This window comes from Mixophyes fleayi, chromosome 8, assembly GCF_038048845.1.
Source record: "Mixophyes fleayi isolate aMixFle1 chromosome 8, aMixFle1.hap1, whole genome shotgun sequence".
In the NCBI taxonomy this organism is placed as follows: domain Eukaryota; kingdom Metazoa; phylum Chordata; class Amphibia; order Anura; family Limnodynastidae; genus Mixophyes; species Mixophyes fleayi.
This window is the reverse complement of record NC_134409.1, coordinates 95242152-95314240: the sequence shown is the minus strand read 5'-3', so window position 1 is coordinate 95314240 and position 72089 is coordinate 95242152. Positions and strand designations below refer to the sequence as shown.

The 72089-nt window shown below is 42.4% G+C and overlaps 1 long non-coding RNA gene across 1 annotated transcript; it reads right to left on the bottom strand.

Moving 5' to 3' along the window:
* Positions 1-28694: 28694 nt before the first annotated feature.
* Positions 28695-69314, bottom strand: LOC142099447 (uncharacterized). The gene is made up of 3 exons (XR_012678549.1): positions 68759-69314; positions 32830-32890; positions 28695-28730 (listed from the first exon to the last, which is right to left on the bottom strand). It is a non-coding gene; the product is annotated as an uncharacterized LOC142099447 (long non-coding RNA).
* Between the last annotated feature and the right edge of the window lie 2775 nt (positions 69315-72089).

Sequence of the window (72089 nt, the reverse complement as noted above, 5' to 3'; positions counted from 1 at the left end):
CACACACTCAGCCTCACATTCAATTATAGACCCAAAACACCTCAGCATCAAATTAAAGGTCCCATCACCCCCTCCCTAAATTCACAAATGCCACACTATATTGTCCCCAATTCAAATTATGCCTGCAATAGTGCCGCCCAATTCATATATATATATATATATATATATATATATATATATACACATACATATACATACATATCCACATACATGATTTGGAAATAATTGCAATGGGAAGTCCCATATACATTCAATCGATGAGCGCTTATTAGGTAGCCGGTAATACAGACAGGGGGAAAATATAAAGGGTATGCTGCCACTATTCCCAAGGTGTAGAGTATCCTGACAGTACTCAAAAATAGAAAAAAAAACACAGAGTTTTATGGGATGGGCGCAAGGAGATAGTTGAAACATAGGGAAAAAGGACATAAAAGTGTAAGCCTAATAACAGGTATGTATATAAGTATTGAACCAAGCTCGATTTTGAACATGCCTTTACTCCTGCTTCTTCTCTGTGGCACATACTATTGCATTGTACTCTGCATTTTTTACCACTACTTCTGGTCCATCATCCAAGAACTGTTTCATACAGTTATCATCAAGCATTCCTCTACTTGAAGGAGACACTTGGGTCTAATAAGGCCTGGAGTCATTATCCCAAAGTACTTCAGCATTGAAGCATGTGTTTACATGTTGAAGCATGAGCATTGTAGTCAACATTTAAAATAATTTCCAGGAACATTAGCTGCTGAAAAGGTGCATCTAAGCACTTTACTGACTATACTGTCTCCACAGACTTGGAGCGCTACAATACCATTGCTATCATATTTATGTATGAGGGAAATACTTCTTATAAGCTATACTTTTTAAGACAGCTACAGTGGAAAGTCAAAGTAGAACTGAAAAATATATTTTACTTTAACTTTCTTCTAAAAGTTTTTCATACTTTCATTCACACTCCAATTCAGGTGAATAACAAAAAAAATGAAGTAAAATTCTACATGGTACTTTGTAAAAACACACCAATACAACAGGAACATGGATCCAGAAGCTTACCCTTCATTTGTCTTATTTCTTATGTGCTTTTATTTTCATATAAACGTGGGCAACACATTCTAAATCAGTGGTCGGCGAATAGGGGTAAATTACCCCAAGTGGGGTAAAAATGACTTTTACGGGGGTAACCATACGCCGCGGCTCCAAAGCGGGTTTTTTTTTTTCCTACACCGCGGCTCCAAAACGGGTTTTTTTCTTTTCTTTAAATACATCACCTGACCACATGGCTCCCAGCAGTCCCCTCTCCTGCTCTCTCCCACTAAATGTCATCACGGCCGACGTCAATTTCAGTGAGGAGCAGAGACGAGCAGCGGCAGAAGAAAACAGTTGATGAACAGAAAAGAGAGAAAGTCAATATAAAAGTAAGTTAAATAACATAGGCATATAGGGTGAGGGAGGAAAGATAAGGGGGGAACAAACAATGGAGGCATATATATATATATAGTCAATTGCATTATTATTAGATGCTTGACTAGAGCCCTGCGCAACAATCAGGCCCCACCTGGTGCTCAATTAGAGGTGCTTTAGTGTCTTTTTCTCTCTTTGGATTGTTTTACATTGGTGCTTAAATCAATTTCCATGTGTTCATTTTGTACAGCTTTCAGCAAGTGTGATCATTTTTTGTGTCTGTCCAAGAGAATTTCATACTGCTTGTTTTGGGGGAATCTGACTTATTTTTGAATTTTATTGGAATAAATATATTTTCATTGTATTTTCATTTAATTTTTTATATATGGAACATAATGTCCTCGTAATTATAGCTACAAATACAACTTCTTGGAAGAGATTCATCCAAACCGTTTTTAGATTTTGTGGTATGATATGGTCATCAATTGCTGCCAGGCTGTGTACCGTACTAGCAGGATATATCATCAATTTCTGGGGGTACAGTGTGCATTACAATTAATTTCAGTGGTTATGGAACCTCCTTTCTGTGCTCTCTAAATGTGTGCTAAAGGGTTACAACTTTTCCAATCACTGTCTTTTTTACCCTTCAGATGACATCAAATAGAAAACGAATATACCAGGAAGAGTTCCTTGATTATGGGTTTACTGAAATTGACGACAAAGGAATAATGAAACCACAGTGTGTTGTTTGTTTAAAAGTACTGACTGCAGAATCTTTCAAAAAGAGTCAATTGAAGAAGCACTTGGATAATTTGCACCCACATCTGAGTTCAAAACCGCGGGAATATTTCGCAAATTTGGAAATGTCTGTCAAAAGACAAAGACTGGACAGCAACTTGAGAGGTATATTCAATCAACGTTCAGCATCAAAGGCTAGCTTTGAAGTGGCCTGGTTGATTGCTCGGAACAAAAAAACGTATACTATTGGTGAAGAATTGGTTAAACCAGCAGCTTTGAAAATGGCAGAGATTATGTGTGGTCAGAATGAAGCCAAGAAACTAAATTCAGTGCCCTTGTCTGCAAGAGTTGTTAAAGGAAGAATTTCTATTTTAGCAGAAAATGTGAGGCAAGTTATTACCTCAATAAAAGAGAGTAAATACTTTGCTATTCAGCTTGATGAGACTACAGATGTTAGTAGTAATTCGCAGCTGATGGTATATGTCCGCTACAAAGGTTTATGTCCCATTGAAGAGGAATTGTTGTTGTGTTCGCCTCTCGACTTGCGATCTCGTGGGATTGATATCTTTAATAAAGTTAATGAATACTTTAATGGCGTCAATTTAAAGTGGGAAGACTGCGTTGCTGTGTCTGTTGATGGAGCTCCAGCTATGTTGGGTCATGTTAATGGTTTTTCGGCTTTGGTGAGAGAGAAAAATCCAAAAGTTGAAGTAAACCACTGTATTATCCATCGCCAGGCACTGCTTGTGAAACATTTGGAACCTGCACTGGAAGCCGTCATGCATGATGTTATCAAGATTGTCAATCTTATCAAAGGACATGCACTAAACACGCGATTATTTCGTGAATTATGTAAAGATGGTGAGGCTGAATATACAGACCTACTTTATCATACAGAAGTGAGGTGGCTCTCACGTGGAAATGTTCTGAACCGAGTGTGGGCTCTCAAAACTGAACTTGAAATTTTTTTGGTTGATCAAAAGCATGTTCTCGCAGAGAAGTTTACAAACTCCACGTGGGTTGCACATCTCGCATATTTAGCTGATATGTTTGAGCATGTTAATGTATTGAACAAAGAATTGCAAGGAAAAAACATAAATATAATTTCAGCCAGAGAAAAGATTTCTGCATTTGGATCAAAGCTTTTATATTGGAGACAGAAAGCTGAACAGAAAAAGATAGCTACCTTTTCAAAGTTAGCTTTGTTCTTGGAAGATTGTGAAAATATTACTTTTGAAGACATCAAGGATACAGTTCTAAGGCATCTTACCAAACTCAAAGAGCGGTTCTCTGATTACATGCAAGATCTTGATTCACATGCTGTAGGTTGGATTGTAGACCCATTTCAATGTGAAATTAATGTTGTACCAGAAGAACCTCAAGGGTTGGCAGAGGCACTTCTTGAACTTCGATGCAATAATGAAGCACGTATTGCATTTGAAAGCAAAACAGATCTTTCAAATTTTTGGATGTCGACTGCTGCAAAGGCATTCCAAATTGCACATGAGGAGGCAGTCAAAAAGTTGCTGCCTTTTGCCACTACCTACCTTTGCGAACAAGGATTTTCAACTTTAACAAACATAAAAACAAAGCAGAGAAATCGATTGGACGCTGAAGACTGTATCCAAATTGCTCTGACATCAAAATGCCCCAATATTGATGCTCTCGTATCAACAATGAAGCAACATCATTTCTCAAAAACCTGAAGTTTTGAAGCTGAAGCTGATTCCATACAGGTTAGAAGTCAAATAATTAATAATATATGATTTCCTTAATTACTATTATTAATATTAGTAATATTTTGTTAATTTCTAATCATGGGGGTAACGTCGCCATTTCTAACTATATTTTGGGGTAAAAGGTAAAAAAGTTCCCTGACCCCTGTTCTAAATGATCTATACAATACTTAATAGTGAACATGATCTTTAGATCTTTAAGCAATGATTTTGTTACTAGTGTCTCTAGCATGGAGCAGCAGCTGCTACAGTCAGTGTAAGATCATGAGAGACTATCCCATCCTCCTCCTTGTCATGGGATGTAACAAGCAGTGTGCACACCTTATACTACACACTTATACATTACACACACAGACAGCATATAAACTACTCAATACCGTATGTAGCAAGTTGCCTCTCTCTGGACTGTAGAATCAGCGATTGGACACATGGAACATGTGACATTTGAGGGCAGTGGCTTCTGGTAGTTGTAGTTATATTGCTGGTGCTTCGTGATGGACACTGGCAATGTGAAAAACTACATCTTCCAGAGTTCTTTTCCACAATAAGTTTCTTCAGCTCCCTTGAAACAGATTACAGCTGCACATTGCATAAGCAGAAGAATCGGATCACCTACTGACAGGTGATCCGATCAGCAGGCTGCCAGCGGCGGGGGGCCCGGGGCACGTGCCCCCCCCCTTAATCCGGCCATGGATGAGCCAGAGGGTCTACTGATTTTGCAGGTTGAGTAGTGTGTCATGGAATGTAAGCTTTGTGGGGCAGAGAGTAATTCACTTCAAGCTCACACATCGGGACAACATGCATTAGATCCCATCAGCCCACAAAACTAACATAACGCCACCGACCTCTTCTCATAGTAATATGTAACTAACGATCAGCAGAAATGTGTGTCTTCTTGTCATAGACTCACTAACTAGTACTCCTGAGCAGAGACAGCGGAGCTAATGCTTACTGACTGTTCCGTTAGCCCTTCTGATCTCTCATGTTCCGGCTGTCTAATCCGCTCCCTTGTAAACCCTATCACAGCATGATTAGCTCTTATTTCACTCTATTTATTAAAGCTGAAGTCTTCTAGGTTAGTTAGTATCGGTCGGATCGGCTGGGTGCTGCCGACACCTTGTACCGATCTAGTGTACTCTTACTAAACCGGTAGAAAGACAAAGGTTGTCTCGTTGCTGAAACTGGATTTGCTCTATATGAGTCTCCTGTCCGTAAGCCCCGCCCTAACATCGGAGGGGGCGGAGCTTCAACGAGGCCGGGCCTATCGGTGATTAGATCGGCTGCCCGGCAAGCCTGTCCGACGCTGTACAGAACTGTTGGAGTGAGGTGCCCCCACCTTTGGAGAAGCATAATTTTAACTGACCTATGACCTGCATTGTACTGGGCTATCTTAAAACTTGACGCAATGAAGAATGATCTTAGAGATATCGTTGTCTACATTGTGATATCATCACTTTTTTTAACTTAAACTGTAAAAAAAGTCACTGGACAGTATCAGGTTCTCTCTCACCACACAGACTTCAGGATTGATGAGCTGTTACTGGATCCAGTGCGCAAGCCTATGTATAGATTAACCTTTGCTATATTTTGCTATTAAAACTCTTTGTGTTTTGGAACCACGCTTATTGCATTGGACAGTCTTTATTGATGACGATAGTTACGGACATTACAGACCTTACATCAATTAATGTAATTGCATACAATTCATGTCCAAATGCAAAGGACACTGCTGTCTACAGCTGAAAGGATGAAACAGGGGTGAGAAGGGGTGGACAGACTTAGGCAATGTACATTAAGGGCGTGCCGAGGCTCTTTACTATTGGACTTGCTACCGTTTAACCCCTTGGCACTTGCTTATTTATTGCTACACCATATGCCGTCTCGGCCAGATCTATGAACTGTGCGTTTTTGAACTGTGAAGCTTAATTCTATTTATTGTCTTTCTACCTGTATTATCTGGATTCATCAAGAACTACACTTCTGGACCTCTTCCTCTCAGTACCACTCTGGACCCAACTTCCTACCACATTTCAGGCTGACATCTGGCTCTTCTGCTGCAACACTTATCTACACTCCAGATCCGTCTTGCTACCAGCCATGGAGTCAAACCACTGGACACAGGTACAATTTTCTTAATGTTACCATGACAGGATGTCCATTAGTGTACATTGCTCGAGTTCCCAAATCTAACTCACTACAATCAAATGAAGTGTATCTGATCTTCATGGGTCAGATGAATCTGCATAAAATTCTGAAGAATGTACTTCATATTGTAGTATATTTCTTTTTTTAGGGCTTCTTATTTCACTTATTTTTTTAGGGCTTCTTATTTCACTTATTTCTTAGATCAAGGGCGCAAAATGTGGAATGCTGAAAATTACTAGAATAAGTTCTATTTCCAAATGAGTCAAAATCAATATCTATAAAAAAGTATTTGGCATTCAAAACTGTTATATGTTAATTATTATGTTCTTTCCATTGGTTCCACCTGAGCAATTGGGGAAGTTACAGAATTTCAAATAAATGTCCCCTATCCATCCAATTTTTAGATCAGACCGATCCTGCTGCTGCTCAACCGTCCTGGGCCACCGGTATCTGCTGAGACATAGCCACTCCGAAGACCTCTGCCCGCCGCCTGATCCCCAACTGTTAAGCTCGCCTTGTCGCTCAGGAATTTAGCTGCCCTTCTGGACAGGACAGAGGGGCCTTGTATGCCGCTTTGAACAACCTAGGACTTAATTACATAGTGTCTAATGTCCTTCTACGCTACGCAGCTATAAGGGCCTACTACCCTTCTCCCACAAGGGCCTACTATCCTTCTACCACAAGAGCCTTCTTCCCTCTAAACACCTATTAGGGGTCTGGCATCCCACTAGCCTGTGGGCAGTGCACCCAGCCAACCTAATGGGCCTTCGTGCTCCAACTTACTTATGGGCCTTGCACCCAGACAACCTAATGGGCTTTGTGCCCTCAATAAGCTAAGGGCCTTGTGCCCTGTCTACCTTTAGACTTTCTACCTAACTAAACCATTGGGCCTTGAGCCCTCTTACACTAATGGGCCTTGTGCCAATCTAGCCTGATGGGCCTGGTGCCCACTGAACAAACTATGGGACATTGTGCCCCGGCTAAAGGGCCTGCTGCCCTACTAAACTACTTGGCCATGGGCCCACCTAAAACATGGGGCCTTGTGCCCACTAAACCTATCTATGGGTGAGAGACCTACTAACTATATATAGGCTAGCGCTCACTTCCCCTAACTGGATCTGGGCCTTGTGCCCTCTTAACTTGTCAACAGACCTAGTGCCCGACCTACAGGTGTAGGGTACTTACCTGCTCGGCGTCTTCGGGTCTTCCAGACCCTCCAGCCGGCTGCGCTGCTTCTCCTCTTTGGCGCTGGATTATCCACTGTCTTCTTGGCGGGAGCGCTCTTAGCCGACGATCTCTTCTGGTTCTTGATCTCAGTGTCTTCTGTCTTCTTTTTGGCAGCTGTCATCTTATGTCAGGATAGTTCCTAGCCCTTACAAGGGCTCCCTGCCACTTCCTCCAGCGGTGGATGGGAACTGAGTTACCAATGGTTGTGTCTCCTGGATCACTTCTTCTATTCGGCTGACAGTAGGGCAGGGCCCTCTTAAGACCATCTTGGGCCTCCGGCACAGCAGTGCACCGGGGCCCCTATATATACAAAAAAAAAAAATGATTATATATATGGGCCCGTCGGAGAAAGTCAAAAAAAAAAAAACCTGGAAAAAGAAAAGAAGAAAATACTTACCGTGCTGTCAGCTGGTGATCCGGCTCCCTCCATGGTCTCCTCCTCCATCGCGCTACACAATGGATGTCGGGCGGGCGTGATGACGTCACGGCCGACATGCACTGCGAGCGTGACGGAGGAGGAGACCATGGAGGGAGCCGGATCGCCAGCTGACAGCACGGTAAGTATTTTCTTATTTGCTTTTTCCAGGTTTTGTTTTTTTTGCGTCCTCCGACGGGCCCCCCTGGGCTGCAGGGCCACCGGGCACCTGCCCATTGTGCCCTATGGGAAAGATGGCCCTGCAGTAGGGGTGCTACATTCGGAGTGGATTGAGATCTTGGTCCCTCCAAAGTCTATTAATTCTGTCATTCTGGGGTTGCCTTGGCTCCATGCACCTCAATTCAACTGGAATTCGACCCAGGTCACTTCTTGGGTACTCAGTGTTTCGAAAGATGTCTCTCCAAATCCATACTGGAAGATCCACTGTTCCTTGCACAATCACCTCATCCCTACCGGGGCTCCCAGGTCCCTATACTTCTTTTCAGGATGTCTTTTGTAAAGCGGCTTCTGAGACCCTTTCGCTGCATTATCCTTGGAACTGTCCAATTGATTTGCTACCACTATCCTTGGAACTGTCCCATTGATTTGCTATTCCTAGGGGTAGGATTTATCAACTTTCCTTACCAGAGAATCAAGCAATGTCCCAATATATTGCTGAAAACTTCCAACGAGGATTCATCAGGAAGTCTTCATCTCCTGCAGGTGCTGGATTCTTTTTCATGAAAAAGAAGGACGGAACGTTACGTCCTTGTATTGACTATCGGGAATTGAATGTTATAACCATTAAAAACAGATACCCTCTTCCTCTCATCTCTGAGCTATTTGACGGATTAGCGGCTCCAAAATCTTTTCCAAACTGGATTTACAGGGAGCTTACAATCTTATCTGAATCTGGGAGGGGGGTGAGTGGAAAACTGCCTTTAGTACCCGCAATGGACACTTAGGGCTAGATTTACTATCAGGCGGGATGCGCTGCATTTTGAAGCCGCCGTGCATCGCCGCGTTTTTCCGGCGGGTTGACATTGCAAACAGCCAGATTTACTAATGGGCGCGTTTCATCTTCAAGTTGAAGCCGCCGGCGATGTCACGACGGGTTGTAATGGTCAAAGCCGTCGGCGGCTTTGAATTGAACATGGCGCTTTTGCTTTAAATGACGGCGCTTTCGTGTAATGGCGTTTTTTTTGAAAAATACACCTGTCTCATGGCCTGTTACTATTGGCTACTTTCAAAGTCAGGAGATTTGACATCACAAGCCCTATATTAATCACTGGCCTGCCACTTTTTCTTTGATAGGGTTTTGAGGAGTATAGAGAGAGGAGTTTGGAGGTTTGTGCTTTGGTGAGAGTTGGTGATAGTTGGAGTATAGTGGTCTGGTGGTGTGATTTCTGCTTGAAGTGTGAGTAGTCCTGTGGTATTTTTCTGTTTTGCGCATTTATTTATTTATTTTTTTCTGTCTTGTATTTATTGTATTTGTCTAATCCTTTGTCTCTGTTACTTGTGTGTGAGTGTGTTGTGAGTGTTTCTGTAGTTAGTGTAGTTTGTCCTTTGTGTTTGTCAGTCTTTCAGTGTTTAGTGTTTTTCAGATTTGTGTGTGAATTTGTCCAGAGATAGGAGGGGAGCAGAGTCTGAGGAAAGGGAGATGGAGCTGGAGGGGGCAGAGGAAGGTGAAGAAGGCTTAGAGGAGTCAGAAGAGGGCAGGAAGACAAAATCAGGGAGGAATGTCCGTTTCTCCCATGATAAAAATTGTTTGCTGGTGCACAATATAATTCCATGCTATGAGGTCATCTTAGGCAACCTGGCAGCCCGGGCTCCGCTAAGGCGACGCCACCAATTGTGGGGGAGGGTCTGTGATACCGTGAACGCGGTGGGCCCACTAAAGCGGACAGTGGCTCACTGCCGCAAGCGATTCTCAGACATAAAGAGGAGGCTGAAATGGTCGAGGAAAAGAGGGCAACAAGAAGAACGGGTGGTGGCCCCCCTCTTCGTATAGAATACACCAGTTATGAGGAGGAGCTCCCTGAGGAAGTCTATGGACAAAACGCGTTGGAACCCTTACATACCCCGTGAAAGACCACCTACAAAACTGATTCAACTCCTGAAGCTCTGAATAACGCTGTACCATCACCCGCCCAACTTCCATGAAACGAGGTAAAAGTAGAGGCACAAGAGAAGACCCACTCCGCAGTGGAACGCACTGTGCACTCCAACAATAACGGAAGTCCGGCGGCCGCCACACGCATGCGCAATAGGAAACAGCAGGAGAAACCGCTCGGCCGAAGCTACACAGACCGCTCGGCACACACTGCAAGAAACTCTGACAACAGCGCCTACCGACAGAACAGCCAGGACGGCTGACACCCTTGATATCCAACTGCTCTTCTAAGAGCCACCCTAGCAAAAGTAACACCCGCTAACCACCCTCACATCTATATACGCACATCGACTGGAAAAGGACACATAGCCCCAAGCACAATCAACATAAAGAGCTATACAATAACAAGAGCTATAAACAGCCACTATTAACATCAGCACCCACAGTTCACATACAACATCATTACTGGAGGCAGTCCCTACCACCACTGCCCTCCTATTTTGAGCTATAAACATAAAGCAATTAACAGCTATAGACACCCCTGCCCACCACCACCACAGAGCTATAAACACAGCCCACATACAGTAGGTACCACCACCACCACAATATACACCGCATTAGAGCTTTAAACAGGGCAAAAGAGCTATGGACCCACATTAGCAAATCGAGCTATAATCCACTGCTTACCCAAAGCAACTACGTATATTGTCGGTACCATATCTGTATCTGTGTTCTCTTCATACCTTATCCCCCCCCCCTCTCTTTTTCTCTACCCCAGGTTGCGCCACGGCACAAACAACGAGTGCGGCAGATAATGCCCCCTGAGATTGTTGAGCGGATTAATGTACAAGACACGGATTCACCCTCGTTTGGCCAAGTAATTGGAGAGTTATTTGCCTTTTTTACTCTAACAGTATTAAAAAAAAAAATTACAACTGTTTTTTTTTTTTCAAACACATTTTTCAAAAATACTGTATATTTTTAAAATGTTTTTTTGCTGCAAATATGTATGCTTTTTCTAATACATCCAGAATCGCCTGGACCAGAGTTAACATCCATTCCGAGGTCTACATCTCCACCTTCAGTGAGGGATTCTGCCCCTGTAGAGCAAGCAGGTGCGTGTTCTCTGTTTGGGGGAGAAATAATGGAGTTAGATGTTTTTCTGTGCAAATGTTGCTGTCCATGTTATATTTCTTGTTTTTTATATGGTTAGTAATGAGAACATAGGGCTAAATTTATTAAACTGAGGGTTTGGAAACCTAGATATGTTGCCTATAGCAACCAATCAGATTATAACTTTAATTTATTTAGTTCATTTTACAAAATGACAGCTAAAATCTGATTGGTTGCTATAGGCAACATCTCCACTTTTTCAAACACGCAGTTTAGTCAATATACCCCATCATGTACTACACAGAGGGAGAACGAAAATAGTATTAGCTTACCCCAAAGCACGGTCTTGCAGCATTTGGCTACCTGCATCATCATATTTGTTGGTAATAAAAAAAAGCAGATTTAGTCCCCTCAGCCATACATAGTCCAAATGAGAATGTGTATTCCAAAGATAAAAAGTGCATCCTAAAGCAGGTAGCATAGCACAAGAAATCAGGAATGCAAACATTGTGAAACAATCTATAGTTGCAAAAGATTTTTCTTTTCTATCCAGTGTTCAGAATGCTATATTCAAGCATATTAGTTCCTATATGCTTACCGTTATTTTTCATACACAGGGCCTTCTTCATATCAGGCACCTCAGCGGGAGTCCTTGGCCATGTCACCTGAGCCAGAGAATGAAGCACTCATCACCCTCCAAACTGTGGATGCCCCTGTGTCTGGCCTCCACGAGCATGCACCTGGGCCTGCAGAACCGACAGCACAGCAGCAAAATGCACCTCCAACTTTGGACCCAGCCAGAGAAATGGCGCAGTCAATTGGGCAATTTCAACAGCTGCAAACCACCTTTATGGACACTCAGACGAGGCACATGTCTCACATTGTGGGCCATTTGAAGCGGGCACACCGCAGCAATAGTCAAATAACTGCTGCATTGAACCGCATTGCAACTGCTCTAGAGCAGTCAAATGTGTGTATGACCCAAATTACTGGGGCTGTGGAGGCCTTACATTCCACAGTTAGGGAAGTTAATGCCAATGTTAACCGGCTGGCAGGCCAAGTGCATCAGGAAATTGTGGCCCGTTTCCCTGCACCTATGTCATCAGCCACCACCAGTACTGCTAGCCCGCCTAGTAGATCTGTGCTGAGTACTCCTCCAAGGAGAGGTGCTCGCACCAGAGGTGGCCGAGGGAGAGTAGAGAGTGGCTCACGAGCTACTGATATGCCAGCGAAAAGGCGTCGCTAGTGTAAAAATTTTGTATTTTTTTATGTTTTGTTATGCATGTGTATGCATTGTACTTTTAAAGTTATTGTGTTCTACTGCAATAAATGCAGTTTCATTTCAATGCTATCAGTCTTTCTTTTCAGCAAATTAAACAAGAGTATACTGCTTTTTAAAAAAATACACTAATTTCACTTATACATTGACTGTAACTTTATAGGGACGTTCACATTTACTACATGAGGAGTACACACTATCCTGTTTAAAATTTAAATAAAAAAAAACAATTCACTCACATCAAACACATTTTAGAGCAATAAATGTTTCTCATAGTATGCACTTACATGTAAAGTAGTTTGTAATGAGACGGTCTCTAATCTGCCTCCCCCTCTGTGCTCTGCACATCACCAAATGGGACACGGACCCCTACTTGTTCATTGTCTACTGCAATAATTGGTGGGGTAAGTTGATGTAAAGCTAGATTATGTATCAAACAGCCAGCCAGGATAATATCAGACACCTTTTCAGGTGCATACATAGGCACCCCACCAGATTAATCTAGGAACCTGAACCTGGTTTACAAGAGTACAAAGGTACGCTCTAACACACCTCTACTAGTGGCTATGTGTGCCTCATTGTATTTGTGCTGTGCAGGTGTTATCATGATTAACTGCTGCCCACTAGACTGTAATTGACTGCGATTTCTTCAGCCAGAAACACCTTTTTGATTTTGTCACTTTTGGATTGCATTAATATTAAATTAAGGATTAACTATGTAATGACATATTGTGCATCCTCATTTTTTACAAACACCAGTCTTATTGTGGATTTGTTGAAAGTTAAAAAAAAAAAAAAGGTGAAATCAGTAAATAGGATGCAGGGTGATAAAAAAAAAACCAAAAACGCACTCTGAAATTACATGACACTTTGCCCATTTCCAATATACAATCCTAAAGGAGCAATCATTGGACATGAAATGGCCCTTTCTCTTATGTTCTGAATAGCAAAATAGCTCAAACAGCATGCTGTTTGAGCAATCTCGCCGCTCAGAAGCAGCTCTTTCATTTTGGTTTTTTGGATGGCGCTTTTCTGGCGGTTTCATTAACCGCCTAATAGCAAATCCGGCTGTTTGTATGTTCAACATTGTTGAAACCGTCATGGCGCTTTCTAAAGAGGCAGCTTTGAAAAAATCATTTGTGGCCGTTTGGACGGTGGTTTTAGCGTTTATAAATACGGCGATGGCTAAACCGCCGCCAAACCCGCCGAAAGTCGGCGGGTTTACAAACACTCCTGTTAGTAAATCTAGTCCTTAGAGTACTTAGTGATGCCCTTCGGGCTCTGCAATGCTCCTGCGGTGTTCCAATCCTTCATTAATGAAATATTCCGTGACCTGCTCTACAGTACGGTGGTGTAACTGGATGACATTCTGATTTTCTCTCCTGACCTTCTTTCCCACCGGTTCCATGTGAAGGAGGTTCTCTCCCATCTCTGTGCTAACCAGTTGTTTTGCAAGCTTGAAAAATGTGTTTTTGAAGTTCCTCAAATCTCATTCTTGGGGTATATCGTTTCTGGCTCAGGTCTCCAGATGGATCCGGAGAAACTTTCTGCCATTCTCAACTGGCCTCAACCCTCCGGCTTGAAAGCTGTGCATCGTTTTATTTAATTACTACAGGCAATTTTTCAAGCACTTTTCCACCCATTACTGAACTGAACCAGAGGTCAGCCAACCCTAGAAATTGGACCCTTGAGGCCATCGCTGAATTTGCCACCTTGAAGGAGGCCTTCGTTTCTGATTTACATCCCTGTGGTTTTTTCTCTAGAAAATTCTCTACCTCTGAACATAATTATGTGATTGGTGACCAAGAACTGCTAGCCATTAAATCTGCATTTGAAGAGTGGCTTCATCTTTTAGAAGGAGCTCGCCATCCAGTTACAGTTTACACTGATCATAAAAATCTAGTCTACCTTCGGGATGCTCGGTGTTTGAACCCCCACCAATTGACTTACCGTTCCGGTGCTCAGAATTACCGGGCTGATGCCCTATCCCGGTCAATCGTTAAGTCAGATCTTAGCCCTACCTCTGAGCCTCCTCGCATATTTGAGCCTTCCAGTATTGTTGCCCTCACCAGGACTTCACATAAGACCCCTCCTGCCGGGTGTTCCTATTTGGAACCACATCTCCACTCTACGTTGGGCTCACAGCACGAAATTTGCGGGTCATACAGGTTTTGTGAAAACTCTCTCCTTACTGTCTTGTTACTGGGACCCACTCTTCGTGCTGATGTGAAGGAATTTGTTGCCACGTGTGCTGCTTGTGCCCAGAATAAAGTACCCAGACAACATCCATCTGGGTTACTTTTGCCATTGCCTGTCCTTGATCATCCCTGTGCAAGTGTATCCATGGATTTTATTACGGATCTACCTCCCAGTAACGGCTTTAATACTATCTGGGTAATTGTGGACAGTTTCTCAAAAATGGCTAAATTTGTCCTTTTGTCCCTTTGAAATGTCTTCTCTCCGTTTTCAAACTGGTCCAAATATTCATCAAATAAATTTTTTGTGTACATGGGTATCCACAGGAGATCATATTAGATCGCGGAGTAGAATTCATTTCTCATTTCTGGAGGGCCTTCTGTAAAGATCTGGAGATGGGATTATCACCCCCAGACTAATGGTCAGGCGAAACGGGCTAACCAACATCTTGAATTATTTCTCTGCTGTTTCTCCAATAACAACCAATCTGACTGGAGCAGTTTACTTTTCTGGGCAGAGTTTGTTCATACCAACCATATCCATGCAGTATAAACTCACAGCAGTCCGTCATCGGAGAATGGTACCAGTTTCAAGTTGGGGACAAGGTGTCACTCTCCACATGGAACCTTAAGTGGTGCCTATTTTGCTTGAATAAAATAAGACATTAAAATAGATATTATAGATAGAAAAACTATGATTATTGATAAATCAATAAAAGTACAAATCATTTTTGAAATGTTACGCATATATATTATGACTAATTTCAGACTTACGATCTTCATGGTCTGACTTCAACAGAAGACTGTTCCTTGTCATTTCTGCAAGAAGCATGCTAGTGATTCCAAAGATATTCAGCTGTTTGTAATTGAATTTATTCCTCTTACCCCTAGAGGTGGGGACTGTTACCACAGATTATGTATGAGAGAATTTTTTTCGATACATATATCTAACACTACATCCAGACGGTTTAAATTAGATAATTGAATTGGACTTTTGACATGTTCCTCTTTATTAGGAAATGCAATTTATTATAATTATGTCTTACTGTTACATTTCATAAATTATTTGTACTTTCTTAGTAAAACTACAAAATTTCTGATGGGGGGGCACTGAGGGCAAAATATATTGTATTCCTACTTTTGAAAAAATATAGCTGTGAAAAACAACTTATATTTACTTTTATACATTCAATGCCACAATATTGCAATCTATAATGTCATTAGCAAAAGTTCCTTATAAGCTATGCTTTATCAATTATTTTGGGGTTTTTTTTTGCAAAAATTGGAAAATTCTGATGGAAAAAACTATTGATGGAAAAAGCACTGAAGGCAAATTATGCAATGTATTATACTTCTAATTTTGCAACTAATGTAGTTGCGAAAAACTTCTTGTTTATTGTCTTTACATATTCAACTTTATAATATTGTAATATACTATTCTCCTAAAACAGATTATATAAACTTATTGGCCATTATACTGTATATTAATGTCTCCTTTAATTATAGGCCTTTCATTCATGACATTTCAGACCAAAAAGGAATGTTATTATTGAAACTTGCAATGTATACTTTATTATTTGTTATTCTTAAAAATAAATGGCATTTTGCGATAAGTTTAGTAGTAGCCAGCAAATGTAATGTAATGTAACTTTTTTGTTGATGTGTGTTAACAATGGATTTTGTATGTACTAGTCCTCATTGTTAATTACAACAGATGTTGACTAAAGAGAATCCCAAAATGATTGGCCGTTGGACATTTGAAATACTAGTAAGAGACGAAGCATTAGCTGAACTATTCCTTCTGATGAAATAGTCAGTCTAGATGGAGAAATGCGCTAAAGGCACTTTAAAGATTGCTCTTTCATCTGGAACAGATTTATTCCTGTTATCCGATTCTGTGAAGTGCTATCTCTCTCTATATATATATATATGTGTGCAACACATAATATGAACCATCAATTTAACTTGCCGCGCACTTTGTTAGAGTTGCCTTTCTTGTTGGAGGATTAAGATTCTTGAGTGGCTGTCCATCACATGGATCAGGTTCGTTATTACTTACCTTCCACTGCTCCAACTCTTTGCTACTTTCGGATTTGCAAATCATATAGAATTAGAGTTTTCCATTCTGCAGGATGCTTTGAGTGGTATATCACCAGCTCTATGGAGTCTGTAAACATTTGTCTCCACTGTTCCAACTTTATGAAACATTTGTATACGTAAGTTGCAGATTACAAAATTCATCTGGTGACTGCTCCATTGTAGGGTTGATCATGTTGCCTGCAAATTAAAATTTCTGAACGGTATTTAATTACTATTATCAGGACTGTTACCAATTGCTTTATATTAAGGCTAAAAGTCTCTGAATAATTTGTTTATATTGATGACTACCACTTTCTGGGGGGATATACTCCTTCACTCTCTAAAAGGATCTTTTATTTAAAATCTACAAATTTGAGCAGTTTCTGGGGAGCATCAATTATTAATAGAGACATATATCATCTAGGATCTTTGAATTGTATCCACTAGTTGTTAGGACTCTGTCTTTATCTTGTATCTGGAAGCAGTACCTCAATGCCACCAGAGGTGCTGCTGCTTTACCCTTGAACATTCCACCTCGACTGCAGGAGTTAACCTCCTTCCCTGATTAGTGCCTGCACCTGTTCCACTGCTTAACATACCTGTCTCAGTCATTGCTCCTTAAGGTTCATCGTTTGTTCCTGGTTGCTATTGTTTGTCTGCTATCCTTGTGAATAACCTGCTCCACTTGTTACTTCAGTTTGACCTCTGTCTGTGACCTGATCATCCCTGATTGTTGCCTAGATTGACCTATCGCCTGTGACCCCAACTACGCATACCGCTGCCTGACTTGACCCTTTTGCCTGTGTCCCTGACTATTCATATAGCTGCCTGGACCGACCCTTTGCCTGCTATTTGACTCTGGCTTTCGTCTTTGTTTCCACTTCTCAGCTCAGCTTTGTGGTGTCCGCTGTCTGCTCCTTTTGACTTACATGTGCTAACTTTGTTCAACCATCCAGATTTGCAGCTTGATCTGGCCTCTGCTTGTACTGTGTTGCTCTCCAGTTCCATCTCCACACAGGTGACAACTGGTATTACACCCAACCTTGAATCTATGTTGCTATAGACTGAATACTCCCTGCATCTATGGCTCAAACCTGGTTGACCTGCTACCTTGTACTGCGGTTAACCCTTCAAATCCTGGTACTATTGTTGCTATGGACTAACCTTGCTATTCATATGTTTGAAACACACCATTGCTTATACTGAGTTGCTATTCCCAGTTTCTCTGCACCAATTGGTTTTCTATGTGTATCTGCTTAAATAAAAATACTTTGTCACACACACACACACACACACACACACACAAAAACACTTCTGTTTACCCTGGAGTTCATAAAAGGAATCATAACACTATTACAGCTAAGGATCTGAAGAGCTGAACATTGTTATTTTTCTGGTCAGTTTTTCAATGATTAATATTATAATAACAATTATCCAAGACTCATTTGTGTATCTTTGTGCATGTATAGTTGCACTTATTTATAGAGCTTAACATTTAGTCTCTAGAAGAGCATTTTATTGTATGTTATGGTCATATATGGGATTATAAATACATGTTTGCTGTTTTTACATGCTGGCTTCTGTATAAGTTTTTATACAATGTGTTATACACTTAAATGTGATGCACTTAGGGCAGCCAACTCTCCTTTTTTTTCTTGCACCATATGCAATTGGGAGACTGCAATATCTCGTATTTGGCCAGCAGCTCTTCATACCTATTGTATTTGAATAATGTTAATTATTATGAATTATGCCACATCACTTAGCACCAGAGTTTCCTTTTTTTTTTGTTTTACCTAATTTGGTTATTACTGCTCCCTAGAGAAGTGATTTAAACAAGATACTCATAAAACAAAATATTAAAAATATTTTATTTAAAAAAACAGCTTATCAAAGTGTCCCAATTTAAAAAAAAACAGTATTCAATAAATAATTGGAACTTTGGTTTGCACATTGCACTGCAAGTACAGGCACTGTAATAGCTTATATATTTTGTACAGGAAATTTGCTGAAGCTTTTTGTAAAAAGAGGTGAGGGAAAAAAATCATCTAGGTTTAGAATTCCCCAGGTTCTGGAACTTCTGGGTATCGGATCAATCAAAACACAAGAAGATTCTCAGTCTGTAGATGGGATTTCTGAAATCTGCAGTTTTATATTCTATTTTATTACAAACTTAATAAAATACCTTAAAATGTTTTTGTCTTGCTTTAGCTTTTCTGCTTAAGACAAGGAGTTAAAAGATGTATGAATCAATTTGCTGAATAACAAGCTAATAACAAATAATAACAAATATATAATAGCATATATCACAAATAATTCAGTAAATTGGAGTGGGGAACGTTCACTCATCTCTATTAATGAAGAGATGGAAAGTAAAAACTATGTAATATGAGATAGTCAATACCGAAGTAATCAACTAGATCTACCAAACGTCTAAAAAACCAGCCTACACTCACACTGTAGAAATCAAACCAAACTATACTGTATTTAATTTATTTAGTAGTCTATAAAAAAATAAAACCACAGTTAAATTAGTTGATCCTATACAAAAGCCTAGACATGTATAGTATAATCCACGTGATGGGTATAATATTATTGCATCCTTCAATGTGGAAAGTCTTGTACCAGTACTAAAGAACAGACACATGTAACGTACATTTCTGAAATAGACAAACTGAACACGTTATGCATCCTCTACTTTACACTGCAATACCTTTAATTCTTAAACCTTCTGTAGGTGGCTAACAAGAATATATGCTATGCTATAAAAATGTCAGTATCAAATAATTTTCTTAATTCCTGGAAGACAATTAAAGTACAGGGCAGCTCGAGACTGTGCATTTGTTATAGAAACACTCAGGGACTGATTAACAGTGGGCCTGAGGGAGCTACATACTCCAAACACAAATAGACCCATCAAGATCAGTACCTTTTTTTATTTTTTATATTAGGCGCTCTTACACAGATGAATCATCATGATCATGCCTCTGTCAGGCAGATGCGAAGCTGCTGGCATCACTTTCACTGTGCATAACCAGCCCCGTTCAACAGATTTGTGATTCTACATGGAATACTGGTCACCAGAGTATGGAACTCCGTATAGTATACTGGTAACCAGAAGGTGGGGCTCTGCATGATGCACTGATCATAAGATAATGGGGCTTTAACCGGTATAGTGATCAACAGATCATATTGTTCTCTAACACTTTAAAATGACAATTTGCCATTACTTTTATTGGGTATGTAAAACCATACCAAATACCAGAAAAGCATAAAGTGAGAAGACCGCTATCATTTTCAGCTAGAGGCCCACTAAGCCCTTAATCCGGGACTGTACACACTAGCTGTCAAGCTGTATTTTAGCACAAAGTATAGTAAAACAAAGCCTGTTAAAACGAAGTCTGTCTCAATTATTAGCAAGGAAGTACAGATTAACAGGTAATAATTTCATAAGGGCCACTTATAGAGAAGGGATACCATTTACAAACAGCATGCAATACAATCCTTCCATGATTACACAAGTGAACTGAGCAAGTTCATAGTCCATTTACTATATATATATATATATATATATATATATATATATATAGAGTACAATATTGTATATGTGATCTGTTTAGTCCCTGTGATTAAGAAACAATAACTCAAAGGTACATATCTTGCAAAGGTGAAAATGTCACAACTAATCAAACCTTTGTATCACATTTGGCTGGTTTTCCTCAACAATACTACACAACAGCTGGCCTCTTGTGCTGCAGATTTGCAAATTGTCCTCTTGATTTTCAAAACCAATTACAGTTGTGGCCAAATGTTTTGAGAATGACAAAAATATTATTTGTCACAAAGGCTGCTGCCTCAGTTATTATGATGGCATTATGCATATACTCCAGAATGTCATGATGATTGATCAGATGACTTGTTATTAAATTTCAAAGTCCCTCTTTACCATGACAATGAACTTTATCCCAAAAACAACATGTCCACTGCATTTCAGCCATACCACAAAAGGACCAGCTGACATCAGGTCACTGATTCTCTCGTTAACACATGCGAGAGTGTGGACGAGGACACTCGAGATCACTGTCATGCTGATTGAGTTAGAAAAATAGACCGTAAGCTTTAAAAGGATGGTGGTGCTTGAAATCATGGTTCTTCCTCTGTTAACCATGGTTATCTGTAAGAAAACACGTGCAGTCATCATTGCTTTGCACAAAAAAGGCTTCACAGGCACGGATATTGCTGCTAGCAAGATTGCACCTAAACCAACCATTTATCGGATCATCAAGAACTTCAAGGAGAGAGGTTCAATAGTTGCGAAGGCGGCTTCAGGGCACCCAAGAACGTCCAGCAGTGCCAGGACCGTCTCCAAAAGTTGATTCAGCTGCGGGGTTGGGGCACCACTGATGCGAAGCTTGCTCTGGAATGGCAGCAGGCAGGTGTGAGTGCATCAGACTTTTGGAGGATGGCCTGGTGTCAAGAAGACCAGAAAGAAGTCACTTCTCTCCAGGAAAAACATCAGGGACAGACTGATATTCTGCAAAAAGTACAAGGATTGGACTGCTGAGGACTGGGGAAAAGTCATTTTCTCTGATGAATCTCCTTTCAGATTGTTTGAGGCTTCTGGGAAAACACTTGTCCGGAGAAGGAAAGGTGTGCACTACCATCAGTCCTGTGTCATGCCAAGAGTAAAGCATCCTGAGACCATTCATGTGTGGGGTTGCTTCTCAGCCAAGGGAGTGGGCTCACTCACAATTTTGCCTAAGAACACAGCCATGAATAAAGAATGGTACCAAAACATCCTCCAAGAGCAACTTCTCCCAACCATCCAAGAACAGTTTGGTGACAAACAATGCCTTTTCCAGCATGATGGAGCACCTTCCCATAAGGCAAAAGTGATAACTAAGTGGCTTGGGGATCAAAACATCGAAATTTTGGGTCCATGGTCAGGAAACTCTCCAGACCTTAATCCCATTGAGAACTTGTGGTCAATCCTCAAGAGGTGGGTGGACAAACATAAACCCACAAATTCTGACAAGCTCCAAGCATTGATTAGGCAAGAATGGACAGCCATGAGTCAGTATGTGGCCCAGAAGTTGTTTGACAGCATGCCAGAGCGAATTGCAGAGGTCTTCAAAAAGAAGGGTTAACATTGCAAATATTGACTCTTTGCATAGACATATTGTAATTGTCAATAAAAGCCTTTGACACTTATGAAATGCTTGTAATTTTAATTTAGTATACCATAGCAACATCTGCCAAAAAGGTCTAAATACACTGAAGCAGAAAACTTTGCGAAAAACAATATTTGCATCATTCTCAAGACCTTTGCCCATGACTGCACAGTTTCAAATGGCCTTGTTGCGCTTAATAGTAAATCTAGTGTTTAGAAATTAAACATATAGTAACATGTTAAAGCAGATTTGGTTGCAAATAAGTTGGGCAAAATTGAATGAATTGGTTCTATGAATGAATGGATGCTAGTAAAATAGGCACCACCCCACTTCCTCCATGTTCCCAGACAAATGGATGTAAAAATTACTAAAAGTCCAGCAGAAGGTTCTCTCAACTGCAACTGCCTTGTGGAGCAAAACTTTGGTCCATTTTAGATGTTAATTTAAATGTTCCTTAACTTTAAATCTATTCCTATACATACCTCCCAACATGTCTGTCGCCAGCAGCACAACAGGAGCGTGGCCACACCCCCAAAGTGCTGCCTAGCGCTGTAAAGTTCTATGTTGCCCTTCCCCCGCGGGACAAACATGGGACAGCGGGACGGAGCCCTAAAATTGGGACTGTCCTTCTAAATTGGGACATTTGGAAGGTATGCCTATATACTGTGATCGCTGATACATTAATGTTAAACACATGATAAAACGTTAAATATTTCCTTTAATTTAATTGAGGCGTTCTTAATTGCATATTTGTATTAATTTTGGCACAGTTTCAAAACATTAAAAGGAATATAACAATCAAGAGTAGATAAAATAGTATAAAACTTTGGCTAATTACAGTTATGTGGGTCAGGAAAAAATCCTCTCTGCACCGCTCAAAACGTTTCTAAGGAGAGAACTGCATAATTTATATATCATAGGTATTGCTACATATTTCTATTATGCCTTTCTTTGAAAAAGGCATACCAACTATTGTATAGATAAATAATGTTTATTAAATGTATTTTAACACTTGTAGAAGCATGTAAACAGGTATAGAGCCATTGGTTTGAATGGCCCCACTAATATTCGCACCTCTAGTTGGGATATTGTGTCACTGTGCCATTTTCCCGATGCTACATTTATTTGCAGTCACCACAAATGAATACAATGGAGGCAATGGAGTGCCCTTCTTTGATCCCACTCTCAAATCGCACATGCAAGTGTTTGCTAAGCACCACAAGTAAAATGCAAGCAAATTTGACATTCAATGTCCCCTGGCAGTTGATGCAAAGCATTAGTGGTAAATAGTGGCTAAATGGAGCTTGTAAATTTAACAGTTTTACCTGGGTCCACATCCAAAATTCTCTAAAAGGTGGAGTTAACAGCTGAGCTAAGACAGTACTGTTCCAAGCAAACACTGAAACAAAACTGTTCCAATTAAGCTGCATGATCTGTAAATGATTGAGTTAACATTACACTTTTTAAGAAATATCTATGGTACAGTATTTTGCTGAACAGCAGATTCTCAATGTAACTTTTCAAGGTTGTGTTCTCAATAGATTAAGCTTTAACTCTTTCTTTTGGGACACTTTTACAGTAGACATTATTGTTATACCAAACTCTATGGCTGATCAGTAAAGATGCAGTCAGATGCAGTAAGGATTCTCATTTATGTTTGTGGGGCAGCCAATTAAAAAATAAAAAAGTACTTTTTCTGCTGGGAGATGAATCACTCAAAGTTGAAAACATATGCAATTTTATTCTACTACTGCATCATCTTATTGTAACCAGTGAGTGTCAGTGTTACTATTGCTGAGTGCACGATATGTTTTGTTTCCCATAAGCAAAAAGCTCACAACAAACAAATAAATTCTCATATACATTTAATCCCCTGTATTAAAGGAATTTACTATAGAAGCGCTCCCTGATTATCAGATGTGCAATGCATTCTATTTAGAACCACCTCTTTTGGGGTCTTGGAAACAATGGCACACTGAAATTTAGGGTGCTGGCTAAAAAGGATGAGCACTGCTGCAGAATATACTTACCTTTAAGTTAATATGTGTTAAGCAATATATGTGTTCAGCATACAAAGACACGTTTTTGAAAGCATTAGTTCTTTTAAACTAAGAGAAGGACTGGGTGCTTTTGTTCTTAGCAACAATCTCACAAAATTTCTTCAACAGTACTACAAACATAATCAGTTTCTGTTATAAAAAAATTAATTTGCTCACGTTAGATATTGCTATCACCTCTGGCAGTGAAGAGTTCAACATAGACTTCAACTTGTGAAGGCAAAAAATTAATATTTTAACCCACACAAAACTGGTGCCTATATTTATTGCAGAAACTTGCAAAATGCTTGCAGATATGCCAATCAATGACCGACATCCAGATATATTCTCCGTAATTACATTCTACAGTCTCACGTGCAGGGCTTACTCTCCTGTCTTTTAGTCTGCTCCCACCATGTCCACCTGTGCATCCTTGTATCATGCCTGTTGCCTATTCTGTACACTTGTTTGCTATTATGTCTTATGTACAATTTTATGTTTAACTTCTTTCCATTACTGTATTTAAACTCCTTGAATGTCCTGTATGTTGCCTGTTGATCCTCTTCGTCTTTGTAATATGCTTTCTTTCCCCACTGTGTAGAATTTTGTTGTACCATTTAAAAAAAATAGTAATACTACTACTTTGGATGTGTGCAGTTCAATAGAGCAGCGTTTTTGTAGCATTAATGGCAAACTTCCAGATATTGAAATTGAACAAACAGTATGTTGAAAATGTAAACATTTGTGTGCATAATACACACACATACACACAAATGTGCACAGCATAGATTGCCTTTGTTTTCACTTGATGTTAGATCACACTAGTATGAAAATTCTTTAGATGGACATCATATGTATTTGTGTGCTTCATCCAGTCTTGATCCATGGAGCATTTCAACTACCTTTGTAAAACAAAAAGAAATACTTGAACACATTTTGGAAAGATCAATGAACATATTTAAATGTTTGCAATAACTGCAGCTTCATTAGGGTGTTTATTAGTGTTTGTTTTACCACACAATATCAAATTTCTAACATAGTTACCAGATTTTAACACACAGTAAAGGTTTTTCTATAGAGAACGGGCACGCTATAAACATAAGCCCATGCAACTCCTATAAGACCCAGGGGACTATTTTTGGAAGGGAGAAAAAGCCTTTTTTTCAGCAAAAACAAGTGTTTTTCCTGGAGTTAGAGTTTCTCCCTATCTATGGAAAGGTAGTGGTAGACCAGCTGAAGAAAAGAGGTGCTGGATTTCTCCTATGTAAGAAAGATTGAGGGAATAGTAAAAATGCTTTATTTAAATAAAGCATTTTTTCTAGCAGGAATGGCTGCAAAAGATTAATTTTTCAAATTTTTTTTTTACATATTTTTTTAACGTTTTGTTTAATTGTTATTACTTGTGGACCTGGAGTCACAAGCATAGTCTGGTCACGCATTCGCAGATGGACCTAAGAATGTCCAGTGAAATGCTACTCTTACTACTGCCAGCCAGTATGATCAGACAGCTTAGTATAACATATTTTTTGAGTAAATTTCGGCAACAATTGATTTTTTATGCAACTGATTTTTTTACGCTGCGATAAATGGCGATAGAAAATTTTTGATATCATTGCATCAGTGTAAACAGGCCGACCAGAGAGATAAGGGGCTTAGGATCATTTACCACTACTTAAGATGTCCCTCTGACACACCAAAGTGAGGAAGTAACTGTCTGGCTTGAATAAGGCTGAAGGAGCTTAGACTGCACTTCTGATGCAGAGTTCCAATGCATCAACTCAGCCACCACAAGCAATATTTTGGAAGTTCAGGGAAGTACTAAATTGCATTTTAATTTTTTTTCACTGTATATTTATGAATTTGCTTTTTGTCATTCTTTTTGACTGCTTCTCTATTTATTTGATCCATGACTCTATGAGGGAATTTCAATAATCCAAGAAGTATTGTCGAAGCCTTGTGAAGATGTGCTGCTGTGCGCACTCCAGTTAATATGGTAGAGGAGCTAATTTTTGCTTGAACCCAGCATTGGACTGGCCCAGTGGGGTCCCGTGGAGATCCCCAGTGGACCTCACTGCCCGATGGCCCTGCTCCCTTTCACTACGGGGTAGGGCTGGAATGCGATTACAAGGGCCCCTACAGAGGAGCAGTCTGGGCTGCTCGGTAATGCAGAGGAGTTTCCTGCTCATGCAGGAACGCCTCATTGTCTCTGCTGAGCTTTGATTTGCTGACAGTCACTCAGCCATAGCACAGACACGCCCCCTACCCATACTGCAATTGAGGAAGTTTGAGGCAGCACTGCAGGAAATGGTAAGTTTATGGGATTTTGTGTGTATGAGAGAGAGAGAGAAATTAGTGTGTATCCATGCACTCAGTATATAGAAAAAGAGGGATCATACCGCTGACTTAGTTATATAGATATTTGCAGGGACAATAAATTTCCAAGGACAAATCTTTAAAATCCTTGGAAATTAGCAGTACGCACCACACCCTAGCTTTTATGCCGGAAGGGATTGTCTACTTTCAGCTTTTTTTTCTTTTCTTTTTAACACATAAAAATATTGTGTCCGTAAATTTGTATTAATTTAACAGTAATTTTTTTTCAAGGATTAGTGTTAAGTTATACAGTAAAACAAAACAATGCTTATTGCTTTATAGGATTTATCTTTCTATGATAGTGTAGACATGCGGAGACTTTCACTTTGTGCATGTCTCTATTTGTCTGATTATTTGCGAATCTGACTGGAAATATGCATAGTGGGAGGTGTAAAAATCTCATTAGAAAGTCCATCATACTACCACGCTAGGATTATTCCTTTCATTGTGTTCAACTTTCCATTTGTCCAAAATACTATTCTTTATATTTTTATTAAGTCTCAAGAATGGGGACTCTATTTGTTTCCCTTGGATTCGGTCTAATATTAAAATCAAAGGATTAATGTATGAACACAGGTAAGCTCCCCCCCGACCATTAACAACTCAACCCTGGGATTGGACTAAAGCTGTGCTAAACAGTAATCCTGCGCAAGGAAAATTTCCTGACCTGCACTTGGTGTCTGAGAAGCTTGGTGACAGCAATAATAGATTAGGGGCTGGAAATACAAAGTTCTCTCCAGCACCTTCTCTACTCCAATGGTCACTACGCTCCTCACAAATGATTAAAGGAGGCATACAATTATCATACAGACCAATCACTATGCATTTCCTCCTGCAATGCATGTGGAGAGCGGACTGCAGTTTGAAGTATTTTGGGTTGCATATACATGACCCAACTTAAAAAGAAAATATTTTTGGGATACATTTAATTTATCCTCTTACTTAGGAGTTGTGATGGGGGTTTTAGGCACAGTAGTTTACAGATCTATCCTTTAGAATAGCATGTTATATTATAGATGTGTACGGAAGATGAAGCCATGGACAGCACAGGGCAGAGAAATATATTCTTGTTTATTTTCTCTGAGTTTGGGTTGACATGTGGAGCAAGATGTGTTGTACAGTGCAGCATAAATATTATAGTTTAGTCTGAGAAGCAGAAATTGTTTGGAATATGCACAATCACTAATTTAGAATGACTTTTTTCTACAAACTACGAACATACAGCTCTATGGAGGAAATTCAATTGTCAGCACGGTGCCTCCAAAACGGTTGTGGGGGCACTCTATGGCAATTTAACACTCCATAAAGGTGCAATGAGAAATTTGCAATGTTGGGGTACTGTAGTACCTGGAAATGTGTGCAGAACATTGCGACTAATTTAATTCCTCCATATGTATCAAGACAAACAGGAAGGTGAGAGCAGCACATTCCCATTCTTTCCTCAATATTTGCCTGATGGCCAATCTGCTTTACCGTCAGTAGGGGTGGAGTGAGAGCATGTATGCATGTAGTGATATTAATGAAATCTATATGGCCTGATGTGCAGCTCCCTTCCCTCCTCCTTGTACTATAATTATGCATTACCTCTCCTTCTCTGCTTACATAGAACCCAAACTCCTGCCATAATCTCAGAAGAAAACAGGGACTTGTACAGTACAATGGATAAGAGTTTAAAGGGTCCCAACATGCAATGTATTCAGTTGATGGAACATGAAAGGATATATTGGAACATGCACAACTATACAACAAAAAGGTATCACAATAGAATGCCAGATTTTTTAAATTGTTGGTAACTTTGGTATCAAGTGTGTCAGCCATTAGAGCTCATGAGGTTTGTTTTCAATAGGCTAGAGTCAGTAAGTCAGAAGATAATGGCTTTCTCAAGAATCACAACCATATCTGAGGTATCATTTTTATGTACAGTTATGAATGTTACTAGTCACTTCTCCACATAAAGCAATATGTATTTTTGGTTTAAAATGGTGTTTTATAGAAATTGGACCAACCTTTTGCTTGGAATAGGACCTATCAATGTTTTTCTCACCTTAATGGATTGTCATATCTTGAAAGGGAACTCCTCAATAAACCTACGGAGTGCAGGTTGTATAGAGAGCCTAGATAGTCCTTCTCTCCCATATTGAGTCACAATGCATCTACGGCAAAGCTGCTGTAAACTGAGCATGCGCATCCTACGCAATGGCCTGGAAAGTACTAATGTTATCCCATTTTGGCAACACAGAGGATTATGTCTGCTCCTGTCCACCACCTGCTCCAGAAGTTTCACTGGGCAATCTGAGAAGAGTTCTCTAAACCAAAACCGTCCTTTGATAAATAGGACCCGCACACTGATCGGGCCAGATTCCATCTTGATGCTGACACTAAAAAGGTGATTACCCTGAGAGCTATCACGCACAAGGAAGGTGCCAGTTGTCTCTCTCTGCAGCATAGAGTGGGCCTCAACTGTAGGAAGAGGTCCCCAATAGAAACCACTGGCCTGAAGAGTAACCACAGATTGCTCAACAAGTTGTCTCTCGCTGTCCCGGAAGAGACGGTAACGAGACTGAGGTAGAAGAAGAGAAGGAGAAGGTGGATCGGGATAGATAATTCGCTCTGTTTCTTCCTGGGGACAAGTCCCCCCTCCAACCATTTCAAAGACTCCATGCGTGAAAGAGCATCTTCAACTTCCAGAAAAACTGTGTGACAATCCTATAAACACAAGCCCAGAAGTGATTAGTAATATAGTATATAAAGTGTTAGATAAGACAATCGCTAACTCTGGCATTATGACTAACCTTGCTGTGTGCAAAAACAGAACAATAATTGTAAAATATGTTCATTTCTCTTATTCACCCTCCTTTAAAGTATTCTTTACATTAATATATTAGAATATTTTTTTAAAGAAGAACAACATGTATGATGAGAGCAGTGTTCCCTCTAAGCTGAGCAATCTGGAAATGATAGAGTTAAACCTGTATCTTACTAGGAAACATCCTGCAGATTGTGAATGCAAACCTTTCTGTGGAGCCCTCATTAGAGTGACCTTTTAACTCTTTCCTTTCCAGATTGCTCAGCTTAGAGGGAACACTGGATGAGAGGTAATTTACTTTGTTCTGTCCAAATGTATTTCCATATAGCTAGTGTGCTAATACTACCTACAGCTCATAACATTGTGTTTACTGTATTTAACTGATTTTTTTTAAATTACAAGCACTACTGTCCATGCTATTATCCACAGCTTCTTTAGTAAAAAACAAAACAAAAAAAAAACAAAGCGCAAAAGAGAATACACAAAACTCTACACAGCATTTTTTTCCCACTTCAACATGTTGGCACAGCAGTTAGCATTGCTGCATCACATCGTTGGGGTCACGGCATTGATTCTTACCATGGCTCAATGTGTGTGGAGTTTGAATGCTTTCCATGTGTTTGCGCGAGTTTCCTCTGGATACTCCGGTTTCCTCCCACACAGTTGTCCTACTAGCAAATTAATTGGCTTCTGACAAAAATGGACCCTAACGTGTGAATGTGTGGGGTAGAGAATTTAAACTCCAATAGGGCAGGAACTGATGTGAATGACTCCATAGAATAGCATCTGAGCTTGTCAAGATGGCTGCCTCACAAGATGCAGCAATGTAAGGTTCTTTGAGTTTTATTCGAAGAAAGGCACTATATATATATATATATATATATATATATATATATATATATATATATATATATATATATATATATATAAAACACAAGAACCAGGTCATAGGTGCAATAAAACTTTGCAAACATTTGCTTCATAGGAGAACACACATTTGCCATTCGGCTTCATATAATTTTTTTCCACTTCCCTATCTCCTACAAATTATTATTATTATTTTATTATTATCATCATCATCTTTTATTCATAAGGCACCACAAAAAGTCTAAATGATGGGAGAGAGCAACAGGTGCTAAGAAATGTAAAAACAAATAGGGGCGAAAAAGACACTACTAGTTGAGCTTTGCTGTTGTCTAAAAAGAAGGAACACTACAATCCTTCAACATGTACAACAAAATAAAGACAGTGTTACATGAATCGCCAAACTACTGTGTGTTATCCAATAGAATATTGAAAAATATGTTACAAAATGATTATAATATAGTTATAATGTACTCGCACAAATAGAGTGACATTGAGTGGCGGACTGAAGTTGATTGCAGAGTTAGGAGGGGGGCCAATAGACTTGAAAAAAGAAATGAGTCTTAAGGGAAAGCTTTAAATCTTGGGTAGTAACAGCTAATCCTATAGAGCATGGGAGATTGTTCCACAGGGGAGGAGCAACCTGTGCAAATTCCTAGAGGCGGGAGCTAGAAGAGGTAATCATTGTGGCAGTGAGGCGGCACTCACTGGCAAAGCGAAGGGAGTGGGAATGTAAGAAACGTTTTTCTTTTTTTTTATAAATATGCACGTAAAGTCCTGATCAATGTATGATCAATGAAGAAAGCACAATCAGCATGAAAGGCAAATTCATAGTCAGCCAATCAGAAGCAGTTGTTGCGACTCTGCCTATACTTTGTATGTGGCAGCAGTACCTCAAATCCACCGAAGGTGCTGCTGTTCTGCCCCTGAACTTTACAAAATGCCTGTAGGAGTTAATCTCCTTACCTGATTAGAACTGCACCTTCTCACAGCTTCAAATACCTGCCTCAATCTATGCTCTGTGCAGTTCATCGTTAATCCCTGTCTGCTGCTTGTTTCTCCCTCTTCCAGTGTTTCTTCTACTGCTGTTTGATCTCCCCTTGTGACCTCGGTCTTATTATCGGTTTATGCTTATTCGCTTGTGACCCTGACCTCTGCCTGGATACTGCTTGAACTCTTGTTGGTCTGATTACTGGTTTATGCTTGTTTGCTTGTGACCCTGAACTCTGCCTGGATACTGGTTTCTGCTTGAACTCTTGCTGCCCAGACCTCTGCCTGGTCACTGGACTCAGCTACTCTGTTTGCTTCCCTGGACAGACAGACTAGTGCATCCTGGCAATAGGGTAACTCTATACTTTAGCACGCCCTTACTGTACTCGGCCTACGTTGGAACACCCATTCACTGCCTCATCACGCCTCTTCAGGCGCAAGTGTGCAACTCTGCATAGACATATACATACTTGCAGGTTTTTTGGGGCGTATGTTCAACTCTGCCTCTGAGTTCAATTGCTCTGTTTCAGTAAGCTACAAACTGTGATGAGAGACTTTATACTGAACTCCTATAGACAAGTGAGAAGATATAGTTTGATAAATTCCAGCAATATTCCACCAGTTGTTGTAATACCTTGACCACCAAAAGTGTTATTAATGTTATTTCATGTTTTACTGGTTGAGCAAACAGAATTCATATATGAAGAGAAAGAAGGTTCACTGTGCTGAGTGACGTTCAGGTTTTTCTGAATATTTTCAGAAAACTAAAGACGTATAATTTCCCCAGAGTATTCTTACCTTGGGGATATTTAGAAAGCAATTTTTTGCTTATTGTATAGTTCTAACTAATTGTCTCCGGTAAGCCAATGAATTTCAACCACATGGTTGAAGGCTTATATCCAATGTTTCTAATATGCAATGACCTAGCAAAATCCCCAAGTGGGTAGACAAGTAATAAATATAAACTATATAAAATATGACAGCCACTAAATATCTTTTTTAACTAATTTCACAGCCATAATTTGTAGTATTTAATTTTGTAGGGATTATTAAATTAATGACATTAAATATGAAATTCCAAGACCTTTTCGATCAGCTTTGGCTCTTCCATAGGTGGTCAGGCACCTCCTTTACTTGCCTAACTGTCCCCCAACTCTCTCGGTGCATCCGGGAGACTCCAGAATTTTGGGGAATTATCCCTGACTCCCGGTAGAGTTGACTACACTCCAGGATCTTGTAAAGAGGGAGTGGAGGGGAGTGATCATGCAGATTTCCGCACTGGCACTTTGGAACTTAACTCACCTCTGGGATCTTCCGGAGGAAGGTCCAAAGAGTAGGAAAATATAACGTAGGTTTAGATTAAGGATTCTACACATGACACTAAAGAGTGGGACGCTTTTAAAATGATTTAACATGAATGTATTGATGTGTAACAAGATGTCTGCACAAATTATTAATAATGCTCCACTTTCAGTACACTGGAACCATCTGGGCCCCTTATACCTACAGTACCTGTAGAATTTGCATACAGTAATAGGATTACTGCTTCTTGCCCACTTTTAGGCCATCAGTCCTCTTTATCTAGCTTCCCCATTTATCTCTTCAGCTGATCTGACCTCTTCTTCATCCAAACTTCCACTGTTGCCAGTATTAAACTACTGATCCACCAGGAAAGCCAGGAGAGGGAAGAGTTGTCAGCATGGTGAGGTGGGAGACACAGAAATGCTGTGGACTTATATGTGTTTTTGTTACTTTACTGAAAAGCTGTAATCAGTTGCTAGTTGCTTAATAGCTGAGACAGATTCAATCAGACAACACTGACAGCTATCTACCCCCCATGCTGTAAAATGGAGTGCAGTGGATGTTGTCTCAGAGAAGCCTCCAAAGAACAGTCACGTGTGGAAGAAGGGAAGTGGAAGTAGTTTGAGGGGGATTATGACAAAACACAGACAAGCCTGATGTTTGAGTTATTAAATAGTTCAAACAGAACTGTTCTCCTGATCTAGGTTGAATATGTAACATTGTTTCATAAGTGTTTAAAATTGTGGGAAATAATAACCCTCGTACTGGTATCACATGACTGAGTACTATTTTAACATAGTAACAATTGAAAGCAAAAAAATATATTCCAGGTAGCATTCTCACCAATAGTGTGGTTGACACATGACAAGACGTCCAATTTGTGCCAGTTCTTTCAAATGTTCATCTATAAGTAAAAATAGAAAAAAAAATATACATTTATTTCCATTATTTTTAGATGATACAGTTAAAATATATAATACAAAAAAAATACAATATATAGATGTTAGCCTGCCCTGTCTTTTGACCTGTGTATTGGACTGTATCCTGCTGCTCTTGCTACCATCTTTAACCACCTTCTGTGTGCCGTCCACCTCATTTAGCAATATCATATTTAATAAGCGTCTACTACCACAAGTTCAGACCTGGGGGCAACTGAGTACTTTGGATTATATTGCGTCCCTTGGAAATGGGGCTGCCATCGGCGAATACCCAGTAAAGAAGGTTCTAGGGGTTTAATATTTTGTCCAACATTGCCATTACACTGCTAAAAGAAATAGATTTTTGGCTTTTGTAAATCCAAACAAGACCAGTTGGAGGAGGGAGGATCTCCTGCTCAGACAATTTGACATATTGTGGTTGATGAATGCACCCAGCACCAGTCAGTAAAACAATGTATTTTATTTTAAGTCACATAATTTCACCTAAAACTATATTTTTAAACTTTTAATTTACTGGCATAAATTATGAATATACTGCTGTTACATAAACTACCACAACACTAACAGAACACAAGAAATAATACTATGCACTACACAAAGACAAAAAGAATAGGATTGGCTCAACAAAATGTGGGTTTCTCTTTATCTTACTTTAGTGGTTCGCCCTGAAAGAAGAAAAAAAATGCAGGGCATCTACACGTGCCTGATTACACCGCTGATTGTACGTGGTCATTTGAGACTATTTTTAATGTCTGGAGTTTGATTGTAGTAAGACTTATTTATTATCAAGGTGAGTCCTTGAGTGCGTGAGCTTTATGTGTACTACTGCCTACTTTTAATATGTTGAAACATATGTCAAAAATTTAACAGCCCTGATCTGTATAATTTGTGTGTCACCATGTAGTTAATGTTTGCTTATCAAAGATCAAAAAAGATAATATGAAATATGGAAACAATTAAAAATAAGTATACTAATCTCACATCATTTATCTGCTGTGTGCTTCATTAAATGTTTATCAAGTTAAAAAGAAACGATTAACATTAGACTGAAAAAAAATCCCTCTGAGTGCAAAGATTTTACTATTTGCACTTAATTCACTGCCAACAGATCAGTAACTAATTGTTTGCAAAACTATTTGAAGAGTAGTGGTATACCATTTTTTGTCAACATTAAGACTATCTATGTGGTCATACTACAATAGCTACCAATGGAGAAAGTTCTTGCTTGGCTATAGCTCCAATAATTGTAATATAATCTAATACTCATGTTGTGACTAGACAGGCACATCAACTCATGCCAAACATTGTACACAAGGGCAAATATAGTGCACTGTCCACACTGGCCATGATCATAAGATAGCCTTACTGCAAAAATGTTAAGTTACTTAGTAGAAGGCAGGGTTTTAAACCCTGGTTCAATACAACAGGTCATGTTTTGAAGATTGCCTGCTATAGAAACAGGTGGGTTCCATGCCTTCCTTCTCCTGCCTCTCCCACTTAAAACTGCGCTATTCAGATCAATCCCTTCTCCACTTCTTTCCCACTGTTCTGTGCCTTGCCCACTGAGTAGTTCTCTCCTAGTTCTGTTTCTCATCCCATTTCAACACTATCTATATATACAGGGTGATTCAAAAGTCACAGTACACCCTTTTATTTCAAAAACTCTACAGGAATTGGGTCGACTGGCCGATTTCAAGATGGCGCCTATGTTTGGTACATACCGCAAAAGATAGACCACGACACCCATACCTTACTGGAGTATTCAGGTTTCCCAATTTCCTGTAGAGTTTTTGAAATAAAAGGGTGTACTGCGACTTTTGAATCACCCTGTATATCCTGTCGAAGTCAGCAAATTGGATAAAGTCATCTCAAGCAAACTTGGTTGTCTTTGTCTGAAAAGATGCGTACGGTACGCTACGGCGAAAAAGGGCACGCTACGGCGTAAAAGGGCGTACGCAGCTGCAACACGTGGCAGCAACAGTATTTAGCCTTTTACATACATTCGCACAAACACGCATACTTGTAAAATAGTACACATTAATGGTAGTTGCAACACATAGTCATTTATGTCGAAATATAGTAGTATTTAAGTGTAATATTATAAGTTATATGCATATCAATAAAACATATGGTACAGGTTGAAAGAATCATATCATGTGTGGTATCATAACAATCCCCTTAACATTTGCTACTGTCCGGTTCACTCTGCGAAGGAATCGCAGAGTGCATACGCAAGTTATGAATGGTAAGGAGTTATGGACTATTAAGACTAAGGAATCTTGGCGGGAAGATCAGAGCATACCCCCTGGAGATATGACCCCCTCCTTTGGATTCTTTAGGTTGAACTAGCCAATGATTGACAACCCCTTGGACCTACCTGAAACCTGGACCCATAGAAGCAAGCTATACCATCTGCATTGTTTTACTGTATTTCTGTGTGCATATAAGCAGCAGCTCCTCATCTAGTGTTCAGACATCTTGTCCCCAGACTTCAGGATTGAATGACTGTACACTGGATCCAGAGGGCCTGCGATAAGTAACGGCTGTACTTATTATAATTTTGCTTGAATATTTCCTGCTACTTTTTGAGAATAAATCTTTGTGCGTTGGAAATACAAATCGAGATTCGACAATCGTTATTGGTTAGTGACAATACGCACCTAACAATTTGGGGGCTCGTGAGTTTTGGAGGTTTCGTTGCCGGACGATAAGCAAGACCAACGGATTTCGGTTCCGCAACAAAGGGTGGAGACGCGTCATATACGGGTAAGAACGCAATGTGTTCAAAACCTGAATTTTACTCTGTGTTGTGAAACCGAATGTCCGTTTTGCATTGTCTAGGGCACGCTAACTAGAACCTAGGGACAAAAGAGAAAACTGTTTCTTTTTGCTGTCATTGTGCGTTTTAACTGTATTGCATTGCTTAGCATAAGTGTACTTCCTGCATTGCGTACGCGAACTTCCGGTAGATTTGCCATGTGGTTAAACAATCGTTTTGATAGTTGTTATACATGCATAGTATAATTACTTGTTAAAACCTCTGGGACATTATTACTATTGTTGGGAACTTTGATTTTCTGCGCAGAAAAGGTGTATGTTGTGTGATCTGTTGACTTTAAATACACTAAGGTTTGATCTATTGTTGAATAGAGTGTCAGTTGCTGTTTGACGAGGCACGTGCCCAACTGGTGTACGGTATACTAGGCAGGTATACCGGGGGGCGGAAACCAAACGAGTTTTCGCGACGTGCACCCAAGGGTAATCGCATCGCTTACGGATTAGCTTTAAGCGTTGCGATTGCATCGCACGGCAAGGAAAGCCGTGATTGAGACTTGGGAGTAACGGGGAGGAATTACGTTGGTAAGACTGGTAATTGACTTTACCGGATGCTGCCAAGCATAATAAACTCAACAGATTTTGTTGGAGAGTCAAGGGTAATCGAGGAGCTGATAACCCTTTAGTCCGCACTGTTATTTCTGTGTTAGGGGTCCTCGTTCAATACGAGAGGCAGCGAGTGGACGCGGCTTGTAGCAAATACGTTTCACGGGCCAATATATCACTAGCGGTGAATTGCGGGTAGCAGAGTGTTGAAGTTAGTGGCAGGATATTGTGATATTTCTGGAACCCTATTTCTATTGTTGCAGGATATTGTGATATTACTGGAACTCTATTGTTGAACATGGGTGCTAAGCATACGCTAGAGATGGCCAAGGTACTGCCTAAGGAAGGGCCTATTGGTTCAGCCAGATTTCTCATGTGTAAGAAATATGGCACATACGCAACTGAGTATTGTGACACGTGGGTCAAGATGACCAAAGATTGTGATAGGCCTTTCCCAACAATAGGGAGTTTTAATGCAGAGCTACTAAATACTGTAAAAGATAAAGTATGGTTGATTAAGTCAACGAAAGTGAGGAATAAACATAATGATTGTTTAAAATTGTGGCAAATGGAAGGTAACACGTGGCAGAGCAGCGAATGCACAGCGGAAGTAGGCATGGCGAAAAGTGCGTGCATGTCGGAAGTAGCCGTTGAGAAGCGTGGGGAACTCAGCGCAAGCGCGCCCCCGCCACCTTATGTGGCGGGAGGGGTAAGTACTGCCGTTATTAAAACTGAAAAAAGAGAAATTGCTAAGTTATATCTTGTTCTAAATCAGTTTAAAACAAGTGTATCAGAAGATGAACCCACTGTGATTTCGGCCATTGCTCATGCTGTTAATATGCTAGACATTCAGCGTAAGTATGGTAAAGGAGCAATGGCTGAGATAGGTGAGAGTAGTGTGATCACTAGGAGTGATAGCGTTCTAAATCTTGAAACAGCAAATTCTGTAGTGACTTCTGAAACCAGTGAACCAGTGGGTGCGTACCCAGTCCGCACAATATCAGTTCCCAATGGGAAGGCGGATAAGGATGGTGTAGTCCCTTTAAAGAATGTTACAATGCATTGTCCCTGGACTAGATCAGAATTACGTTCCATTATGACTGAATTCCCAGATCCTAGAAAGGAGTTGGCTAAATGTCTGAAATTTGTTAAAGACTTAGGAAATGCACACAAACCAACCAATAAGGATTGGCGTGTAGTGTTGAGGGCGTGTCTTCCTCCCAATAGTGACATACAAAAATGTATTAAAGATTGTTTGTTGGACGAAGATGACACCTTGACTGATGAGATTAACCAAGAGAATATAGAACAAATTGTCAAACATTTAGCCATCTATTTTCCAGTAGTGGTAAATTGGAGTAAGATTTTCACCATAAAACAAAAAGATAGTGAAACTGCAGCGGACTATTTTGGCAGAGCTCTTGCATCAATGACACAGTTTACTGGGGTATCAGATATAAGGGAGAACCCACATCATAGGGAAGTAGCAGTAACGGTACTGATGGATGGTTTAAAGGAAAATCTAAAAACAAGAGTACAGACTTCAACCCCTGGTTGGAAGGGCAGCACGGTAGATTCTCTTAGAGAGATTGCTGTGGAACACAATAAAAATATTTTTAGGAAAAGGGAAGAAAAGAGTGACAAGTTGATGACGGTGAGTATACAAGCATTAGAGGTAATGCATACACAACCACCAGCATATAACCCACATAACAGGAAACGCAGAATGTTGAGATGTTATAATTGCAAAGAAGAAGGACACATCAGGAAAGATTGTACAAAGGGAAGATATAATCGAAATGAAGGGTCACATAGATATCCTCCAAGAAGGGATTCACATAGACTAGAAGACTCACACCTACCCGCGTATATTACAGCAGCAAATGCTTCGCGGGAAAGCAATAGTCAAAGCTAGGGGTCAGGTCATACCTGTAGTCTACAGCCAGTGAGGTTAACTGAGAGTCAGATAGAAGAACCAACAATGATAGTTGACATAGCTGGTAGGAAGCAAACTTTTCTTGTAGATACAGGGGCGGCCCGATCTGTGATAACCTCTCCTTTCAATCTACAGGTGACCAGTAAAACTATTCCAGCTATGGGGGTAACAGGAAGAATGTTGCATTATCCACTAACTAAACCTGCTGAAGTTACTATCGGGCCCCTGCATACCATGCATTCGTTTCTCTTGGCTGCGGCGGCTCCTACTAACTTGCTGGGAAGAGACTTGTTATGTAAAATGGGATGTGTCATATACTGTACTTCAGATGGTGTGTTCTTAGAAATACCGGAGAAGGTCGCACATGAGGTACAGGATATATTGGACACCCCTCAAAGGTTAATGTTACACTCTCCTGTTATAGAACAAAGTCCATCTCAAGTAAAGGGGATGTTGCTGGAAATACCAGGTTCACTATGGACCAGAGATGGACAGGACACTGTACTGATGGCAAACGTAGCCTCTGTCATGGTCAATCTAAAAAGTGGTAGGATAGCTCCAAAAATCCCACAGTATCCATTAAAACCAGAGATGGAACTAGGGGTATATCCTGTTAATGAGAGGCTGTTACAACAAGGGATTTTAATTCGTACAGCCAGTACAGCAAATAGTCCCATTTTCCCTGTGAAGAAGAGTGGGGGGAGGGGCTATAGATTAGTCCAGGACTTAAGGGGAATTAATAAAGTTGTTGAGAGCCAATTCCCCGTCGTGCCAAATTCAGCTGTCATCCTCATGCAGATTCCACCGTCTGCTTGTCACTTTACTGTCATTGATCTATGTTCTGCTTTCTTTTCAGTCTCTCATCACCCTGACTTCCAATACCTTTTTGCATTCTCCTACCGGGGAGTGCAATACATGGACCAGACTGCCCCAGGGGTTCATTGACAGCCCCAGTATTTTCTCCCAAGCCTTACATGACTGTTTGCAATCCTTTCAACCCCACAATGGGTCTGTTCTAATTCAATATGTGGATGATTTGTTGCTGTGCTCTGATTCTTTTGTGTCATGTTTACATGATACTAAATTGTTGTTGCTCCATCTCTCACAAACAGGGCACAAGGTGGTAAAGGACAAATTACAGCCATCTCAGACTAAGGTCAAATACTTAGGACACTGCCTCACTAAGGGGCTAAGACACCTGACAACCGACAGGATTGAGGCTATACAACACATGACTCTGCCGCAGAGCCAGAAGCAGATTCGTACCTTCCAGGGGATGTGTGGATACTGTAGATCCTGGATCCCAGGTTTTTCTATTCTGGCATTACCATTGCAGGAGCTAGTCTCTTCTTCAAAACCAGAACGTGTTGTACACACAGAAGAGTCAGAGCAAGCATTCATTAACCTTAAAGATAGTCTGACTAAAGCACCTGCATTGGGAATACCTGATTACGAAAAGCCTTTTGAGCTATACTGTACGGAAGCTGATGGTTGTGCAGCAGGTGTCCTCACACAGAAACATGGTGACGCTAGCAGACCGGTAGCATACTACAGTGCACAATTGGACAATGTGGCAAGATCACTCCCAACATGTCTCAGAAGTGTAGCAGCAACTGCTCTTCTGGTAAGTAAGAGCGAGGACATAGTATTAGGACATAATTAAACTGTCTATACACCCCATGCTGTATCAGCTCTGTTAAATTCAGCCCAAAACAGACATGTTTCTTCAGCTAGATTCACAAAGTGGGAACTAGCCCTGATGGCACCCTCAAACATCACCATCAAACGATGTAGCACCTTAAATCCAGCTACATACCTTCCATATGTGTCTCTAGAGACACAAAGGGTGGGAGGTGAGGAGACCCTGGTTGATAATGAGTTAGGCAAGAATACTGACTGTATGGAACACCTGAATCAGACCTTTACTGCAAGGCCCGACATACGTCACACCACCTTAGAAAATGTAGATTTTACGTTTTTTACAGACGGGAGTTGTCATAGACAGACAGAGACGGGAGAGCTATGTACTGGTTACGCTGTTGTAGACGATCAGGATGTGGTAGAAGCTGAACCCCTTGGTCCACCTCACTCAGCCCAGGTGGCGGAACTAGTAGCATTAAGGAGAGCTTGTGAGTTGGCAAAAGGTAAATCAGCTAATATATATACTGACTCCAGGTATGCCTTCGAGGTAGTGCATGACTTTGGGGCCCTTTGGCGTTTTAGAAACTTTACGACAGCAGCAGGTACGCCAGTGGCACACTCACAACACATAAAAGGACTTCTGACAGCGATACAGTTACCCAGAACAGTAGCCGTCATAAAGTGCAAAGCACATACTTTTGAAGAAGACCCAGTGTCACTGGGCAATAACAGGGCGGACGAAGCTGCTAAATGGGCAGCAGGGCAACCTATGACTGTATCGACCGAGACTATGATGGTTTTTCAGACATTAGACATGCAGAAATTAATTGAAATGCAAGATTTGTGTTCCCTGCAGGAAAAGGCAGTCTGGAAGGCGAAGGGATGTGGTCAAGAGTCCTCAGGACTCTGGAGGGATGGACAAGGTAAGTCTGTAGCTCCCCGAACGTACTATCCAAGCCTGGCTGAAGCAGCACACGGCCTGACACACCTGGGTAAAGAAGGTATGTGCAAACTGGTGAGAGCATACTGGTGTGCTCCCGGATTTTCCTCTCAGGCTGGTAAGAAGGCAATGTCATGTCTAACTTTTTTGAGGAAAAATGTTGGGAAAACTATTCCAACTGAGCCATCCCACATCCCTCCTACAGAAGGACCTTTTCAGGTAATACAAATTGACTATATCCAATTACCACCGTGCAGGAATCTAAAGTATGTGTTAGTGTGTATTGATGTGTTTTCCGGTTGGGTAGAAGCATATCCGGCAGCCACTAATACTGCTGTGTTCACTGCAAAGAAAATTGTACAAGATTTTGTATGTAGGTTCGGTATCCCTAGAATCATTGAAAGTGATAGGGCTACCCACTTTACTGGTGATATCTTCCAAAATATGTGTAAACTCATGGGAATTGGTAGCAGACTCCACACCCCTTACCGATCACAAGCCAGTGGTAAGGTGGAGAGAGTAAATGGTACTATAAAGAACAAGCTTGGTAAGGTAATGGCTGAAACTGGGTTGGCATGGCCAGAGGCTTTGCCATTGGTCCTCCATAGCATTCGGACCACTCCTAGACCTCCTCTTAATCTGTCCCCCTTTGAGATACTGTTCGGATGACAACCTCATTTGATCGTGAGTCCACAAGACGACTTGAAGTGTAATAATGAAGTGACTGTACAATATCTTATAAGAATGAGTAGACAGCTAAAGCAACAACAACGAAAACTAAAAATGCTGTCACCTGGTATGCCAGAAACAAACTGTCATGATGTTGAACCTGGAGACTATGTTATGATCCGCAATTTCTTACGCTCAGGTTGTTTAACAGACCGTTGGGAAGGCCCGTACCAAGTGCTGCTGACCAGTACTACATCGCTGAAAGTTGCAGAGAGAGACACTTGGGTCCATTCCACCCACTGCAGGAGAGTCTGTAACCCGGAGAAAGTGCAAGATAAAACTGAGACCAACGACATAGATTTCTCACTTGTGAGTCTGTTCCGGGAGACCTAAAGCCTGCAGTCGAGACACCTGAACCAGAGACGTTGTCCCAGAACTATCTTTCCAGAGATGGAGTGGCGGTTTTTGTTTTTCTTTTGTTCCAGGATTTTCCTTGTTTTTACTTTTTCTAGGACATTCTATTTTTGTGAAGGAGAATGGAGGACGGAGGAGGGTTCTGGTAGTGATACGGATGAGATGGAGGCAGAGGAAAAGTTATTAGAATACTCAGGCAGCCCATTATCAAGCTTGGTCAAGGGGTTATGAAAAGGTCTGCTAGCTCAGGAACTCGGAGGCAGTGTGAGGGGCTATTGTCTGATGAGTATTGTATCTGCAAGTTCTGCGACTCCCTCGTTGAAGAGAGATGCATCCAGCGATGTCAGTCCACCGGTAATCCTTTGGAGGATTATCACTCCCTGGTGGGAAAGGTGCTAAACCAAACAGAGTGCTAGGTGTGCTCTCACGTGCCGCAAGGGCAGCATAACATAGGACTATTGCCATTCCCATTAAACATCTCCGAAGTACTCGAATTGAGGGGTGGGAGGCCCATAGAGGGGAGGTACAATAACACTAGGTCCCCTAGTCTAACGCTTCGACAATACTCTGTAGACAGATCTTTGCTGTGCCTTAATATCTCTCATACAAAACGTCTGGAGAATTGGGAAGCTTAACCATCAGATCAGACAATGGCTCGCCACACTCATTTTAGAGGGAGACTCACAAGGTCACCAATAGGCAGGAATGTCAATGGAAGTCACAAATTAGGGTGTATAACCAAGCATAAGAAAGTATCCATTGGAAAAGTCTCTATATCCATGCGGATACGTGTCTTGAGCAAATGAAGACACTGGGCATGGGTAGTTTTATCAAGACTCTGTGTGATATAATTAATGGGCATACTGCCCCTTATGTTCTCCCTGATGATGTGTATTTTGTTTGTGGAAGGAAAGCTTATTCCTGGGTGACTCCGAGTTCCAAGGGCTTGTGTTTCTTAGCTAAACTGGTTCCTGAAATCATGACTATTACTCATGAAGAAATGGTTGGTATTCACAAGACTACATCACCACCATACATACACACACAGTATGAACACCGTGGCAAGAGAAATATGATTCCTGGTGAGGAACCCATAGCTACAAAATTGATTAGTGAACCCGCTGGTTTTCAAGTTATGGTTGCTCTAGATCTCACCAGGACTGCTCGGGGAACATTAAACTTTAAATATATCCAAGACCTAGCTAAATTAATAGATAATATCACCGAGATGTATGATGACACTTTCAGGTATACTGGAAGGGAGCTACAAGCGTACAAGAAGGAGTTGGTGCAACATAGACTGGTACTAAATTATCTCACCTCTATTACTGGTGGGTACTGTGTAACACTGGCCACCCAGTTCGGTGTCAAATGTTGCACGTACATCACCAATAATACAGATGACCCTAAGGAGGTTATAGACCGGAAGATGGATGAAATTCTGCAACTGAAATGGGAATTTCAAAGGAACCATAATTCTTCGTTATATGAGGTCGGGGAAAGGGTGGCAGGTTGGTTCTCGTGGTTGAACCCTGTGAAATGGTTCTCCGGTCTGGGGGAGTGGGTACAGGAAATGGTTGCTAGTGTAGGTAAGCTCCTTCTCCTTATACTGGGTGTCATCTTAGCGATTGGTTTATGTGTCAAATGTGTTCCTACTGTGTTGAAGTGTGGAAAATGGTCTCCTAGGAGAAACACTGAGATTGAAACTGAAAGGGGGGTACCAGATACCGAGATCATGGTCTGTGAAGAGGTGTTGTATAACCCTGAACTTGAAACAGTGATTGGGTGATAGTTTATTACACTATCAAAGGGTGGAGCTGTCGAAATCAGCAAATTGCATTCGCAAGTTATGAATGATAAGGAGTTATGGACTATTAAGACTAAGGAATCTTGGCGGGAAGATCGGAGCATACCCCCTGGAGAGATGACCCCCTCCTTTGGATTCTTTAGGTTGAACTAGCCAATGATTGACAACCCCTCGGACCTTCCTGAAACCTGGACCCATAGAAGCAAGCTATACCATCTGCATTGTTTTACTGTATTTCTGTGTGCATATAAGCAGCAGCTCCTCATCTAGTGTTCAGACATCTTGTCCCTAGACTTCAGGATTGAATGACTGTACACTGGATCCAGAGCACCTGCGATAAGTAACGGCTGTACTTATTATAATTTCGCTTGATTATTTCCTGCTACTTTTTGAGAATAAATCTTTGTGCATTGGAAACACAAATCGAGATTCGACAATCGTTATTGGTTAGCGACAATACGCACATAACAATCCCCATAGACAATTCCTCTGAAACTGCTTCCAAAAGTCTCTTCCTCTCTTCCTCCATACGTCTCTCTCAATAGACCTCCTGTCCCTCCAACCAGTGGCCACTCCCTTGATCTGTTTTTTTCCCACCTCTGTACCATTTCCGACTTCATCAATTCACCTTGCCCTCTCTCTGACGATCATCTCCTCTTATGTAGCATCTCATCACTACCATACCCTAAAGTTACCCTCACCAAGTATAATTTGGACACCAGTGATCCTACCATATTTTTCTCCTACTTGGTCTCACTCTTCTCCCCCATCACCACCCTTTCTTACCCCGATCAGGCTGTCTCCTTCTATAAGGACACCCCACTCACCACTGCACTTGGCTGTCACTCCAGCTCTCACTAACCAGCTTTGTCGGTCCCCGCCACTTGCCCACTATCTTGCTTGGACGGCTCTAGAGGAAATCAGGCGCTCATGCAGACTTCCATCACTTTAAAGTTCATTCTCTCCTATAACAGTTCTGCCCTATCACCCTCTAAAAAGCCCTACTTTTAGACTCATTTCCTCCCAGTCCTCCAAAACCCATTGTCTCTTTGCCACCTTCAACTCCCTCCTCTCCCATCACTTCTCGCTCTCTGCTCTTGACTTTGCTATCCAATTCACCTCCAAAAATGAATCCATATGTCATCTCCTCCTATAGACCCACCAACTCCCCCTTCCCGACCCACCGTGCCCAATCCCACCCACCTCTGAATATGCTATCCCCACCTCCAGCTCTCCACTGTCACCACCATTCGCTAGCCCAACCACCTTCTCTTCTTTTACTCTGGTATCTACAGATGAAGACTGCACCCAATTATCCTCGTCACCCCCTCCACCTTTCCACTTGACCCCCAACTCCTCTCACCTTCCCTGCTCCTTCTCCCTCGAGACCTGCTCCCACCTTGTCCACCTCCTCAACCTTCCCCTCCTCCTTCAAACATGCTGTCATCTCCCATACATTCGAAAATATGCCTTGACCCTTCCTCTCTGTCTAATAAACTGCCCAATCTCCATCCTTCATTTTGCATCAAACAGGGTGTTGTCACGGTTGGCTATACTGGAAAAAGATCCCTAGGCTCTGCTGAACATTGCTAGGCCCACCCATGGGTGTGGAGTCTAACAGGTAGGTGGTTTTCACCAGGAACCCCCGCAAGCAAGTATGCTCTTAGCGGCACCAAACCTGCAGGTCGTGATCCTGTGAGCAAGTGAACAGCAGAACGATGTGGAGGAGCCAGGTGATGCAGGAAGTAACAATGGAACCCACAGGTAAGTGGTAGTGACACAGGAACAATAGCAATATATGCTGATTAGTCACTGGAGGAGTAGGTGCTCTGCAAGGTAGCGGTGAAAGAACCGAAGCTGTCACAATGGTGTACTCTGGAGTTGGTAATAGAGGTACTGGAGTAGCGATAGTTCAACACAGGCCACGAGCTGAGAGCAGACTGAAGTAGTGGAGGTAACTCAGGACAACAGCTGATGAGTCAGAGGCTGTCACGGGCACTAGGAGTCTTTACCCAGGGATCACCAGGTGATGGACTTACCAGAGCAGTGTAGATGGTAATATGGTACTCTGGTAGTGGGGTGATCACGGAACAGGAGACAGCAGATGGTAGAGAATGCTCGTGGAAAGTCTATGACTAGCAGCACTGGTAATATACAGGTAGTAGTACACGAGGAACTGAATGGACAAAGGAAACATGAGGGTAGTCAGTGGTCTGCGGTAGCAAGTTGTACCACTGCTATAGTGAGGAGGAATGTCCAGCTGCAACGAGGAGGTGATGAGAGTCAGCGGTCTGTGTTTAGCAAGTTGTACCGCTGTCTATGTGAAGGAATGGAATCCAGGTGGAGGTATCCGGGAAGTCAGTGGTCTGCGTTAGCAAGTTGTACCACTGCTATGTTAAAGGATACTGGAAACAGGTGACTCGGGAAACAGGGATCAGTGGTCTGCCTCTAGCAAGTTGTACCACTGAATATATATGTGAGGAGGAGCACGGGGAGAGAAATGCAATACAGAGTATACACGGGCACACTGAACTTGATCCCACGATGATATGCACAATATAGTAATGACTGAACAGCACTGCACAATAATACAAAGTCACAGGAACTATCCGGGCAAAAGGTAACACAGTCAAATGATGGCAATAGTCTCAACGGATAGTAAACTCCAGAGGAGAACAACTCAGTCCAGCAAGATATGCAATACACCAGCACAGTCAATGAGAAGTATGCATACCGTGGTTCAGAAGCAGGCTGTCAGACAGGAGTGCAGAGATACCTGAACGGCTGGAGGCCGGCAGGATGCGAAGTCCCAGGAGGGTAGAAGCGGTAATCAAGTAGGTGCAGCGCACAGGTAGGTAGACCAGCAGGGATCGAAACAAATACTCAGGAAGCAGTAGTATATAGAACTGGACACCTGGAGAGCACTGAAGTGTAGAGATGGTCTAGACGAGATGAAAGCAGCGAGGCATTGATCCGATGCAGACAGGCGAGTTGACACAGGCAGGAACACTGTAGAAGCATGGAGAGTGGATCAGCTGGCTGCAGACACGAGTAGAACTGAAGGGTAGCGGCAAGCAGGACACTGCAGGTACACGGAGGTAGCGGATAGGAATCAGCAGGTGCAGTCTCGATGAAACACGGGAGAGTTGAGATGAGCTGGAACTGTTGAGCACGGAAGCAGCGGATAGGAATCAGCTAATACAGCCTCGATGAAACACAGGAGAGTTGAAGTGAGTTGATAACTGTAGTGCACGGAGGCAGCGGATCGGAATCAGCTAATACAGTCACGATGAAACACAGGAGAGTTGAAGTGAGTTGATAACTGTAGTGCACGGAAGCAGCGGATAGGAATCAGCTAATACAGTCACGATGAAACACAGGAGAGTTGAAGTGGTCTGGAAACCACAGGAGAGTTGAAGTGGTCTGGAAACCACAGGAATCAGCAGAGCTGAATACACGAGGAAACACAGGAACACCTTCAGAGGCTCATGGGAATGAGACTCCAAGATCAGGCCACGAGGTATGGAACTCAGGTGCTTTAAATAGGGAGTGTTGCCTGATCATCCAATTAACTAAAAGGAACCTGAACAGAAGGTTTGAAAGGGCTGCACATGCGCAGACCCTCAGGATGGTGGACGGCCACGGTTCCTAAACACACGGGAAGAAGCACTCACAGTCTGGTGAGTGACAGTACCCCCCCTTTTAAAGGTGGGCACAGAACACCTGGAACCGGGCTTGTCCGGATTTTTGGAATAAAACTTCTTAAGAAGAGCTGGAGCGTTGAGATCTTCAGCTTTGATCCATGAACGCTCCTCAGGACCAAAGCCCTTCCAATGAACGAGGAAACGAAGAACTCCTCGCGAAATTTTTGCGTCCAATATATGAGTAATCTCGAAATCTTCCTCCTGATGAACTTGAACTGGCTGAGGTGCTGAAGGAGGGACCGAGAAACGGTTGATGATGAGAGGTTTGAGCAAGGACACATGGAAGGCGTTGGAAATGCGAAGATTCTTAGGAAGTAGAAGTTTGAAACAAACTGGATTTATCACTTGAATGATCCTATATGGACCAATAAAACGGGGAGCGAATTTCATAGATGGGACCTTCAAACGGATATTTTTGGTAGATAACCAGACACGATCTCCAATTTTCAGCGGTGGAATAGCCCGCCTCTTCTTATCTGCAAAAGACTTATATTTGGCAGATGTCTTCTTTAAACAGGTTTTGACCTGAGACCAAATATTTTTGAAGGTCTGACAAACAGTCTCTACAGCAGGAACTTGGGTGGGAGGGAGGTCAGGAAATTCCGGAAAAGACGGATGGTGACCGTAAACCACAAAGAATGGAGTTTTGGAAGATGACTCATGGTACATGTTGTTATGAGCGAATTCAGCCCAAGGAAGCAATTCTACCCAGTTGTCTTGATTGGCTGATGAGAACATCCTTATAAAGGTCTCGAGATCTTGATTGACCCTTTCAGTTTGTCCGTTTGATTGATGATGGTAGGAAGATGAGAGTGCTAATTGTATGCCCAAGGTCTTACAAAGGGCCCGCCAGAATCTGGAAACGAATTGAACTCCTCTATCTGACACAATCTCAGACGGACATCCATGAATACGAAAGATTTCCTTGACGAAATGCTCAGCCAGAGTAGAAGAGGAAGGCAAACCAGACAAAGGGACAAAATGAGCCATCTTCGAAAATCTGTCTACCACTACCCAAATAGTATTACAATTTTTACTAGGCGGAAGATCAGTAACAAAGTCCATACTAATATGGGTCCAAGGCTTGGATGGAATGGGTAGTGGTTGAAGCAAACCCGCTGGGGTTCTGCGGGAGGTCTTAAACTGAGAACACAATTCACAAGCAGCTACAAACTCTTTGACGTCTCTCCTCATCGAGGGCCACCAGTAACTTCGAGAGAGAATCTCAAAGGTCTTGCGTTCACCAGCATGTCCAGAAAAACGAGAAGAGTGGAACCACGAAAGGATTTTCCTCCTAAGAGTAGGAGGCACGAGGGTCTTCCCAAATGGTAGCACTTTAGTGGAAGAAGCAGCCAGCGAAATACATTTGGGGTCTAGTATAGAGTGGTTGGAAACCTCTTCAACGTCAGAGGACGTCACAAAAGCTCGGGATAGAGCGTCAGCTATTTTGTTCTTGACAGCCGGTTTGAAGGTTATGATTAATTCGAAACAAGAAAAGAAAAGAGACCATCTTGCTTGACGAGGATTCAAGCATTGAGCAGACTGTAGATATGACAAGTTCTTATGATCCGTGAAAATCGTCACAGGGTGACGAGCTCCCTCCAACAAGTATCTCCACTCCTCTAATGCTACTTTGATAGCCAGCAACTCCTTGTCCCCGATAGTGTAATTCCTCTCCGCAGGCAGGAGACCCCGAGAGTAAAAAGCACAAGGATGGAATTTTTGTTGCTCCGATCGTTGGGAGAGAATGGCTCCTAAGCCAACATTAGAGGCATCTACTTCTAGGAAGAAGGGAAGTGTCACATCAGGCTGTCGAAGAATGGGAGCAGAGGAGAAGGACTCTTTAAGAAATTGAAAGGCTTGGAGAGCCTCAGATGACCATTGCTTAGTATTGGCCCCTTTACGAGTCAGGGCCACAATAGGAGATGCAATGGACGAGAAGTCTTGAATGAAGCGTCTATAGTAATTGGCAAAACCTAAAAAACGCTGAATGGCACGAAGAGTAGTTGGCTGAGGCCAATGTAACACAGCATTCACCTTTTCTGGATCCATTTGTAGACCAACTCCGGAGAAAATATAACTCAAAAATGGAATCTGGGGCAACTCGAATGAACATTTTTCTAGTTTGCAGAATAATGAATTTTTCCGGAGTCTGGAAAGGACCTCGGCCACATGTTGGTGATGAGAAGGCAGGTCCTGTGAAAAGATCAATATGTCGTCCAGGTAGACAACGACACATACATATAACAAGTCCCGAAAGATCTCATTAATGAAGCCCTGGAAGACAGCGGGGGCATTACATAACCCGAAAGGCATTACTAAATATTCATAATGCCCATCTCTGGTGTTGAAAGCTGTCTTCCATTCGTCACCGGACCGGATTCTAATTAAATTATAGACACCACGAAGATCCAACTTGGTAAAGATCCGAGCTCCCTTAATGCGATCAAATAACTCAGTAATCAGGGGAATGGGATACCGATTTTTAATAGTAATGGCGTTAAGTCCACGAAAATCTATGCAGGGGCGTAGTGATCCATCCTTCTTTTTTACAAAGAAGAACCCGGCTCCAGCGGGAGAGGTGGAAGGTCGAATAAAACCTCGCTGGAGATTCTCTTGGATGTATTCAGATGTAGCTTGAGTTTCAGGTAACGAAAGTGGATACACCCAACCCCTAGGAGGAGTCTTGCCAGGTAGAAGATCGATCGGACAATCCCATGAACGATGAGGAGGAAGACGTTCAGACTGAGCTTTATCAAACACATCGGCAAATGAAGCATACTGCGGAGGAAGTCCCGGTGAGGAAGATGAGATGGAAGATTGCTGTATTTTAAGAGGAATGACTTGGGAAAGACGACGATGATGACATTCAGCTCCCCAAGACGTAACTTGAGGAGTGCGCCAGTCAATCTGGGGAGAATGACATTGAAGCCATGGAAGGCCTAAAACAATCGGACTTGTAGTAACAGGAAGAATTAAAAACGAAATCTCTTCATGGTGTAGCACACCAATCTGAAGCGTTACTGGAGACGTACTCTGGGTCATGAGACCATTGATGAGACGTGATCCATCTATAGCAGTCACAGTAATCGGTGTTTTCAAAGTAATCACTGGTAGGGACCATTGATTCACTAGGGATTTAGAAATTAAATTTCCTGCTGCTCCAGAATCAATCAGTGCTTGGGACTCAAAGGATTTGGTAGCAAAGGAAATCGTAACATTAAAAGCGCAGACTTTTAATTTCGTAGAGCATGTAGAGGACTCCAGGGACCCTAACTTCACCTCTCCAGAACTAGTTAGGGCCTGGCATTTCCCGATTTCTTAGGGCAAGAATTGATCATATGTGTGGAATCAGCACAATAGATACAGAGTCTATTCTTTACTCTTCGGTTCCTCTCCTCAGAAGTTAATTTGGAACGTCCTATCTCCATGGGGATCACAGGAGACGAAGCTGGACGAAATTGAGGGGTTGAGCGAAGAGGTGCTTTAACTGAAGTTGTTTTTTCAGATTCCCTTTCACGAAACCTCATGTCTACACGATGGCAGAGGGAAATCAAATCTTCTAATGACGTAGGTAGCTCTTGGGTAGTCAGTGCATCTTTAATTTTATCGGAGAGCCCCTGCCAGAAGGCGGCAATTAATGCTTCAGTGTTCCACTGAAGTTCAGAGGCTAATATCCTAAATTGAATGACGTACTTGCCTACTGTACGAGAACCCTGGCGTAAACGGAGAATGCTGGAAGCAGCGGAGGTCACACGACCTGGTTCATCGAACACACTTCGGAACATAGAAATAAATTTGGCACTATCTTGTAATACTGGATCGTTCCTCTCCCACAGAGGGGAAACCCAAGCCAGCGCTTGTCCAGAAAACAATGAAATAAGATAGGCCACTCTGGAACGATGGGTAGAAAAATTTTGAGGTTGGAGCTCAAAATGAACTGAGCATTGGTTGAGAAAACCCCTACAAGTTTTGGGGTCTCCATCATACTTTGACGGAGTAGGCAGGTGAAGCGTGGAAGCCGTAGACACCTGGGATGGCACTGGGGAAACGGAGGAAAGCACAGGAGTTTCAACATTAGCTGTAACATTCTGTCCAGATGTTCCTTGGGAGGCTAACGCCTGGTAACATTGTAGTAACAGCTGTTGGCGAGCAACCTGATGCTCCACACGGGTAACCAGATGCTGCAGCATCTCTTTAGCTGTAGGTTCCGAATCTGGGTCTGTCATGGCCTGATCTTACTGTCACGGGCACTAGGAGTCTTTACCCAGGGATCACCAGGTGATGGACTTACCAGAGCAGTGTAGATGGTAATATGGTACTCTGGTAGCGGGGTGATCACAGAACAGGAGACAGCAGATGGTAGAGAATGCTCGTGGAAAGTCTATGACTAGCAGCACTGGTAATATATAGGTAGTAGTACACGAGGAACTGAATGGACAAAGGAAACGTGAGGGTAGTCAGTGGTCTGCGGTAGCAAGTTGTACCACTGCTATAGTGAGGAGGAATGTCCAGCTGCAACGAGGAGGTGATGAGAGTCAGCGGTCTGCGTTTAGCAAGTTGTACCGCTGTCTATGTGAAGGAATGGAATCCAGGTGGAGGTATCCGGGAAGTCAGTGGTCTGCGTTAGCAAGTTGTACCACTGCTATGTGAAAGGATACTGGAAACAGGTGACTCGGGAAACAGGAATCAGTGGTCTGCCTCTAGCAAGTTGTACCACTGAATATATATGTGAGGAGGAGCACGGGTAGAGAAATGCAATACAGAGTATACACGGGCACACTGAACTTGATCCCACGATGATATGCACAATATAGTAATGACTGAACAGCACTGCACAATAATACAAAGTCACAGGAACTATCCGGGCAAAAGGTAACACAGTCAAATGATGGCAATAGTCTCAACGGATAGTAAACTCCAGAGGAGAACAACTCAGTCCAGCAAGATATGCAATACACCAGCACAGTCAATGAGAAGTATGCATACCGTGGTTCAGAAGCAGGCTGTCAGACAGGAGTGCAGAGATACCTGAACGGCAGGAGGCCGGCAGGATGCGAAGTCCCAGGAGGGTAGAAGCGGTAATCAAGTAGGTGCAGCGCACAGGTAGGTAGACCAGCAGGGATCGAAACAAATACTCAGGAAGCAGTAGTATATAGAACTGGACACCTGGAGAGCACTGAAGTGTAGAGATGGTCTAGACGAGATGAAAGCAGCGAGGCGTGGATCCGATGCAGACAGGCGAGTTGACACAGGCAGGAACACTGTAGAAGCACGGAGAGCGGATCAGCTGGCTGCAGACACGAGTAGAACTGAAGGGTAGCGGCAAGCATGACACTGCAGGTACACGGAGGTAGCGGATAGGAATCAGCAGGTGCAGTCTCGATGAAACACGGGAGAGTTGAGATGAGCTGGAACTGTTGAGCACGGAAGCAGTGGATAGGAATCAGCTAATACAGTCTCGATGAAACACAGGAGAGTTGAAGTGAGTTGATAACTGTAGTGCACGGAGGCAGCGGATCGGAATCAGCTAATACAGTCACGATGAAACACAGGAGAGTTGAAGTGAGTTGATAACTGTAGTGCACGGAAGCAGCGGATAGGAATCAGCTAATACAGTCACGATGAAACACAGGAGAGTTGAAGTGGTCTGGAAACCACAGGAGAGTTGAAGTGGTCTGGAAACCACAGGAATCAGCAGAGCTGAATACACGAGGAAACACAGGAACACCTTCAGAGGCTCATGGGAATGAGACTCCAAGATCAGGCCGCGAGGTATGGAACTCAGGTGCTTTAAATAGGGAGTGTTGCCTGATCATCCAATTAACTAAAAGAAACCTGAACAGAAGGTTTGAAAGGACTGCACATGCGCAGACCCTCAGGATGGTGGACGGCCACGGTTCCTAAACACACGGGAAGAAGCACTCACAGTCTGGTGAGTGACACAGGCATAGTAGTGGCTCTGAGTGGTAGCGATGAGAGAACCAAGGCTGTCACGATGAAGTACACTGGAGATGGTAATAGAGGTACTGGAGCAGCGATAGTTCAACTCAGGCCACGCGCTGAGAGCAGACTAAAGTACACGCAATCCACAAGGAGAAAAGGAACCAGAACCACAGGCTGCAGGAAGTGAGCTTGAAGAACAGGCATCAGGCAGGTGAATCCAGGAGGTTAAAATAGTGCTCCAATAACACTTAGCCAATGAAAAAGAGGGAGGAGGCCCTGAACTGCAACAGACCTTGCACCTGTGCAGATCTGACAGTAGCTGAATGAATGGATTGAGCTTGACGCTTGAACATGCCAGTTTCCAGATCCATGAGATGCAGTTAACGAGACAGGTACTCGTTTATGGGACCGGAGCATTACAGTACCCCCCCTTTAAAAGTGGCCACTGGACGCTTAGACGGAGTCTTCCATGGAAACTGAGCATGAAATCTTTGGAGTAAAGCTGGAGCATGGATGTCAGAGGCGTTGATCCAAGAGCGTTCTTCGGGGCAAAAGCCCTTCCAGTCTTCAAGTTACTTAACAGTTCCTCTGGAGATCTTAGAATCCAGGATCTGTGTGATCTCAAACTCCTGCTGATGAGAAAATGTGGGTACCACGGAGGTGGGTACCGGAACGGAGAACCTGTTGATAATGACTGGTTAGAGAAGAGAAATATGAAAGGAGTTGGAAATATGAAGGGAAGCAGGAAGCTGAAGTTTATAGGAGACTGGATTGATGACTCTAGTATTTTATAGGGTCCAATGAAACGAGGAGCAAACTTCATAGAAGGGACCTTGAGGCGAATATTTCGGGTTGATAGCCCGACCTTGTCTCCAACCTTGAGTGCTGGAACAGCTCGGCGCCTCCTGTCCGCAAAGGTCTTATAACGAGAGGAAGTCTTTTTAAGATGTACAACCACTTTGGTCCATATGGTAGAAAAGTCACGAATGGTATCAACAGCCGAAACATGGGTGGGTGGAAGGGAAGAGAATTTGGGGAGCAGATGATGAAGCCCAGTAACAGTAAAAAACAGAGTGGCAGCAGTAGACTAATGAAAGAGATTATTATGTGCAAACTCGCCCCATGGCAGAAGGTCAACCCAATTGTCCTGGGAGGCAGAAGAGAATAATCTGATGAACGCCTCCAGATCCTGATTCACCCTTTCTGTTTGGCCATTGGACTGTGGGTGATAGGCAGAGGAAAAGTTGAGTTGAATGCCGAGGGTTTTACAGAGGGCACGCCAAAACTTGGAGGTGAATTGAACCCCTCTGTCAGATACAATTTCCATGGGACAACCGTGCTGTCGAAATATCTCTTTGATGAAATATTGGGCAAGGACCGATGAGGAAGGCAGACTTGTGAGAGGAACAAAGTGGGCCATTTTAGAGAAGCGGTCCACAATGACCCAGATAGTATTGCATCCTTTACTGAGTGGAAGGTCGGTAACGAAGTCCATACTGATATGAGTCCTGGGTTTGGTGGGTATGGACAAGGGTTGCAATGGACCCATAGGACTCACACTTTTAGGTTGAGCACATACATTACAGGCGGCTACAAAATCCTTGACGTCTGGTCGAAGAGTGGGCCACCAATAGGAGCGGGATACCAGCTCATAGGTCTTAAGAAAGCCTGCATGTCCGGAGAACCTGGAGGCATGAAACCAGCGGAGCAGCTTTTCCGAAGAGAGGTGGGAACAAATGTCTTCCCGGGAGGAGGAGAATTGATAGTAGTGAGTCCTAACAAACATTTAGGGTCCAAGATAGGATGACTGAGGGGTAGATCAGAGTTCAGGACAGAGTTGAAGGCCTGGAAAGTGCATCTGCTTTCTTGTTTAGAGGACCTTGTTTGAAGGTCACGTGGAGGTTAAAACGAGAGAAAAACAGGGACCAACGAGCCTGGCGAGGGTTGAGGCACTGGGCAGATTGTAGATATAAAAGATTTTTATGATCAGTAAATATGGTGACCACATGCTGAGCCCCCTCCAAAAGATAGCACCATTCTGAAAGAGTCAACTTCATGGCCAACAGCTCTCTGTCCCCAATCATGTAATTCCGCTCCGTGGGTAGAAACTTGCGGGAGAAGAAGGCACAAGGAAAAAGTCTGTTAGGTGGATACTTTTGGGCGAGTACTGTTCCTACTCCAATGGCGGAGGCGTCCACTTCTAGAAAGAAGGGTTGCGAGCGGTTGGTTTGTCTGAGGATGGGTGCAGAAGAGAAAGCCTGTTTCAAAAATGAAAAATGCCTCCACGGCTTCCTCCATCCAATCCTTGGTATTGGCCCCTTTTTTAGTGAGAGCTGTGATGGAGGCAACAATAGTAGAAGAACCCTGGATAAATTGTCTGTAGTTAGAGAACCCTAAGAAGCATTGCAGGGTGGCGGGACGTGGCCAATCCAGGATCGCCCGAACTTTCTCAGGGTCCATTTGGAGCCCAGAACCGGATGATATATCATAGAAATGGCATGGAGGAGGCTTCGAAGGAGCACTTCTTTAATTTACAATACAGTTGGTTCTTCCGGAGCCAGGACAGAACCTTAATGACAGGTTTGTGATGTGAATGAACATCCAGGGAAAAGATGAGGATGTCGTCCAGGTAGACCACCACATATGAGTAGAACAGGTCTCTGAAGATTTTGTTAATGAAACTTTGGAAGACAGCTGGGGCATTACAAAGTCCGAAGGACATAACTAAGTACTCGTAATGACCGTCACGGGTATTGAATGCTGTCTTTCATTCGTCTCCGGAGCGTATGCGGATAAGGTTGTAGGCCCCTCATAGATCCAGCTTAGAGAAGACTTTGGCCCCTTTGATGCGGTCAAACAACTCAGTGATGAGAGGAATGGGGTAACGATTCTTTACAGTGACCACGTTAAGAACTCGGTAATCAATACAGGGGCGTAGAGATCCGTCCTTTTTCTTGACAAAAAAGAAACTCGCTCTGGCTGGAGAGACAGACGGCCTGATAAAGCCCCACTGGAGATTTTCCTTGAGGTATACTGACATGGCCGAGGTCTGTGGCTGGGAAAGTGGAAAGATGCGTCCTCTGGCAGGATTCTTGCTTGGGAGCAATTCTATCGGACAATACCACAGGCGGTGGGGGGGCAAAAGTTCAGCTTGGACCTTATCAAATACATCTGCGAAATCTTGAACCCTTACCAGTTTGACTTGAGTTAGGCAATTGGACTGACAATCATATCCCTAGGCCAGAATTTCAGAGGTATTCCAATCCAATTTCGGGGAATGTACACGTAGCCAAGGAAGACCTAGGATGACAGGAGTGGTGGAGTGCGGTAAAACAAGAAATGAGATTGCATCGGAGTGGAGAACCCCAATACGGAGACTAAGTGCCTTAGTTTGATAGGGAACCACACTTACAGGGAGTTGGGAACCATCAATGGCAGTGATGGTAACAGGTGCCTCTAAGGGTAGAATAGGAATAGAACATTGAGATACTAGAGACCAAGAAATAAAATTCTCTGCAGCACCCCAATCCACTAGTGCTTGTGAGAATTTTTCGGAAGAATCCCATAACAAGGAGACTGTGAGAAAACAGGCGGAAGATGGGAAGGATTTATATGTCACCAATCTGACCTCCCTGGAGCAGACTAGGGCCGGCATTTCCCGACCTCCTGGGACAGGAATTCAGAAAGTGGCCCAGCTCGCCACAATAAATACATAACTTGTTAAGATGTCTTCTATCCCTCTCCCTGGGTGTTAATCGGGTCCGCCCGATCTGCATAGGCTCTTCAGGAGTGGAAGAGGTAGAGTGGGAATGAGGAGCGGATTTGAAGGATGAGTGGTTGGGATGTTCTTTCTCCACCGACCTTTAGTGGAAGCGAAGGTCCACTTTATTACAAAGAGAGATTATGGCATCCAGAGTGGTAGGAAGTTCTTGGGATGCCAGTACATCCTTAATCTTGTCCGAGAGACATTGCCAGAATGCTGCTACCAAGGCGTCATTATTCCAAGTCAGTTCTGAGGAGAGGGTACGAAACTCTATGACGTACTGGGCGACTGTGCGAGAAACTTGACGAAGCCTGAGAATGCTGGCAGAGGCTGAGGAAACTTGTCCGGGCTCGTCAAAGATCCGCCGGAAGGTAGCTAAGAAGACTATGTAGCTACTGAGTATAGGATCTTCTCGCTCCCAAAGGGGAGAGACCCAAGGCCTGACCGGACAACAAGGAGATGATATAGGCTATTTTGGACCTATTGGAAGGAAAATTTTGGGGCTGTAATTTAAACTGTATGGAGCATTGGTTAAGGAAACCATGGCAGAGTTTGGCATCCCCATCAAATTTTACCGGTGTGGGCAGTTTCAGAGAGGAAGGTGAACTCTGCTGAGCAGAGCGCTGGTCTGGAGGAGAGGCAGCAACAGACGGCTGAGCAGCTTGTAGAATGTCCAGGCGGGCGGTCAGAGTCTGGAAGCACTGCAACAATTGCCTCTGGATGCTGTCCTGTTGCTTGATGCGTGATACTAAATGCTGTAGCAAATCTTTTGCTGAAGGCTCCACTGGGGGATCAGACATTTGGCCTATTCTTACTGTCACGGTTGGCTAAACTGGAAATAGATCCCTAGGCACTGCTGAACATGGCTAGGCCCACCCATGGGTGTGGAGTCTAACAGGTAGGTGGTTTTCACCAGGAACCCCCGCAAGGAAGTATGGTCTTAGCGGCACCAAACCTGCAGGTCGCGGTCCCGTGAGCGAGTGAACAGTAGAACGATGTGGAGGAGCCACGTGATGCAGGAAGTAACGATGGAACCCACAGGTAAGAGGTAGAGACACAGGAACAATAGCAAAATATTCTGATGGTCAGCAGCTGATGAGTCACTGGAGTAGTAGGTGCTCTGTAAGGTAGCGGTGAAAGAAACGGTGCTGTCACGATGAAGTACAATGGAGATGGTAATAGAGGTACTGGACCAACGATAGGTCAACATAGGCCATGAAATGAGAGCAGACTGAAGTAGCGGAGGTAACTCCAGATCAATGAGATGCAGGTAACGAGACAGGTACCCGTTTACGGGACCGGAGCGCTACAGATGTCTACAACTGTTTAACCTACTCTCTCATCTCACTCCTTTCTTGACCCACTCCAATCTGGATTTCACTGCCTCCACTCCAAGCAAACTACTAACACGAAGGCCACTAATGACCTTCTCTTCACGAAATCTAAGGGACACTTCTCCCTTCCAATCCTTTTCGACCTCTTTGCTGCCTTTGATCGTTAACTCACTCCCTGCAAACTCTCCAATCTATAGACCTCTGTGACACTGTTTTTTCCTGGTTTTCCTCTTACCTCATGAACCACTTGTTTTCAGACTCAACATTGCCCCCTCTTCCCTTACCTGTCAGAGTCCAGGAAGGGTTTGCTCTTGGCCCCCTGCTCTACTCCTTCTACACCTCATCCGTTGGGGACCTCATCAGCTCATTTGGCCACCAGAACCACTTGTATTCTGATAACACTAAAATTTATCTTTCCTCCCCTTACCTCTCCCTTCTCCCCTTCCCCTATGCCTCATGTCTCCTGCTGTATCTCTACCATCTCATCTTGGATATCCCAGCAATTTCTTAAACTCAATATTTCCAAGACTGAAATAATCGTCCATCCTATCAAGTTAGCCTCTACTCTTCAAGGCTTCAAGCGTGGCCTAAAAACTCACTTAGCCTATCAGCCCGCCTCCTAACTCCTTTGATTTGACTATCACCTTCGTTCCCCTACTTGGTACCACCTTATTTGTGTCTACCCCTTACCTGTAAGATGTAAGCTCACACAGGGTTCACTTTCTTTGTGTTGTCCCTCTACTGTTCTATCAACCTCTGTACCTCTAGGAATGCTTCCCTAGCACGGTCTTCTTGAGTCCCATCCTACTTCACATTGGATATTACCACCATCCTCACTCACTATTCTATAGTAACCTAATCTGCATAATCAAGTTATCTGTGTGTAATTTGTTTAAAATCGGTATGTCTTGTCTTTGTATTTTATTTTCATGTATTATCTAATGTGTTGTGGATTGCTGCTGTCTGTTTGTAGTATACTACTGTAAATATCTTTTGTGGTGCCATATAAAGATGACGACAACAATAATAATAATAACAATAATAATAATAATTATAAGCACAGCAAACACAGTGACCTCCAAGGGACACTATCTACAATTGACATATGTTAGCACTCCCAGAGCGGGGTGCTAACTGGCATTAAACCTACCACCTCTGAATGTTCTACTGTTATTTGAATAAGTGCCGTATAGGTTGATAAACATAGTTACACATCAACATGATGCACATTGTCCCCAAATGCAGAGATGTGAAACAGGCTGATCACAAGTGGTCTAAAGCTAGGTACACACTACAGAATTTACGACCAACTTTTTATGCCGAGCGATTTTACATGCGATCGATGTTCCGAACGCTCGGTCCATGGACTGTGTCAGACGCCGTCCCCGCTGATCCTGTCAGACGGGGAACGGACGTCTGACTTCCCTGTCGGCTGCCGCGGGACTCCGCTTCCGGGTATTCGGGTTGCCGAGCAACGGGACGCCACTTCTCCCACCAGTTCCGCCTCCTCCTCTCCGCCAATCACTGCAGTCAGCCCTCTATTTAAACCTGTCTCTGGTGCCATTAAGGTGCCAGAGTAACAGGTTCACCACCAGTGTTCCTGGCTTCCTTATTCTCCATACTCCTGAGTATTCTGCTTCCTGATTACCTGTTGTGACCCTGGCTTGGCGACCATTCTACTCTTCTGTGTGACCCATTCTGTACTGTGACTTCGGCTTGGCGACTATTCCTTTGGATTACCCTCTGTACCTGATATTCCTGATTGCTGTAACCCGGAACCGTCTGACCTTTCTACACTACACTGGTGACTGGCTAATAGGACCGCGACCTGCGTGCCCTGTGCAGCAAAGTCCAAACCTCCTTGCGGTGGTCCCTGGTGAACACCAGGGGGAAGGTTAGACTCCGCGCCTGATAGACCAGTTGCGCTAATACCGGTTAGTGTTTACTCCTCTCCAGTATCCCTAGGCCTACGGCCTGACAGTTTACTCTGGCCATGACTGACGGTACCGGAGAACCCTCAGCCCGTGATCTCCTCATCCATTTAGGAGTACGGGTAGAACAGCAAGAGGCCAACCAAGTGCAACTCCTACAGTGTATACAAGGGGTGATTTCTCGCCTGGATTCCCTGAGCATCCCTCAGGCAGCTGCTCCAGCCTCAGACCCTGTTCCTGCTCCTGCTCCAGTCTCTGTGCCTCCTACCGGAGCTGTTGCCGCCTCTAGAACTCTACGGATTCCTACCCCGGCGAAGTATGACGTTATTCCCAAAGGATGCCGTGGATTTTTGAATCAGTGTTCCATCCAATTCGAATTGACACTGGAGAATTTCTCATCCGAGAGAGCTAAGGTGGCCTATATTATTTGTCTTCTGACGGGACAAGCCCTAGCCTGGGCCTCCCCACTTTGGGAGCGGAGAGATGGATCTCTCCTCCATTCTGACACCTTTATTGAGAACTTTCGAAAGGTATTTGATGAGCCCGGCCGAGTGTCTTCGGCTGCATCTAGTCTGCTAGCTCTTCGTCAAGGCTCCCTTACAGCAGGTCAATACGCTGTTCAGTTCCATACCTTAGCCTCAGAATTAGGATGGAATGATGAGGCTCTAACGGCTACCTATTGGCAAGGTCTGTCTGATCCTATCAAGGACGCTCTGGCTTCCCAAGATTTTCCGTCCAAGCTTGACGATTTGGTCTCTCTGTCTATCAAGGTAGACATTCGCCATCAAGAGGGTTCTACGGAGAAGATCCAGGGTCGCCGTACTGTTCGCCTGGCTCCCCGTTTCCAATCTCCAGTTCTTCCAGCCAAAGAGCCGATGCAAATTGGACGCTCTCGTTTGTCTCGGGATGAAAGGGAACGTAGGATTAAGAACCGTTTGTGTCTATACTGTGGAGAATCTGGCCATCTGTTGTCTTCTTGTCCAAAGAAGCCGGAAAACTCCACCGCCTAGGCAACACCAGGGAGGTTGTTCTAGGTTCCTGTCTCCATTCTCCCTCTCCTTCAAAAGATAACAGTTTTCTGATGCCTGTCACCCTCAAGTTTTCAGATACTTCTCTAAACTGTTCTGCATTTGTGGATTCTGGATCTGCAGGGAACTTTATCTCCGCCACTCTGGTGTCCAAGCTTCACAGACCCTGCTCTCCGTTGCCGCAACCATTGGTTCTTACTGCAGTTGACGGTAACCGTGTCAGCAACGGTTCCATCACCTACACCACCGCACCAGTCCAGTTGCAGGTAGGGGTTCTTCACCAAGAGTGGATTCCGTTCCTGGTCATTCCGCAGTCCGTTAACTCCATCATCTTACGGCTACAATGGCTCAGAGAACATTCACCACAATTCGATTGGGTTCACGCTCAAGTAACCTCCTGGGGTTCTTCATGTTTCGACCAATGTCTCTCGAGAGTACTTCCTCCTAACCACCTTCCTTGTCTCTCTCTGGACTCCCAGGTCAAACTACCAGAGCCGTACTTAGACTTCATTGATGTTTTCAGAAAGACAGCTGCAGAAAGTCTTCCGCCACATCGGGCATGGGATTGTCCCATCGAACTAATTCCCGGCAAAACCATTCCCAAGGGTAGAGTCTATCCACTGGCTCTTCCCGAGACGAAGGCGATGTCCTTATATATCTCAGACAACCTTCAAAGAGGATTTATCAGAAAGTCCACCTTGCCCGCAGGAGCTGGTTTCTTTTTCGTAAAGAAGAAAGACTGTTCATTAAGACCTTGCATAGACTACCGCCGTCTTAATGCCATCACCATCAAGAATCGTTATCCTCTCCCCTTAATTACAGAACTGTTCGATCGAATCAGAGGAGCCAAGATCTTCTCTAAATTAGATCTCAGAGGGGCCTACAACCTGATCCGCATTCGGAAAGGCGACGAGTGGAAAACGGCATTTAACACCCGTGACGGGCACTATGAGTACTTAGTGATGCCTTTTGGACTTTGCAATGCCCCAGCAGTTTTTCAAGATTTTGTCAACGAGATCTTCAGGGATCTCCTGTATCAGTTCGTGATTGTCTACCTGGACGATATTTTAATATTTTCATCTGCTATATATTCTCATTGTCTTCATGTCAAGACTGTTCTTTCTCGTCTCAGAAAATATTCCTTATATTGTAAACTGGAGAAATGCCTTTTCGAATGTTCACAAGTTCCGTTTCTGGGGTACATAGTTTCCGGCACCGGTCTGCTGATGGATCCAAAAAAAGTAGAGGCCATTATCAGCTGGCCATTACCAACTGGCCTCAAGGCTACTCAACGCTTCATCGGGTTTGCCAACTATTACCGTCAGTTTATTAAAGGTTTTTCGTCCATCATCTGTCCCATCACAGCTTTAACCCGCAAAGGTGCCTGCAGCAAACCGTGGCCTGTCGAAGCTATACTGGCTTTTAAAACTCTTAAAGAAGCATTCCTTGCGGCCCCTATACTCAAACAGCCTGACCAGGGGAGACCGTTTTTTCTTGAGGTAGACGCTTCTTCGGTAGGAATTGGAGCGGTACTGTCCCAGAGATCTTCTTCGGGTACACTGGAGACTTGTGGATTCCTGTCTAAGAAATTTTCCGGGGGTGAACTAAATTATGGAATCGGCGACAAGGAATTGCTGGCCATCAATATTGCTCTTGAGGAGTGGCGCCACTTGCTGGAGGGTGCCTTACATCCCGTCACGGTAATGACAGACCACAAGAATCTTACTTACCTCCAGGAGGCACAATGTCTTAACCCCCGTCAGGCTCGCTGGTCTCTCTTCTTTTCCAGATTTCAACTTATCCTTACTTTCCGTCCCGGTTCCAAGAACTCTAAGGCCGATGCACTTTCCAGGTCCTTTGATAATACGGATGCTCTCCCCTATCCAGACAACAAGATGATTCTAAATCCGATACAAGTAGTGGCCATTACCAATTGCTCAGCAACCTCTCCCCCACCGGGGTGTTCTTTTGTGGAACCAAATCTCCGCTCTAAATTACTATGTTGGGCACACGAGTCCAAATTTGCTGGTCATGCCGGTTACAAAAGAACAAAGGAATTCCTTTCCAGATACTACTGGTGGCCTAAACTTGCTTCGGATGTTCAGAGATTCGTATCTGCATGTTCGGTTTGTGCCCGCCATAAAGTGCCAAGACAAACTCCTCCTGGTCTTCTTCGTCCTCTTCCTATTCCTGACTCTCCCTGGACCAGCATTACGATGGACTTCATCACCGATCTCCCTTTGAGCAACGGCTACAATACCATCTGGGTCGTGGTAGACCGCTTTTCAAAAATGTCACACTTCACTCCTTGTAAAGGTCTCCCTTCAGCTCCTAAACTCGCAGATCTATTTTTAAAGAATATCTTCCGTCTCCATTTATGTCCTCAGGAGATCATCTCTGATAGGGGTGTACAATTTGTCGCTAGGTTCTGGAGAGCCTTTTGTACTAAGATTGGAGTCAGTCTCAAATTCTCCTCCGGATACCACCCTCAGACAAATGGACAAACAGAACGAGTGAATCAGGACTTAGAGTGTTTCCTGCTGTGCTTTGCCTCTGATCATCAAACGTCGTGGAGTGAGCTTCTGTATTGGGCCGAATTCGCCCACAACAATCTTCTACATTTCTCCTCAGGTCGTTCACCATTCTTCATTATCTATGGCAGACATCCCACTCCTCCTTTCTTATCCGAGGCTCCATCTTCTCTAGTTCCGGCGGCCGACACTCTCATCCATGACTTTTCTCAAATTTGGTCTCAGACTAAAACAGCACTTTCTACTTCAGTACAAAGACAGAAGAGAGCGGCTGATCGTCATAGGAGAGATTCTCCAGTCCTGAAGGTGGGAGACCGTGTTTGGTTGTCTACTCACAACCTTCGACTTCAAGTTCCATCCATGAAATTGGCTCTTAAGTTTATTGGTCCCTTTGCCATATCACAAATCATCAACCCCATTTCTTACAAGCTTTCATTACCCCCGTCCCTCAAAATCCATAACACATTTCATATTTCATTGCTGAAACCTCTAATTCTCAACGAATTTTTCAAAGAACCTGTTTCTCCTCCACCTGTCAAGACATCTTTAGGTAATGAATTCGAGATCGAGAGGATTCTGAAGAGACGTTTCTTCCAGCGCAAACCTCAGTATCTGGTACACTGGAAGGGCTACGGTCCTGAGGAGAGATCTTGGGTCTCGGAGTCCGATCTCCATGCTCCTCGCCTTCTTGCTAAATTTCTGAAGAAAGTTAATCCTTCTCCGAGAGGGAGGAGGGGAGGGGGTACTGTCAGACGCCGTCCCCGCTGATTCCCTGTCAGACGGGGAACGGACGTCTGACTTCCCTGTCGGCTGCCGTGGGACTCCGCTTCCGGGTACTCGGGCGCATGCGCCCTGTTATCAGTCCACCAGTTCCGCCTCCTCCTCTCCGCCAATCACTGCAGTCAGCCCTCTATTTAAACCTGTCTCTGGTGCCATTAGGGTGCCAGAGTAACAGGTTCACCACCAGTGTTCCTGGCTTCCTTATTCTCCATACTCCTGAGTATTCTGCTTCCTGATTACCTGTTGTGACCCCGGCTTGGCGACCATCTTCTGTGTGACCCATTCTGTACTGTGACTTCGGCTTGGCGACTATTCCTTTGGATTACCCTCTGTACCTGATATTCCTGATTGCTGTGACCCGGAACCGTCTGACTTTTCTACACTACACTGGTGACTGGCTAATAGGGCTGCGTGCCCTGTGCAGCAAAGTCCAAACCTCCTTGCGGGGGTCCCTGGTGAACACCAGGGGCACGTTAGACTCCGCGCCTGTTAGACCAGTTGCGCTAATACCGGTTAGTGTTTACTCCTCTCCAGTATCCCTAGGCCTACGGCCTGACAGACTGCATACACACTAGCCTTGTTTAGGACGATAAAGGGAAGAGCGGACGTCCCTTTAGCGACTTTTTACAGCCATGTTGTCGTGAGCAATGACTGGAATTTCGTACTCACTGTTGTGGATCGGTCGGAAGTTTATACACACTACACAGCGGAAAGGAGATTAGAACGAAAATATTAAACGGTACGACCAACCAAATGAGGCGATAATCGTCCATTTGGGCAGACTTTCGACTTTCTGACACTGCACACACTGATCCGACTTTTGAACGAGCGGTCGTATGTCGGCTGATTTAGCCGATTATTGGATGAAAACTGTGTAGTGTGTGCCCAGCTTTACTAACCCACATCTACTATATTTTCACACCCATTCAATTTATCTCATTTTGTACTTAAGAAAAAATGAACAGATCTGATGAAATGCACTGGCACATTTTCAATTACACCAAATTAGCCTTTAATCCCTAAATGTAGCTTGAGGGCAGAATGCCACTATAATGATAAATACTTCAAAATTAATCTGTTCAGTGTTTTTTTTTTTAGTTTGAAACTAATCATTTAAAGAAATTGAATAAAAGATGAAATATATATTCACAGCTTGGTGAATGTCTAGTAGCGAAATTTGTATGAGGAAGGTTTCGGTAGGATACAGGAGGCAAGAAAAAAATGAGTGAAATTGACGATATAGTGCATACAATTAGATGTTAGTTCTACAGCAAGAGTCATTTACAAACCAGAAAAAAATGCAGCTACACACTGGGCCTATTTTACAGTGCATATATGGATAAATGCCCTATTCTGAATTTTCATGATCTCTATCATGACACTTTTTATAACATTTTGATATTTAGTGACTGAAATGCGCAAGTCTGTAAACATAAAAACCTAGAAGAGTTGGATCACTCAGTTACTGTGACATTTTCTTTTTTTCTTGTACAATACTATTACATTACTGCTCAAATACTACTATGTCTTAAACAACTCATGACAATAAATTTGCTATATCTATAGACCAGTTCTCAGGGGCCTCTTAGTTACACAAGTGGACCACACATAAAAGCATGACATCACATTAGGAAATTACTGCAGCAACATTTACTGTTCACAAAGTAGAAGTAGTAGAAGTAGTAGATAACCCTATTACTGGCTATTCAAAAAAAATCAGGAGACATTACTATCTAGATAACTCATGTGACTCTTCTGAGGACAGCATAAGGCCATCAGACTTCTCCGACATGGACTAAGGAAAATGTATTAAATTTAAAGTAACAGCCAATTTACAATGTGGTGTAAAAATATGACCATTCTGCAGTTTCCTAATAAATCAGAAGGGATCCAAATATGCAGTTGACATCTGTTAGAACATCGTGTGTAGATTATAATGTGTAAAATCCAACAATTAATTTATAATTCTTTTAGGCATCTACAATAACCACATAATGACTAATATATATATATATATATATATATATATATATATATATATATATATATATATATATATATATATATATATATTTATATATATCCTCCTCCTCACCATTAGCAAATATAATTTAAATTAATACGGTGTGGTTTGACATATTTTGGGATGTCCATTTTAAGTATAGACAGAACATTTAACCAGCAATATAACAGTGTTTGATTAACACATTCATTCATTAGCCCTGGGTAGTGCTTAAAGTATGGGCTCCCAATCCACAGACTTTTCTGATGCCTTATACCCCACTGAAACACTCATGATACTATAGACACTTTCATTTTTGAGTTTACCTTGCTATTAAAACACAGGGCCACTTAATCTGACTATATTAATATACACAGCAAGCTCTGACCAAGGATTTTACACTAAATAGCTCTGACTACCCAAATTCATTGGATATACAGTAAGATCCCCACCCAAGCATACTATTATATTTTAACAAAGTCAAACTTTCACCACTCAATTTTAAATAGTGATGGTCTACCACCACACCACTGCACAAAGCAGTTATTTAATAAAATCCTTCTGTTATGAGATACATCAATTAATATATGTGTTTACTGCATGGTAAGGAAAAAAACCAAACTTGTAAATGTTGGGTATGAAGAAAGTTGTTTTTTGAATATTTAACTGAACTAAAAGACCATTTGGTCAAAGACACCTCTAAGTTTTGTTTCAATATATACTGTATGTCAGTATGGATAATAATATTAAATATAGATAACAATATATACAGTTAAATATTGTTTTGACAACACTGCTAATATCCTACCTTTGAACCAGTTGCCTAGGGAACAGTGCATATATAATTATTACAAAGTGCTAAAACTATAAATTGCATTAAAAATTTCAAACATTTACAACCAGGTACAAAATGCAGGGTAAACAAATGTTTAAGATGCATTTTGTTACTTTTATGATTTTTATTACATACCACAATGTTTAAAAAAATATATTAAATATATATTGATAAATAAATGTGACATATGCACTGCTGCAGATACAATCCTGTATGTCTATTATAAATCTGCACTGAAGCCACAAAATTATTTTTTATTACACATATCCAATATTTTAACTAAGCTTCTTTAAAAGGGCTCCATACTGCAATACTATGCTGACAATATTTCTTCACTTATGAAAGTTACTCCACCACACAGTTTGGCCTAGTGAGCAAGTACTACTTTGTTATGTCTGAGCTTAATCTCTGTAAAAAGTCAGATTTGCTATTTACTTTATGTATATGTATTATATGCAATTTATATGTGTTTCCATATTTGTTGAAATGTATAGTTAAAATGTATGTTATTTGTATCATACGTATTTCAAGTTTTTTTTAGAGATATACTGAGATATATATATATATATATATATATATATACATATATATATATATATATATATATATATATATATATATATATATATATATATATATGATTTTATATTTATAGTGCAAATTGTAGTTTTCATTCATGCGAAGGTAAATTTTCAATGACTTAAACTATACATGGGTTTTCCAAAATTACCAGTGTGTGCACAAATCGTGGGAATGCATCTATAGACACATAAGAACGCAAATATAATAGTAGCTCTGCACATAAACTTCGTATGTTTTGCCAATGATAAAATAAGCTTATTTAAACATTAAAAAAATATATTAAATAACTATAAGTATTGTATTCATGTGTACTAAAAAAATAAAATATATAATAATAATTATAATAATAATATCATACACACAACAATACTGCATAATGTCTTCATATTATGACCTAGAATGTATAATGCATGCGAATACCCCCTTGTGTCTGTACTGTTAATGTTATGCCGTTATAACGAACTATCTGCAATAAGAATCACAGGGACACAAAGCATATGAGGGGGAAAAAAACATACCACACACACATTCCTATATATTCATTTACAACAACCATCAACCCCCCTCCTTTACTAGAACACAACATGTCGAGGATACAAGCAGCACTTACCCAGCATTAGGAACAAAGGGTGATTTGCATATATGATTTGTATGTATTAAATATAACCAGCATAAACAACAAGGATAAGAATGTGATCTGTAGAGATTTGTCGATCAATACAGAGAAGTAAATGTACAGGTCATCTCAAAGGCTTTTAATTGCACAGTTCTAAATCTCCAAAGTTCAGTCTAACTCCAAAAGAATGATTTGTAAATCCAAAATTAGCTAGATCCGTCCGCTTGTCTCTCCAAATTTAGAAGTAGCTGCTGACGACAAGACCTTTTATAATGTATAGAAAATCCACCGGTCATTGAGAAATCACTACAGGAAAGTTTTATTTGTTTTGATGCATCGAACAGTTGCAGCTCCAATGCTGCCTGTAGAGCGTTGGGGTCCACTTGTAACAAGCAAAAAAAAGATAAATATCGGTTCGAGCAGAAATGCAAAAATATTCGCAGCAATCACATTCTCTTTTTTATAAAAACGTAAATACTTTGGCTGTAACAATGGATCCCCTTTAAGACCTGTGATCCTTCTACTTTTCAGAGTTGGTTGCAGAACTGAACTTAATCCCTTCAAAAGAGGATGCTTTGAAAAGCAGCAAGCGGACACGCCCTTTGAGCGCGGCACAGCTCTGATTGGCCAGCGGTGGCGTCAGTAAAACGTGTAGCGTTGATTGGCAGCTATTGGTTTGGGTTTCGACTCCTCTGTTACATAATTGATTCATAGGAGGGTTAACATTGGGAACTGAGCGAGAGGCGGGTAGGACAGAGAGGAATGCAACGTAGATGCCTATAACGTTAGGCATAGGCGTGGAAAAGAGAAGAGTGACAGGGACTAGAAAATAATACAGTACAATCCATTGGGAAGTGCAAGCATAGTATTATATAAAGAATACGCAATAGTAAATGTAGACTGCAAGGGTTGTAGGTTAAATGTACATAAAAAAAACTATGTTATGTGAAATAAATATTTTTTTAAAAAAAGTACGCAGAAGAAGCTAAAGCATAATGTATGTAGTTAAAATAAAAGAACTTACAGGGGCAGCCCGGGCAGGAGGGCAGTCTCATAGTGGGCCACTTTGGGCTGGATCACTAGGCCAGCTGTCTTTTTATTCCTTTAAAATGTTCCTAACTGGCTGCCGAGTCTTGCTCCCTGGGCTAAAATTTGCCAGCCTTCCACTGCTACATAGGACTTCCCAATAGCATGGTTTTCCCAGGTCAGTGTTTGATATGTGTAAAACTTCTTGCATGAAAGAGCCCATCTACGAGTATCAATATCAAGCACCAGCCAGGGCAGGAGAGGGTGGATGGGCGCTGGCATGGTGTAGGCAACGTCCGGGAGAGGGGCGTCACTAGAGGGCAGGAGGGTGTGATGCGCCTTGAATCGCGTCATTTTGGCCCTGCCCCCACGCGTAAAATGATGTTTTGCCGTGGAGGGCGGGGCCAAATTGACCTGATTCGCAGAGAATCGCGGCATTTTGCCAAGGGAATTGCGGGATGCGGGAGAAATGCAAGCTCTCCCGGGAGTCCGGTAGACCAATCTGAGTTTCGGGAGTCTCCAAGACTTTCCGGGAGAGTTGGCAAGTATGGTGTATTGTCCATGACTGAGGGCAACCTGCATCTGTTTTTTCACTGTCGGTAAAAGACAGCAGGGACCACACAGAAATGAGGTGTCATTTGCATATTCAATATTTAGTATGCAGGGGGCGACAGCAGAATTGACCCCATTCAGATAGGGAGCATATTTTCATAATGTACAGAGTGCACATGCATGCCCCCTGACCTCTGTTCCTCTTGACCTCTGCTCATCTTTCTCTGGCTGCTTGGTTCCTGAGTGCCTCTGCTCTTCCCCTCCCTTCCCCCATTGCACCTCTGTTTTCATTCCCCACACACACACAAACACACCACTGTGTATGTCTCTTACCTCTCTGTCTCCTCATTTTTCGTTTGCCACTCTGTCACCAATTTTGTACATGTACCCATCTCCCCCCATATTTGCCCCTGCCCACCTTATGTGTGCATTAATGTCTCCTCTTTCTGTGTGTGCCTCTTGCCTGCCTTTCTCCCACTTTGTGTTTCTGTCTCTATTTTATATGTGCACCTCTGCCTTTGTCGCCACCCCACTTCCCTTTTGTACAACTTTGTCTCCGTATTGTAGATGCCTGTGCTTTTCTCCCTTTAGCACTTTTATCATATCTATCCCCCCACCTTCTACCGTTTTCCACCAGTAAATTTCCAAAGTGCTCTCACAACCCAGTTTGCTCTTGCCCCTGTACCTTATTCCACCACTCCTTTCTTCTTCTACAACTTACCTTCCTCCTCCTCAAAAGTTTTTTTTAAAGTAGTTTTTGTGAAGTCTTTTTTAGTATAGTAAGTGACTTACCATTAAATAGCATATTTACATTGTAAAGCAATGCAAGCTAACTTTGGACTCCATTTGACTTGATTTTACTTCCAGGAATAAGCTACATCTGCCATAGCCTATTTCTGCATTACTAGTCTATCTATATTGAACACTGCAAATAGGTAATTCTTTAAAATCCCCTAACTTTTTACTTTTACTCCTTCTATCACAATGTTTAACAAATTGCTTTTCTTGGTCTCTTTTCATGGCATTATCTTTCCTATTTATTATCTCTAACAAGTACAGCCTCCACCTGTCGCCAGAAAATAAAAAGTCACACATCTTACAATCCCCTTACCTATCTTTCTCTCTCTCTGCTTCTATTAGCTGGTGATATATCACCTAATCCAGGTCCCCCACACTCCTCACACACATACATCAGAGCACTACCGCTCTATAGCAAACCTCAAACACATCACCTGTCTTCCCTCTCTTCCAAAGTCCTTTAAATGTGCCCTTTGGAATGCATGCTCTGTTTGTAACAAACTTACCTCCATTCATGATCTCTTCCTCGCAAAAAACCTCAACCTTCTGGCAATAACAGAAATATGGCTCATGCAATCAGACACTGCCTCACCTGCAGCACTTTCTCATGGTGGCCTCCATTTCACCCAGACCCCCAGACCTGGAGGCAGACAAGGAGGTGGGTTTGGACTACTTCTCTCCCCACAGTACACGTTCACAATTCTACCAAATGTCCCATCACTCACGTTCACATCTTTTGAAGTACATGTTATTCGCATTTTTAATCCATTCTCTCTACGTGTTGCAGTGATCTATCGTCCCTCTGGAGCACACCAACAATTTATTGAGGATTTCTCTGCATGGCTCCCTCACTTCTTATCTTCAGACATCCCCACCATCATCATAGGTGATTTCAACATCCCCATTGATAACCCACCTTCCAAAGCTGCTTCCAAACTACTCTCTCTAA